Genomic DNA, 72,089 nt, shown 5'->3' with positions numbered 1-72,089 from the left:
TATTTTACCACTGTCACTTTGACTGTTCAAAACCCTCCATGGCTTTTAATTACTTTTACTGCAGGCACTTACAGGAAGGTAGAGTATCAGCTTGGGATTCCTGATCAGAGGGAAAAATTAAAGGAGGACCTGTGGCCAGAGGTATCATCCCATCCCTTTCCTTCCCTTCCCACCCCAGGATAAGAGGTGATTATATTAACAAGCTCTTATTTTTAAAAAACAAGCAAGTAAAGGAGAAAGATCCCAATCATAGAAAGATACTATAAGAATAGGGAAGACCAAAGTTTATCTTCAGAGAAGGATACTGAAATTAAAAAAAAAATGCCTCTCTCCAAGGCAATCCCAATAGACTTTAGACAGAAAAATACATCCAGAAAAAGAATTATGGAGATTGAATGTAAATCAACGCATGCTATGTTCACTTCTTTTTTCTATTCTTTTTTTTTCTCCTCCCTGGTTTTTCCCTTTTGTTCTGATTTTTCTCCTCCAATATGCTTCATAAAGCAAGGTGTATTAAAAATAAATTAAAGAATTTTTAAAGAAGGGGAAAAAATCCTCTCCTACCCCAAAGAGTAATGTCAAATGGTTGCCTGTCCAAAAAGAATTCATAGGAAACTCAAGAAAGACTTTAAAAATCAAATGATAGACATTGAAGAAAAAAAAAAAAGACCAGTCCAAGAAAAACAAGATTATGAAAAGAAAGTCAACCAACTAGAAAAAGAGATCCAGTCTTAAAGAACAAAATGTCTGTTTGAAAATTAGAATTGGACAAGCTGAAGCCAGTGAAGTTATAAGAGACCAAGAAATAATAAAACAAAATATAAAAAAATGAAAAAAATAGAAGAGAATATGAGATATCTCATAGATCTGGAGAATAGCTCAAGAAGGGAAAACTTAAGAATAACTGGACTAGCTAAAGGCTATGACCACAAAAAGAATCTGGATACAATAATACAAGAAATAATTAAAGAAAATTGTCCTGAGGTGTTAGAACAAGAGGGGAAAGTATAAATAGGGGGGAAAAAATCTACCAATCATCACCTGAAAGAGATCCTATAAGGTATTATTGCTAAATTTCAGAAACACCAGATTAAAGAGAAATTTTTACAAGCAGCAACAACTACAATAACACCTAATTAAAATACACTGGAGCTACAATCAGTATTAAAAAGGATCAACAGCTCCTATAAAAGATCACAGGTCTTTGAATTTTATACATCAAAGATCTAAAAAAAACTACGGTTTTCACTTAACACCAATTGCCTCCGAGAAAAAAAAGACCAAAAAAAAAACCCTACAGTTTTGGCCAAAAATATGTATCCAGCAAAATTAAGTAATGAACAGAAGAAAAATGGATATTCAATTGCAAGATTTTCAGAAATTTATAGCAAACCTGTACTTAATTTGAAAAAGTGACAAAAATCAACATCAAAGATTAATTCCAAGGAACTCAGTAAAGACAAATTGATAATATTTTATACACAGAAATATAAACCATATATCTAAGATTGTCAGAGGTCATATTTGAACTCAGGAATCTTCCTGAATCCATGCCCAGTGCTCTATCTACTGTACCACCTAGCTGCCTCCATTAACCTCTGTGGTGCCCTAATATCTCCAGGATCAAATTTAAAAATCCTTTATCTGACATTTGAAGCCCTTCTCAACCCTACCCTTTTCTGCCTTCTGAAAAGCTTTTACTCCTCTCCACACACTCTAAGATTAAGCTACCCAGGACTACTTGTTGTTCCTCATGTATAAGACTTCCTCTCCCAGCTCTGCCTTTTCATTGAGTGTCCACCATTTCCACCATTTTCCCTCCTTGTCTCCATCTACTATCGTAGGACACCTCTCCTGGTCCTTCTTACTCTGCTCCCCACTGCTAGCACCTTCCCTCTGGGATTACTTCCCATTTATACTGCATATTTCTTAAATGTACAGTGTTATTTAGATGCCAATTTCCTCATTAGAATGTCAGTTTCATATACCCAAACAAAAAGAAAAACCACCTGCAAAAAATCAAAAGCAAATGTCGCAAAAATAATTAGCAAGGCTTGAAAGAAGATGAGAAGACATTCCCATTTTACCCCTTTGCAGAAGTGAGAGACCGACAAGTGTTGAACATTGCACATATTTTCAGAATTTTTTGGTGTAATGAGCAAATATGATGATTTTTTTCCCTCTTTTTCTTTTTGGTTAAAAAAAATGTTCTATAAGGATAGTTCTCTGGGAAGCAGAGAAGGGGATATTTATGTATTTAGAATTATGAGTTAAAGTCCTCAGCAAAGAGGGAATAGAAAGTGCCTTGGAAGGGATACTGGGGAAAACTATAGGAATAGAAAAAAAAGACATCAATAAAAACTGATTTACAAAAGAATATGAACTCCTAGAGAGCTCCCAGAAGCCAGAGACTCTATTGTAGTCCTTCTTTGTAAAGCCAGTTTGGGGCATAGTGCCTGATACATAGTGAGTACTTAATATTTATTGGATCATTGATTGACTGACCAACTGGTAGCTAAGACCTATCTCCCCACTGAGTCACTGCTTCTGTATCTGTTCTCTTCCTGATTTAGGTAGAGTCCTGGAGATGGCGATGACCTTGTGAGTTTTAAAAGGTAAGAACAGTTAGCACTAGAAGCCAGGAAGCTAGAGTCCATGTCAGGATTTGCATGGGTGAGGCAGCAGGCAAGTTCCTGAAAAGTCACCTGCTTGAACGAGCCCAATGACAGGAAACAATGATAATATACACATTGGTTATGCTACATTCAGAAGTGAACTTAGTAAGCAAATGCTTGGTAGAAATTACTGCCAATCTGAATACTTCCTGGAACCAAGTTGATTGATGGGGAATGTGACCCATCCCTCCTCAATTTCTTTCAGTAGAAAATAATTTGTAACTTCTGTTCTTACTTTATCTTTGCAATAAATATCTGTTTTTACAAATTTGTTAATGGGTATTAATTGGTTAAGTTATGCTGAAGCACTAATCACTATTAAAATAGAATACTGAAGATTAAGTGATGTGGTACTTAGCTCTTTCCAGCAATGTGGTGATCCAAGAAAATTCCAAAAGACTTTGAATGGAAAATGCCATCTACATCCAGAGAAAGAACTATGGAGACTGAATATGGATCAAAGCATATTATTTTCATCCTTTTTTTGGTGGGGGTTCTTTTTCTTTCTCATGGTTTTTCCTTGTTGCTCTGATTTTTCTTTCACATCACAAAAAGTATGGAAATATTTTTTAAATGTAAATGTAAATGTAAATGTACATTACATTTAAATGTAAATGTACATTATAACCTATGTTAAATTGCTTGCTGTCTTGGGGAGAGAGAAGGTAAAAGACAGAAGGAGAACAAATTTGGAACTCAATATCTTAGAAAAATAAATATTGAAAGCTATCTTTATATGTAATTGGAAAAAATAAAATACTATTGGGAATAAGATGCCAAAGCCAACTGCATGAGAGAAAGATACTTCCAATACTTTAAGGATCCCCTAGAACTCTGAGGGGCAACTGCACTCCTGCTTTGGGAGACCTGATTCATCTGTGCAAGAGGGATTTAGGATAAGTATCCTCTTTATTTGGACTACACTCCTTAAAGCCTGGGAATGCACAACTTTTGTCTTCGTTTTCCAGCACCTAGACCAGCTCCTTGCTCCTAGCTATTGTTTATGAGATTGTTCAAATGAGTAAATCTAATCCTGTTTCCACATATAATCCTTCAAAAATTTGAAGACAGCTTAAGTCTTTATTTCTGTAGGCTAAATATAACCAGTTCCTTCAAAGGATTTCTAAATGGCATGGCATCAGGGACCCTTCACCATCATTGTTTTTTTTCTCTGTATTAATTCCTTCTTCTCAATTTTCTTACTAAAATACAGTGCACAGAATTAGGCACAATACTGACTCTATCTGAATTAGAATCTCACTTCTGATGCTTACTAACTTGTGTGATTTGGGACAAGTAATTTAAGACTCAAGAAACACTTCTTTCTGCCTTATTTTCCTTATCTGTAAAGTGAATGGGTTAAGCTACATGGTTTCTGAGGTTCCTTTCAGATCTGGAGCTATGATTCAATGATCCCACCTCAAATGTTGGCTAGTCAATTCAATATAAAGAGAGAACATGATCTTCCTTAATCTGGATATTGTGCTTCTATTAATAAAGTCACAAATGTCATTAATTCTTTGGGCTGTCATGTTATACTATTGATTTGTATTGAACTTGTAGTAGCCCACTAAAACTCTCCATTTTTTTTTTATTGAACCATAATCTGGCCACACTTCCTCCTTCCCAAGCATCACAAGACTTAGTGCAGAAAAAAGACCTACTTTTAAAATTATATAGTCCAAAGGCATCATTTTACATCACAGAAAATTTGAACCCAGGTTTGACTCTATTGTCTCTCTTTGTATCTTTGACTCTGTGCATCTATTTGTCTGTCTCTCTGTATCTCTCTGCCTCTGTGTGTGTCTCTCTCTCTTTGTGTCTCAGTATCTTTTTGTGTCTCTCTCTGTTTCTGTCTCTCTCTGTTTCTGTCTTTCTCACTCCTCTCTCTGTCTCTTCCCCTTCCTTCTCTATGCATACACACATACATATATATGTACTATATACGTATATACATATATATATATACACATATATATGTATATAACATATCCATATACAACAAAAATAATATACATATATAATAGTTACTATAATTACTAAGCTCACACCAAAGTAATAAAGAATCTAGGATAAAACTTCATTGGTTTTGCATAAATTTATAAATATACAAATTTTTTATAAATATATGAATTTTTGAAGCACCTTCAAATTCAGCAAACATGTATCAATTATTATATGCATTCCACTGTGCTCGGTGCTGGAAGATACACAGAGAAATAAGAGTCTTCCCTCTAATGTTCCCTTCCATCTACTTTGTAAGCCCCCTGGGGAATGGCAAACCACTCCAGTATCTTTGCCAAGAAAATCCCAAATGGAGTCATGAAGAATCCTACATGATTAAAAAATTATCAAGTGACATCTTCCTAGAATCTTTAGCACAGGTGAGGCCCTTAAGGAGCACTTGATAAATACTTGTTGAAGGAATCAATGAAAAAAGCATTTATTAATCATCTGTTACTTGCTAAGCATTATGCTAAAATCTGGAGGTACAAATGCAAAAGCAAAGATTATACCTGCAGTCCAGGTGATTGCATTCTAATTGGAGGAGATGCCATACGCAGGGGAGCAGTAGCTCTGATCCTTAAAGTTACAGGTCCCTAAAGATACAGTGAGTAGAATGCCAGGGAGTAGACTGGCCCAGTCCTTCCAGAACTAACTGAACTGAATGTCTAGAACAGAGATATCCAGAGAGAGACGGGGAGAGAGAGAGACAGACAGAGACAGACACACAGACAGAGACAGACGTACAGACACAGAGATACAGAAAGAGAGATTCTAGAATATGATCCTAGAATAGGAAGTGAAAGAAGGTTGAAAAACACATAAACATCTAGTGCAGTTGAAGAGGTTATCAGGATGGTTCAAGTAAAATGAACCAATGCTAGGGCCTTTCTGAAATAGAGACTGTCATCCCAGAGAGGCACCAGGGTAGATGTTTTGGAAATTGGAGGGTTAAAACTTACAGGACAGCGGGGCAGAGCGCAATGATAGATTGCTGCATAGAATACATAATAGTTACCATAATTACTAAGCTCACACCAAAGTAATTAAGAATCTAGAATCAAACTTCATTGGTTTTGCATAAATTTACAAATATATAAATTTTTATAAATATATAAATTTTTGAAGCACCTTCAAATTCAGCAAACATAGCAATTATACAGAAATTGTATAGCAGCACAGAAAAATGATAGATTACTGATAACTCAGCCCTCTCCAGCCAGGCTGGTCGCTTTCTATAGTCTGTTAGAATAATCTAGATTCCATGTGTAATTATACACTATCCCACTCTCCTTATACAGTTAAGCAGTCAGCATATTATTATATGCCCAGCACTAGGACACAAAGAAAGGAAAACATGAGCCCCTTACTCATAGAGCTCACATTCTAATAGGGGAGAGAATATGCAAACAACTATGTATATGCAAGACAAATACAGTGAAAATGAAAGATATTTTATGAAAGGAGCACGTATGGGGTAAAGAGACAGATGCAAGAAAGGCTTCCTGGAGAAAGCAGGATTAGAGCTGAATTTTGGAAGAAATGGGAAAACAGAAGGTAAAGAAGCATTCTAGGTGTGGGAGACAGGGATGAAGAGGTTTAGAGTTGAAAGATGGGATATTGTGTTATGAGGAACAACAAATAGGCCAATGTAGCTGGATTAGAATGAGTATAAAATATACAAATATATACATATATATAATAAAATATGAAATACTGGAAAGATGGGAAGAAAGCAGGCTGCCTTAAGTTCCAAATAAATTACTTTATGGCTGAACAAATTGTAGCATCGGAATGTAACAAAATATTATTGAATCGCATGAACTGATGCTGAGTGAAGTGAACAGAACAGGAGAACATTGTACATGGTAACAGCAAGATTAAGTGATGACCAACTATGATAGACTTAGCTCTTTTCAGCAATGTGGTGCTCTAAGGCAATTCCAATAAACCTGAGGTAAAAAACGCCACCCATATCTAGAAAAAGAAATTTGGAGACTGAATGCAGATTGAAGCATCCTATTTTTGCCTTTTTGTGTTTCTTCGTTCTTGGGTTTTTCTCTTTTGTTCTGATTTTTCTTTCAAATGTGGAAATATATTTAAAATGATTGGACATGTATAACCTATATCTGATTGCTTGCAGTCTTGGGGAAGGGAGAGGGAAGGAAGAGAAGGAGAATTAATTCGGAACTCAGAATCTCACAAAAGTGAACGTTGAAAACTGTCTTTATATGTAGTTGGAAAAAATAAATACTATTAAGTAAAAAAGAAATATGAAAAAGAATGTTATTGAATCATAAGAAAAGTTGAAATTGAAGAATTCAAAGAAACTTGAGGGAAAGTATATGAGCTAAGCCAATTGAAAGTAAGCAGACCCATGAAAACAATTTACATGATGATACCAATAATGCAAAGGAAAGAACATTGAAAGTTTTCAGAAATTTATAAGAAAGGCTAACTGTGATTTTCAAGTTCTAAAGTGAATGGGCCTCCCATCTTTTGGCAAAAGAGTAGTGGACAAGACATAGGAAATGAAGCATGTATTTTCAGACACGATCAATTTGTTTTTGCTTTACTGATGTTCTTACAAGTAAGTCTCTAAAATGTATAGTATCCAAAGTATTTCCCTCAGCTATATGTGATTAAATGATATGAACTTTAAGAATAGAATATTGTTCTGTAAGAAACGGCCAGCAGGATGAATACAGAGAGGCTTGGAGAGACTTACATGAACTGATGCTAAGTGAAAAATGAGCAGAACCAGGAGATCATTACATACTTCAACAACGATGCTGTATGAGGATGTATTCTGATGGAAGTGGATTTCTTCGACAAAGAGAAGACCTAATTCAGTTTCAATTGATCAATGATGGACAGAAGCAGCTACACCCAGAGAAGGAACACTGGGAAATGAATGTAAACTGTTTGCATTTTTGTTTTTCTTCCCAGGTTATTTTTACCTTCTGAATCCAATTCTCCCTGTGCAACAAGAGAACTGTTCGGTTCTGCACACATATATTATATCTAGGATACACTGTGACATATTTAACATGTATAGGACTGCTTGCCATCTGGGGGAGGGAGTGGAGGGAAGGAAGGGAAATGTCAGAACTGAAGTGAGTGCAAAGGATAATGTTGTAAAAAATTGCCCAGGTATATGTTCTGTCAATAAAAAGTTATAATTATAATTAAAATAATAATAAAAATTTTAAAAGAATAGAATAAAGTTCCCAAAAGAAGAATTGCAAACTACAATTAACAGCCATAGGAAGATTCGCGCTTCAAATAACTAACAATAAAAGAAATGCAAACCAAAACAACTCCTGTTTCATCTCATACCCAGCCAATTAAACAAAAGATAGTAAAAGTCACTCACTGATAGAGGATTGTGAGAAAACAGACACACTTATCTTATGATCCTAATATATTTTTGATCGGTCTATGAATAAGTTCAGTGATTTTGGAAAGTAAGAAAATGACTAAAATGAGGTTCCACTGCTAGAAATGATCAATGATTTTTTTTAAATCCCACAAAACACCAAAATATTTATATAGCATCACTTTTATAATAGCAAAAAATGGAAAAGAAAGTTAATGCCCATCATTCAGGGAATAGCTAATCAAATTGTGATCATGAATATAATGAAATATTATTATTCTGTAAAAAAGGTAAGATGACTATGAAAAAATGCAGAGGTATATGGGAAGGCATTAAAAGTGCAAACAGCACCAGAAAAACAATATATACAATGTCAACAGCAATGCAAACAGATAAAACAACAGTAACTTCCAAACTACAAGCTGTAGTTTAAATAACCAAGCTTGGCCACAAAGCAGCAATATGAAAATTAACTTTCCCTTTTTTTCCAGAGGTGGGTGAATGTGGACACAGAATGCTTTGTATAATGTTAGGCTTAATTTATATGTCTGTTTATATTGCTGAAAAGTTTTTTTTTCTCTTCTTTATTATAAGGGATGATGGCAAAGAGAGATGGTAGGAAATGAAGGTCATGTAAAAACAATATATATCAATTAAATTTGTTTAAAATAAGGTAGGATCTTACTGAGCAGATGAAGGAATGAGTCATTAGAAAGTTACTAACATTTTTTTAAAGATCATTTATGAAACATTTTTTAAATGGGAAAGTTGGGATAAATAGTCTTTAAGATTTCTTCCAGCTCTAAATTTATGATCTTATGAACTTATCTGTATTTTGTCAAGGCAGACAGATACAGCAGCACTTTCTGACACATATCTGCTGGCTAAAGAACTGTTCTTTTTGCTGGTTGATTTGTTAATTATATAACAATTCTGCTATCATGAAGGCAACTATTGCAGTGAATAGAATGCTGGGCCTAATGTCTCATCTTCCAGAGTTCAAATGTAGCCTCAGACACTTATGACCATGGGCAAGTTGTTTAACCACATTTTCCTCAGTTTCCTCATTTGTAAAATGGGTTAGAGAAGTATATAGAAAACCATTCTAGTATCTTTTCCAAGAAATTTCCAAAATGGAATCATGAAAATTAAGGCACAACTGAAACAACTGAACAATACCAATCTGCTATCATGAATAGGAAAAAATAAACTTCTGTGAATGGTGGCATTAAGATAACATGAGGAAACTGGCCATGGTCACTGACCCCTTTCATGTATTTAACTTCTAGACTTATCAGTCAACACAAACCACCAATAAAAGTCAACTTTAACGAGGATGAAAATCATTCAATACCCTTCACAGAATCAGAGAATCAGAATTAGAACTGGAATTGAGCCATTCAGTCCAACCTATATCTAAAGAATGAAATCTCTCTTACACATTCCTAGCAATCTGTAAACCAAGCCTTCTACTGAACACCCACAAAAATATCAGTGTAAAGGACAGAGTGAAGTCTAGTCTGGTAAACCTGAATTCAAATCCAGTTCCAACCTTAATATTGTATAATAATGAACCATGCACTTATAAGCTTCAGTTTCTAATTTGTAAAATAGAGACAAAAATACCAATACTATCTGCCTCTCAAAGTTAGTGTGATATTGTAAGCTTTGTATACCTTGTAGCAGAACACCTCAGAAATGGAAATTATTGCTTCCTCTTGAGACAACCCATTTCACTGTTGGGCAGCTGTAATTACCAGAAAGTTCTTCCTTCTGAGCCAAAATCTGACTCCCTCTAACTTCTATCCATCAATCAAGCATTACTGTGTATATACAGCCACATGCTGAGCCCTGTGGGATAAAACACTAGAAATAGAATTATAAATAGAAAACGTATTCCTTGACCTTAAGGAGCTTCGAACATCAGAGAACACTTAAAAGTCAATGTAGCTACTTATACAAATTAAACATATCACCAACTGAGTGCCTAAATACTAGGATACGGAAGGAAATGGTCCAAAGAATAACTGACCAGGAAGGAAACTGCTGACAAGGCCATAATTTCATATGAATGAATTAAAGGAACTGGGCATGTTTAGCCAGGAAAAGAAAAGACTTGAGATTGGAGGAAGAAGAATGGACATTATAGTTGTCTCCACACAATTGAGGGGCAGCTAGGAAGTGAAGTGGAAGAATACTTAATCTTCTTGAGTTCAAACCTCCCAAACTGCCTGATCTTGAGCAAGTCACTTGACCATGTTTATTTTAGTTTCCTGTAAAATGAGTTGGAGAAAGAAATGGCAAACAACTGCAAGGTCTTAGCCAAGAAAATCCTAAATGGGACCATAAAGAGTTGGACATGATGGAAACAACTGAGCGAATTAATAATACATTTGAAGGACTCTCATATGGAAAAGGAAGCAATCTTGTTCTGCTCAACACCAAGAGGCAGAACTGGAAAAGATAAGTTATGGAAATTTCATTTAAGGAAAAACTCCCTGACAATTATTCATTCCAGGGTGGAATGGGCCACCTTGGGAGTTAGTTGGCTTCCTGTGATAGCAAGCCTTTCAGCAAAATCTGGATTCTTTATGGAGAGTCATGAATGCACTTCATTTTGAAGGATACTGTTCTGAAAACCAAAATAATAGAAATAAAGAAAAATCCAGTGGAGAGTTGGCAACTACCCATTCATTTGATTTGTATAGACACCCATATCTGAGATTTGCTTCCTGAATTATCTGATTGGGTGACCCATGGATCAAGTTAACTGAATAACTGCTAAATTTCCGTGTCCGTTTATGATCTGGAACCCAGTCATAAGTAGACAGGTTTGATTTAGGAATTCACTCCTGATGGTGCATGGGAAAGTAAAATCCAGGAAAAACTACAAATAGAGATCTGAGTCAGTTTGGGAATCTAAATGCCTAGAGTCCTGATTTTAATTATCTAAATAATCTATATAATTCGTAGTATTTTAGGAAGGATCATGGATCTAGATAGAGCAGGAAGGGACCTTAGTAATCATGCAGCCCAAATCTCCCACATTTTCCAGATGAAGAAATTGAAATGAAGTGAAGTGATTTGTTTAAGAATGTACATATGGCAGAACTAAATTTGAATTCAGATCCTCTGATTTAAAAGCTAATCCTCTTTCTAATTCTTGGTACTGTCCTTCTTGAGAGTAGTAACTCTGAATGAGAGCCAAGAATAAAGGAAAGGAGGGGGAACTGATTGGTGTAGTGAATAAAGTACCATCCTTGAAGTCCGGAGTACCTGAGTTCAAATCTGATCTCAGACACTTAATTACTTCCTGGCTATGTGACCCTGGGAAAGTCATTTAATCCCAATTGCCTCAGAAAAAAAAATAAGGGAAAGGAAAGATTCCTTTTGCAAATAATTGCCCAGATTTTTACATAACCCAAACCAATCTGAACAACCCTCTGACACCCACCAAGCTTCTCTAACAACAAATTATATGGCTACAAAGATCCCAGCAGCTTCAGGGTTTTAGGGCTCAGAAAGGGCACCTCCACAAATGGTCTATTCTGATGCCTCATCAGAGGGTAGAAATCTGGGATTCTCAAAGATATGCTAGCAGGATTTAAGCTAGGTGACTCAGCAGCTAGAACACTAAATCTGAAATCAGGAAGCTATGACTTTAAATCTAGCCTGTCTAGCTGGGTAGACAAGTCACATAATCTTTATTTGCCTTGGTTTCTTTATGTATAAAAAGGAAATAATAAGAACATCTATGTCCCAGGGTTGTTGTGAGGATCACATGAGATAATATTTGTAAAAATGCTTTCCAAATATTAAAATGCTATACAAATGCTAGTTATTATTATTATTAAAATTTTAGTAGGTTCAACCAAACTGGACCTATGCAACTATAGAAAAATACACAAAACTTCTTGTCTGAAGATTATCTCAACAAAATCCAGAGAGCCACATTGACTAACATTGACCTCTAAGTGATGAATTTTTTTTAACCACAGCAACCAAAGCATAGACTGAAGAAACTAAAAGTCATTTCTACTTTAAAGCTAATTAAAGCTATTCCTTCTACTCTCAGAGTAGAGCCCTTGAGAGGTAAAATAAGTGCCATTTTATCAAAATAATCATTAATTTTAATACATAGAACCCAGTACTCCTGATTCCTCCAGTCTACACAGGCTTCCCGAATGTTAAGATTCAGAGGACTGGTCTCACATTCTTTTTCACTTCTAATAACTTCCATCTCCCAAAAGCCAAAAAGCAGGATTAAGCCAGTCAATGCAAAACAATGGTTGGGAATTAAAAGACACCAGGTAGGGTAATTACCAGTTAATTCACAGTTGGAATCAGCTTTCTCACTTGGGTTTCTGCTGCAACAAAAGTGACAACTGATTATTCTTCACAGTCCTCCACTCCTCAGCTGTGCTTTTCAATTATCAAAGCTTCAGGCAGAACCTGGCACATTAGCTCACATTGTGCTGCATCCACCAGTAGAGTTACTGTTGACTTTACAGAAGGAACATGTATCTTGATTCAATCAATGCCAATTCAACATAGTTTCCCAGAGTCCCCACTATATGCCCACCCTGGGTGAGGTACCTGGAAACTACCGAGAAGCTAAGTTCATCACCTGATCCCCCAAATCTTCCCTGCCCCTCCACATCCCTATTTCTATGGATGGTACCTCCATTCTCCCAGTCACCCACATTCAAACTTCAGTGTCATCCTGGTTCTTGTTCTCTTGTTCATCCTTCAATGACGTCCTAAATGATGTCGTGACTAGAGCATGAATTGGATTTAATTGAAGCAGAGTTGTACAGAGTCATTAACCTCACGCTCTCTTCCTGAATCATTGAAGTCCAGGGGCAAGACAAAAGCCAAGATGACTAAAGATAGCCCAGGATGTGAGGGATGACGTCTACCTTAGCCCTGGACATCCAAACCACTGCTAAATCCTGTCTATTCTCTTTCTCTCTGCAGCATCTCTCACCTCCATCCCCTTTTCTTTACTCCCAGGGTTGCCATGTTTCAAGCCCCATCACCTTGATTATGATAAGAGTCCCCAGTGTGCCCTTCCTAGTTCATTCTTCTCGTGGCTGCCAAAATAACATTCTCAAGCTATTGCTCTGATGGTATTACTTTCTGACTTGAAAACTTTTGATTGTTCTCTATTGCCAATGACTAATTGACAACTGTGGTCAGTGATGATGAATAAAAGGTCCCTTGTCATTGATCAATCTGGCTCCAACTCCTATCTCATACTTCTTTGCATTTCTCTGGGGATCATTCACCCCAAGCACAAAATGGCCTTAGGTCCATTCTCCTCAACGGGATAGATAGAATAGATGTATAGATGTATAGATATAGTTGCATTAATATCCTATGGCATAGAATAGACCAGAGTATCATAGATTAGGGTAGGTAGGTGACACGGTGAACAGAGTTTGGGGCCTAGAGTCAGGAAGATTCATCTTCTTGAGTTCAAATCTGGTCTCAAAAACTTACAAGTGACCCTGTAAAGTCACTTAACCCTGCTTACCTCAGTTTCCTCATAAAATGAGTTGGAAAAGGAAATGACAAACCCAAATTCCAATATCTCTGCCAAGAAAACCCCAAATGGGCTCACAAAGAGCCAGACATGACTGGAACAACTAAATAACAACAAAATCATAGACCAGAGCTATAAGAGACATTAGAAGCTATCAAGACAAACCTCATTTTAAAGATGAGGAAACAGATTCAGAAAGCTTACTGCATAGATGTATGTAGCTACCAAGAATCTGAAGCAGAATTAAAACTCAGATCTTCCTGACCCCAAATCTAACACTCTACACACATCCCCACTTAGCTACTACCCAGTTGATTCCTACCCTTTCATTATGACCAGGATGAGACCTAGATATATGAGGTGACCTTCTCTACTCTATAACTGTCTAAGATCACATAAACTTTTGTGGCTGCCATTTATCTCATGTTTTTACCTCCCATTGAATTTGCAGGCCGCCAAAACACTCAGTATTTTAATACATGAATATTAAATCAGAATAATTAACCAAGCCTACCAGAGTTAACACAGATTCCACCTGCTGGTTCCAGCAAGTTGCTTTTCTGCCCAGTTAGTTAAGAGGGCATGCTCTCTTCAGTTAAATGTCTTAGCACTTCCAGTCAGTGTTTCCTGAAATAGAGCATGCCGCCTGGTAATTACAGGACCGATGGTACCTGGCTCCAGGCTCATCCACAGTCAGGAAGTTCACATACTCAGAAAAATGCCATTTAAGGGCACTCCTGCCCTTCACCTCGACTCTCACTATGACTACTGTCTCAGACTTTTAAAAAAAAGCAATTCATCATTGCACACTATAAAGAATGAAATTATCATCATCATAATAATAATAACTCACATGTTTAAAAATCTTCAAAGATTCAAAGTATTTGGTGGGGTGAAGGGAAAATAACAGTATTTGAGATTAAAGGATTTCATTTTAAATCTGGCTCCAGGACTAGATTAAGTATTTAGCCTATCAGCAAAACAGGGATCATAGGATTTTCAATGCTCAAGAATGTCAATTCAAATCCCATCTCTGGTCCTTACTAGCTTTAGGATTCTGGGTAAATCATTTAAATCTCTGAGGATCATATTTCCTCAAATATAAAATAGCATAATAATATAGTTGTACTTGCTTCCTAGGCTTATTATGGGAACCAAGTGAGAGAATTTCAAAAAAAAATACTTTTTAGAAACCTTAAAATGCAATATAAATGTGAACTATTATAATGATCACCTACCTCAAAGGGCTATTGTGAAAATCAAAAGAGAAGAAATGACTTAGTGAATGGATATAGTGAATCACTATATAAGTGTCACCTAGGATCATGATTGATGAAGATGATGATGATGGTGATGATGGCAACAAGGTGGACAGTGGTTAGAGCACCAAAGTCAGGAAGATTTCTCTTTCTGAATATAAATCTAACCTGTCACTTACCAGCTATGCAACTTTAAGCAAGTCACATAATCTTGTTTGCCTCAGTTGCTCAATTGTTAAAAAAAAATAAAAAATAAGCTAGAAAAGTAAAAGGCAAACCATTCCAGTATCTCTCCCAAGAAAATCCCAAATGGGGTCACATAGAGTTGTACACAACTGAAATGACAAAAATAAAATTATTGTTATTTCTGCCTTTTTCCACACAACAATCCTATGGGTTGTTAGTGCTTGTATTAGTATTCCCATTTTATAGATGAGGAAATTAAAGTGAACAGAGAGATATGTAGAGATTTGGCCAAGATTACACAGTTAGTAGAACAACCTTGGACTTGAATTCTAAGTGCAACATTACTCCAATAAAACTACTCCAATCCTACTCTTTCTATTCTCTCAATGGAAGCACAATAGGGGAATCAGTACAAGTGATACAATTCTTCACATTGAAGAGACAAAGGACCCTGCTTCCCAGACAGTCATAATGTGCAATGGCAATGCCTTGGAGAAAATTTGGAACATACAAAAACATTCTTTAACTAGTTCCGGTTGTCTAACCCCAATGATGAATAGGAAACTTTTTATTTATTTTGGAAGACATTCAAAGGGACAGTAGCTGACCTTACCTCTCTCTTTATCAGAACCTTCTCTTAGTCTGGCTTCTTTTCTTCAGGTAATTTCTTCCTCATCAGTAGCATCCAGTGAGAGAAAATACTAAAAAGGGATACTATGCTACACTAATACTCTAAAGGCAACAGCCTCAAATTTTCTCCCCTGATAGGGGAGAATATAGCCCTTGATTCTATGCTAGCCTCCATTTTTTGTTTGTTCATTTTTAGATAAAGGAAGTTAGACACTTTGAATTTCTGGTTTTACGATGGAAAGAGAAGGAAGGGACCATCAAGAAGTCCGGGAGTATAAGAAGATGGAAATCACATTTCACAACCAGGACAGTATCAATTCTCTGAAAAACAATATTTGTAACCCAGTTCAGAGATAACTGAAATGAGAATTCATCCAATACTTATGCTTTATTTAGATGGGAAATTGGTAGGGCTGGTGCTATATAGGAATTGTGCATAGTTTGAGCCCATTCTCCCAAAAGAACAAGATGGTATAGAGGAGAGTGTGCCCTCAAGATGCTGGGGGAAATATTGCATTTCTGTTCTTGCTTTATCTCCAATATAAACATCCCTTTGTATTAAAAAAAACTAATTGATATTATTTAAATGAAAATGGGATACTAGTCACTGATACCAACCAGTAAAATACATGGGCCTTACCCAAAATGGGCTCTCAAATCACTAACATTAAAGAAATACTCAAAGGTGTCCTTAGAATCCTGAAAGGGAGATGTAGCAAGGCTCTGGTTGTTGAATCCACAAAGGTACTCTTTATAGAAGCATTTAAAGAATAACAAGTTTTCAGTCACATTAAAATAAGGTGGGGCTAATAAAATTCCCAGTTTTTTTTTTAAGCTAATTTTTCAGGACACTGAATAACTCAATTGACATCTGAGAATCTTGGTGTGTCACAAACATGAATTTTTCCATTAAAAATGATCTATTTGTTTTTAAGTGACTATAAATGCCTAAAATACCAAGATCCTTTTAGATAATTGCTGACCAGCAAATAAAATATCTTCTGGCATTTCATCTGGAAATCCCAAGGAGTTCTGACTGCTTTAGTATTCAAATCATCTGAATTCAATCAAGCACTGACTCTATATACAAAGCTCTTTGCTAAACCAGAGAATATAATGATGAAAAGACAATATAGTGCCTGCCCTGCAAAAATTAAAGTTGTCCTAATAGAAAATAACACACACAAATGAGTAGAGTGAGATATGGACAAATGAAAGATAAAGACAAGGAGTTCTACTAAAATTTAAGGAGAAACAGGTCAGCCTTCATCAAGGAAGTAGAATCTAGCTTGAAGGAAGAAGGTTTTTAAGATTAAAAATTAGGTCAGGGCACATTCCAGGTATAAGTTATTACTTCTTATGTGATTGATAAAATGAACAGAAAAAGAGCATTATTGAAAGGAAATAACTGAGAAGAAACACAACCTTTCAGACAAAATGTTGAGGACAAATACAAACTGTTCTGAGAATGAGAGAGAGAACTGTCATCCTTCAAATAGTTGTACTGAACTATTTACATATTAAGCAATGAAAAAAAAAATGGTTGCAGAGCATTATGGTTATTATGCATCACTTAGGACAGTGCCTGACACCTAGTAGGTGCTTAATAAATTGTTTATTGACAATAGTTTTGTCAACTAATTTACAAAGGATTATTTTCCAAGTTCCAAAGGTTATAAATGAGAAATTAAAAATCAATTGACTATTTGGGGACTATGAAAAGATTGTGTAAAAACTGTTGGAGTCATACTCAAGGTTAATGTTGTTAGTTTTGCTTCACGAATTAGAACTGAATCAATATTTTTGAGGAGGCCTTGATTAGAAAAGGAAAAAGGAGAAGGAAGAAGAAGAAAAGCAAGGAGGGAAAGTAGGAGAGGAAGAGGAGGAAGAAGAAGAACTAGAAGAAGAAAAAGGAGGAGGAAAAAAGAACTAGAAAGAGAAAAGGAGGAGGAGGAGGAAAAAGAGGAAAAGGAGAAGGAGAGGAAGAAGGAGAGGGAGAGGGAAAGGAAGAGAGGGAGGAGAGAGAGAGAGAGAGAGAGAGAGAGAGAGAGAGAGAGAGAGAGAGAGAGAGAAGAATTACAAGAACAAGAAGAACTAAAAGAAGAAGGAGAAGAACTAGTAGGAGGAGAAGAAAAAGAAGAACTAGAAGGACAAGAAGTACTAGAAAGACAAGAAGAAGAACTACAAGAAGGAGAAGAACTACAAGAAGAAGGAGGAGGAGAACAAGAAAAACAAGAACAAGAACAAAAAGAAGGACAAAAAGAACAAGAACTAGAAGAACAAGAACAAGAAGGACAAGAAGAATAAGGAGAAGAAGGAGCACTAGAAGAAGAAGGACAAGAAGGAGGAGGAGGAGGACAAGAAGGATAAGAAGAAGAATCAAGACAGAAAGCACAGGAGTTGACAAGAAAAGCTGTTCGAAGAACAAAATGCATCTGAGCAAAAAGAAAGCTTTATAGCCGTTTCACTGGAAGCCATGCTGGTTAGAAGAAATGTATGACTTCTGAGAGCTGATTGACCCATTGGAACAGAGTTCAATCCTATTGTTGTATAGGGAGTTGTGAGGGGGGAGGGAGTGGCTGCATTTACCTCTATTGCTTTTTTGTTGTTGTTGTTTGTGAGGGAGAAATGGAAAGATAAAGACAGGGTTTGCCTCCATTTTGGTGAGAGAAGAGGCTTGGTTTTACTGAGAGAAGATTGAACAAAACTGAATTCCCTGGTACTTGAAGAGGTGGCTAGATGAAGTTTGTATGATCCTATTGCTATCTACAATAGAGGGAAAGGGAGAAACTCCTCAGAGTTGCAGAGTAGATCTAAAAAGCTTGACAGTCCTCAAGTTTAAGGAAACTAATTGTTGTTGAAATAGTGTGACACTTTCTTAGCAAGCACCCTACTAAGATAGCTGAATGTTAAGCAAATTTGTCACTACTTCATCAGTTCAAACAACTTTGTCCAATGAAGCACTGTGAGGACCAGAAGGTAGCTGATAGTAATTTGACAAGGACATTAAGGCCTCAGTCATGAGTTTACATGAATTTACCTAGTCATATGCCTCCCTGCTAGGGTTCTCAAAGTATATGCTCACTCTCACCCACAGATGCTGGATTCATTAGTGAGGGTGACCCCCTTCCATTAACTAAATATTAGAAATATTCATGCTTTTATCAATAGATTAGGGAGATGATAGGTGATTGAGATACGATAGATATATAGATAGATAAATACTCTTAATAAATAGAATATTTATTAAGCATTTTCTGTGTGTCGGATAATCACTGTAATAAGTTCTGAAGAGATAAAATCAAAATGTTCCCTCCTTAAGAACTTACATTCTAATGGAGAAGACAAACCATTAAAGGAATCTTATAAGTAGAGAGAAGGCTCCCTCCTGGGACAGTGGTTATCTTGGGCCGTGTACCCAGGAAAACTTCGGGTTTGGACCACTATAGTAAAGGATCAGGTTGCAGGGTGCACCTGAATTGGAAAGTAAACAGTGTGACAGGACCTTCTCATGATATGTTCCATATCATGGTTCCAGAGAGAGGCTCACCAATCACTGAGTTAGCCTCAGAGTACGGAATGACTTGTCTTTAAATATCTCTAATCATTAAGTAAATGTTTCATTTCTAAGAGTCAAGGGTGGCTAATTTTATGTAAATCAGAACAATGCCAATTTAAATATATATCTCTCTCTCTCTCTCTTTCTGTCTCTCTATTTCTCTGTGTCTTTCTCTCTCTCTCTCTCTCTGTCCATCTCTGTCTCTCTCTCTCTTTCTCTCTCTTTCTGTCTCTCTATTTCTTTCTGTGTCTTTCTCTCTCTCCCTCTTTCCTTTTCCTCTTCCTCTTCCTCTCTTCATCTCTCTGTCTCTGTCCATCTCTTTCTCTCCCTTTTTCTTTCTCTCTCTCTCTCTCTCTCTCTCTCTCTCTCTCTCTCTCTCTCTCACACACACACACACACACACACACACACACACACAGTTATTCCAAGGACCCTGAAAGAACATTTGAGTAGTAACTGCATGGTCATGGGTATAGCCAACTCTCTTGCAAAAAAAAATATCTTAAATTTAATATGTGAGATCAGGTTGATGGAACATGAGTTCCCAGAGAAAGAGAAGGGCTAGCTAGGTTCAGGTGTCCTATTAACTGCCACACACAGCTAACTGCCACACAGGCATGAATGATAGTCAACATAAATGTAAGTAGGCAGGAGATAGCATATTGAGTCTGAGAAACAGTTATTAATCTAACTTTTTTGGTAACCAAAGTACAAAAAAGAGAGTAATGTAAAATAAAGTTTGAATGGTAGATTGTAGCCATAGTATGTTATTATTCAGTTGTTTCAGTTATGTCCTATTCTTCATGACACCATTTGGAGTTTTCTTGGCAAAAACATTGGAGTGACTTGCCATTTCCTTCTGTAGCTTATTTTTACAGTCAAAGAAACTGAGGCAAACAGGGTTAAGTGATTTGCCTAGGATCTCACAGCTAATAAGTGTCTCAGATCAAATTTGAACCCAGAAATATGTCTTCCCTAACTCTAGGCTGCACATTCTATCTACTGCACTACCTTGCTGCCCTGGAAAACAAATTGTGAAGGGCTTTAAATGCTAAATCAAAAAGGTTCTATTTTATCCTTCATGAAATAATAAAGTTTTTGACATAGAATGGCCATTTCTGGTCAGTGTTTTATAGAACAAACCATCTTAAAAGAGGTCAGAAGCAGAAGAGACAGAACATCAGATTCTTGGCAGGGACTGAAGTGTATCTGAAATCTAGCTAAGGAGTAGAGTGGGGGATGAGCTCTTATTATGAATATTAGAGCTACAAGAGACCTTAGAAATCATCTAAATCCAAGTTTCTTAAACCATGGGTCATGACCCCAATTGGGGTCTTGTAACAAAGTGAGGGTCATAAGATAATGATTTGTTATCAGTAAATGTTTGGTTTGTATATCTATTTTTATACCTATATAGCCAGGGTAATATTAAAAAAAAATCCTCAGGTAAAAAGGGATCACAAGTGGAGAAAGTTTAAGAAGCTCTGACAGTGAATCTCAAAATTAGAGATGACTTGTAATATTCTCTACAATATCCTTGACCAGAGGTCATCCAGCCTCTGCTTGAAGAACTCCAGTGAGGGGTGAATGAAGCGATCCACTCTACTTTTGGACAGCTTGGATTAATAGGAATTTTTTTATTTGTTTTTTCTTTTCTTGGACATCAAGCCAAAATCTTTTTCCCTATGGTTTCCACACTATTTCTCATTCTGTCTTCTGGAACTAAAAAGAACAACTCTAATCTGTCATCTACATGACAGCCCTTCAAATTCTTGAAAAAAGCCATTATGCTCCCATAATTCTTCTCTTTTCCAGGTTATGCATCACTGCTTCCTTCATTTGACACATTGATTGGGTTGGAGCCCCTCACCATATTAGTTGTCGTCATCAGAGTGAGTTCCTATTTGTCAACATCCTTCTTAAGATGTGGCACCCAGAAGTGAAGGGACTATTCCAGATGTGATATAACCAAAAATCCCCCTCATTTTAAACAAAGGAAAATGACTCCCAGAAAGGGTAATTAACTTGCCTATAAGCAAGTTAAGAGCAGAAGTAAGACCATCACCTTCTAAGTAGCTACATCATGCAAATGGGTAAAATTCCGGACCAGGAATTAAGCCTCAGACCTTAGTAGCTATGTGACCCTAGGCAAGCCACTGCCTCAGTTTCCTCAACTGTAAAATGGGGATCATAATAACACCTATCTTAAATGGTCATTGTGAAGATAAAATAATATTTGTAATGTGCTTTGCAAACCTTAAAGGATTATATTATGGTTGTTCAATCATGTCTGACTTTTCGTGACCTGGTGGGCCACACAACAACAATATTGTCCTTGTGATTTTCTTGGCAGAGATGCTGGAGTATTTTGTCATTTCTTTCTTTAGCAGATTAAGATAAACAGAGATCAAATTACTTGCCCAAATTACTGTCTGAGGGCAGATTTGAATTTAAGTGTTTCTTACTCCAGGCCCAGCATTCTATCCACTAAACCACCCAAAGTACTGTAGAAATTTTGAGCATTATTAGTAGTATTAATTGTTTATCTCACTTCAAACCATATTCCACATAGCTCCCAAAGCAATTTTTGTAAAGTTCAGGTAGAATCATAATATCTCTCTGCCCAATAAGCTCTGGAGGCATTGTTTGCCTCCAGTATTGTATCAACTATAAACTCTTTGACATTCAAATTTCTTTACAATCTCTTCTTCCCTTTCTAATCTCCTTACACATTCAATTCTACAAATCTACTATAAAGTTGATCTACTCCACATCCCATACATGGGATGCTACATTTCACATCTCTTTCTTTACACCAGATGGCCCCTCTGCCAGGAATAAACTCCCTTCTCATTCTTGCCTTTTGGAATCCTGGCTAGCCAAAGGCCTCTTCACACATGGCCATTCATGATTCAAAGATATTAATCCCCAAAACTATCTTGAATTAATTTCTCTTATATTATTAATATATACTAATTCTTATTTTTTTGTTTTTCAAATAAAACATGCATGCTTTTTAATTAGCCTGTTCTAGGCAGTTTTCAAAACTCTCTACGGTCCTATGAAAAAATGTTGTAAATCACTATTGATTAGAGAAATACATATTAAAATAACTCTGAGGTACTATTTTATACCTATCAGATTGGCTTATATGATAGAAAAGGAAAATGATAAATGTTGAAGGGGATGTAAGAAAAGAAGGGAAACAAGTAATTGGGGGAATCTTTACAGCAAGTTTCTCTGATAAAAGTCTTATTTTCCGCACATAGGTACAGAACTGATTTAAATTTATAAGACTAAATGACATTCTCTAATAGATAATGGTCAAAGGTGATTAACAAAATGCTACCTCTTACCCTATCATGTTGGTTTATGTGATAGAAAAGGAAAATGATAAATGTTGGAGGGAATATGGACAAAGTTGGACACTGATACATAGTTGGTGGAGTTGTGAACTGATCCAACCATTTTGGAGAGCAATTTGAAATTGTGCCCAAAGGGCTGTCAAACTGATCCAGCAATACCCCTACAGGGTTTGTATACAAGGGGAATCCCAAAAGAGAAAAGCATAAGCATATTTATAGCAACTCTTTTTGTGGTGGCAATGAATGGGAAATTGAGGTGACACTGAATGGGACTGATTGGATGGAAGCTTTCTCAGTACTGAAAAAAGGTCTAAGTCACATGATCCCTATTCCCAGATTAGGAAGATGAGGTCTTGAACTCTGGGTCCAAAACGGACCCATGATCCCTAAATCCCATGATCTCTAAAAGGTCAGACAGGAAATTACAAGAAGTGATGTGACCTGTGGGAAGCAGACCATTGGTCAAGGATGGTTGTGTCCTTTTAGTCTATCCAATGAAAAGCTTGGATCTTTTCCTTTTTAACCCACTGGCCAGGTTCCAGGGCACATAATAGGAGCTGGGATGGCTCCCAGGTGTGTGTCTGGGCCTCTCCCTGCAGGGACTAAATAAATGCTTTCTCTTTGTACCTGGAGATGTCTCTGATTAGTTAATTTGGGGAAGGGGGTCTGGCACCCGTCTTACCCATCAACTGGGGAATGACTGGACAATGTAATGGAATACCATTGTGCTGTAAGAAATGACTAGCAGGCTGGCTTCAGAAAAACCTGGAAAAACTTACACAAACTGATGCAAAGTGAAGTGACCGTAACCAGAAGAATATTGTACCCAGTACCTGCAATACTGTACCATTACCAGTTATGAATGACTTAGCTAGTCTAGGCAGTACAATGAATTAAGACAATTCCAAAGAACTCGTGAGGAAAAATGCTATCCACGTCCAAAGAAAGAGCTGATGGAGTCTGAATAAAGATTGAAACATACTATTTTTCACTTTATTTTTTTCCCCTTTGCTTCTGTGTCTTTTTTCACAACATGACTAATATGGAAATAGGTTTGCATGATTGCACATTTATAACCCATATCAGATTGTTTACTCTCTCAGGGAAGGAGGAGGTGAGAGAAGAAAGGAGAAAATGTGGAACTCAAAAATTTAAAAAAAAAAAACCAAATGTTAAAAATTTGGTTTTACTTGTAATTGGGGGAAAATATTATTTATTTTCTTAATTTTCTTGTTCCTTCCACAGCCCTCTCCATTCAGCAACTTTTTAAAATCCTTTTACATATTTACATAGCAAACAAAACCCCACATTAGCTATATCTAAAAATGTATAGCTCTTTCTGTTTTTTAAGTCTACACCTCTCAGGTAGCTAGGTAGTCTAGTGGATAAAGTACTGGACCTGGAGGCAAGAAGATCTGAATTTAAGTACTGACTTAGACAGTTACTTGTGATCTTGAGCAAGCCATTTAACTTCTATCTCCCTCAGTTTCCTCAACTGTAAAATAGGGATTATGAGACCTACTTCTCAGGGTTGTTGTGATAATAATAAGATAATATCAGTAAAATATTTCATATACTATGAGGGATATAGTTGATGTTTAATTAATTAATTAATCTTTTTTCCCTCTCCACATCTGGAGGCAAGCAGCATGTTTCATCTTCATTCATTTTGATTCATCATTTTTCATTATGTTAATGAATTCTAAAGTCTTTCAAAAATTGTTTCCCCAAATGAATGTAAACTGTTTGCATTTTTGTTTTTCTTCCCAGGTTATTTTTACCTTCTGAATCCAATTCTTCCTGTGCAACAAGAGAACTGCTCGGTTCTGCACACATATATTGTATCTAGGATATACTGTGACATATTTAACATGTATAGGACTGCTTGCCATCTAGGGGAGGGGGTGAAAGGAGAGTGGGGAAAAGTCAGAACAGAAGTGAGATAATGTAAAAAAAAAATTACCCAGGCATGGGTTCTGTCAATAAAAAATTATAATAAAAAATAAAACAAACCAAAAAAATTGTTTCCCCAATAATGTTGTTGTCACGGTAGAAACTATTCTCCTAGTTCTCTGCTTTCTTTCACTCTTTATCAGTTCAAAAAGCTCTTTCAAGTTTTCTCTTGAATTGTGCATTTCATTTCTTACAGCATAACAATGTGCCCTTGCATCCATATGTCACAATTTGTTTAACCATTACTCTTTAGTTTCCAACTTTTGACTAGCACAAAAAGAACTGGCCTAAATTATTTTTATATACAGAATTGTACCTGTTGTACATAAAGATGGATGGACCAATTCACAGCTCAGTCAAAAGTGCACCAGTCTGTCGGTGTTTTCCCATAGCTCCTCCAATATTTCCCATTTTTATCCTCTTTGCTCTTTTTTATCCTCTTTCTTAGCCTGAGAGGTGAAGTAGAACATCAAAATCATTTTAATTTGTACTTCATTGATCATTAGTGATTTAGAGGATATTTTCTAAATATTGGATCTCTTCTTTAAAAGCTATTTGTATCCTTCAATCATTATCTCTTAGAGAATGGAATTTAGTCTTATAAATTTGAATCAGTTCCATGTATGTCTGTGTGTCTCTGTGTGTGGGTGTATAAAATAAGACCTTTATATAAGAGAAACTTGCTGCAAAGATTTTTCCCCAAAAAGCCTGTTTCTCTTCTAATTTTTACTATCTTAGAATTATTTATATAAAACTTTTATTTTCTATGATCAAAATTATCCATTGTATCTTGATTCTTTGTATAACAAATTTAATCAGAAATTCTTCTCTATTCATAGGTACAAATGGTTATTTCTTATGTTCTCTCCTAATCAGAATATAAATTTCTTGTGCAGGGATTGGTTCATTTCTGTCTTTGTACCCCCCAGTACTTAGTACAGTGCTTGGCATATAATAAGAACTTAATATATGCTTTTTGATTGATTGAACTAGTTGATCTAGCTACATTATTACCCCCATTTCCCAGAAGAGAAAACTTCCTAGTAGGCAAGTATTTCATGAAGGTCATGCTTTCTCTGGAAAGACTGTGACCCCCTCTTCCTAAATACAATTCCAAGGCAATCTGATACTATTGTTGAATATTTCCAGACTGAGATCTCCACTGTCTCCCTAGATCTTAAAAGATCACTGAAAAAATTGGGCCATCTTTAATCTCAACTCTTATCTAGTCCTTCCTCATTGAATAGACATTGCCCAGATAAAATGCTGCCTAGGAAAGACTATAATCAAGGTCATTCTCTGTATCCCAGATTATCACTAATCTATTTGACTTTTGCTATTGGATTTTGATGACTCTGGAGGAGAGAGTAAGACTGATGATTTTGCCCAGCCCTCCCTCACTTAAATACAACTCACATGCATATCAAAACATCACCTTCCTGATGTCAATGGTCAATGGTCAATGGTTGAAGAACAAAGGACAGACAACAACATGCTTTAGCAGAGCAACTTCCCATTACAGCTACTGATGAAGAAGGGAAAGGATTAAGCCTTTATAAAGTGCCTTTTATGTACCAAGAGCTGTGTTAAGTACCTTTTTTTTTTTTTTTAACAAATACTTCCTCATTTGATCCTCACAGCAAGCCTGGGAGATAAGTGCTGTTAATATCCCCATTTCAAAAGTGTAGAAACTAAGGTAGAGAGAGATTAAGTTATTTGCCCAGGGTTGCACAGTGAGTAGGTGTTTGAGGATGGATTTTTAACTTAATCTCTAGGTCTAGTGTTCTAGCTACTGTGCCACCAACTGCCTCTGCATTGATGGTCTGAAAATGGACACCATTTGTATCTGGATGAATGTGAGAAGCTAAGTGTATTGATATATATATATATATATATATATATATATATATATATATATATTACTCCACCAGCAGAGCAAGACTAGAGGCAGAAATAGAAAGAGTACTCAATTTGGACTTGAATTTGAATCCCAACTTTGCTTTTGAATACCTATGTGACTAAGCATGTCACTTTTCACCGCCACCTTCCTGCCTCAGTTTCTTCGACTGTAAAATGAAAGATCATCCCAAACAATTCACTTGCCCTTCAAAATCCTAAAAAAACAATGGTTTCACTAAATAACCGTTCAGTGAAGACAAACTTACATTTAAATAAACATTAATCAGTCTGAAACACCTTCTCCCCCGAATGCATAAACACTGTACCCTTATGCTTTCAGTACCTTTGTTCAGAATTTCTCTTATACCCAGAATTTCTTCCCTCCCCCTCTGTGTCTATGGAAAGGGATAACAACCAGCCTACATATAATCAGACAGTTACCACTGGAGAGGTCACTGATGTCACGTCAAAAGATTATCATTAGAGCCGCCAGAAAAGCAGCAATTTTCTAAGGATTAATGCATCTGATTATTTTTCTTCCTCCTATGCCATAGTAAATATCAGTTTCAAAGCAGAAGGAAGTGAGCTGTTCTGCTGTACTTCTGCTTTGGAAGCTTTAAGCATCATTATTTGGAAGCCATTTTTTCCTGGCACTGTGGAAAGGGGAATAGAGATAGAGAACTGGCCTTGAAGCCAAGAAGATCTGGGCCCAAATCCCACCATTGACACACACTTTCTGTATGACCTGGATAAATCAGTCAGTCAATGAGCATTTATTAAATGCTGACTATGTACCAGGGACTTGTTAAGTATTAGAGATACAAAGAAAAGTAAGAGATTGTACCTGCCTTCCAGGAGCTCACAATCTAAAATCATTTAACTCCTCAGGTTTCCAGGCAACTTTCTAAGATGAGAAGTTAAAGAGAAGGTGCCCATTTCCTTGGTTCAAGGAATTTCCTCACCTATATAAATGAAATCCAGGTCCAGTCCTTCATCCTAAAGGGGAAAGAACTGTAGATTTGGAATCAGAGTTCAAAATCATCATCCTGACCTGTACCACAAGGTACAATACTGAAACATTCTGGGTCCTTTTCTGCAAAATGAAGGAGTGAAACTAGATGACTTCAGAGGTCACCTCTAATAATAAATCTTGGAGTTCTATGAACTTTGTCATAGTTCCATGAGGAGAGGGAGGGGGACTTCTACAGTATTTCCATATTGGACCTTTTCAGGCTACAATAAATCCTATTTCTCACAAGCTGGCCAATCAATAAACCTTTATTAAACACCTATTATGTTATAATAATCATGCAAGGCACTTGGGTAATAAAGAAAAAGTGAAACAGTACTTCCCCTCAAATTGCTTATCCAAGGAAAACAGAGCAGGGGAAGGGGGGAAGGAGGGAGGGAGAGAAAGGGAGAGAAAGAAGGAGAGAGAGGGAAGGAGGAAGGGAGGGAGGGAGGGGGAGAGAGGGAGAGAGTTGAGGGAGTTTGGGAGAAAAGGGAAGAGAGAGAGAAGGAGTGGAAAGAGGGAGGGTGGGAAAGAGAGACAAAGAGAGACATACAGGAAAAGATAGAAACAAAGAAACTGACAGAAACAAAAAAAGGGTGAAAGAGAGAGAGATGGGGAAAGTAATAAGAGAGAGGGAGAAAAGACAGAGCAACAGAGGAAGACAGAGACAGAGAAAGAGAGAGAGAGAGGGAGACAGGAAGACAGAGACAGAGAGAGACAAAGACAAAGAAAGACAGATAAGTTCTTATAAGGTAAGTAGGTTTGGAGAAAAGGCACTAGAAGCTGAAATTTCAGAAAAGGCCTCATATAGAAGGTGGCATTTTATATGGGCCTTGAAGAAAAAAATGTCAGTAAAGATGGAGTTGAGAAGCCATATATTGTAGGCATGAGGAATAAACAGTATAAAAGCACAGAGAGAGGGGACATGGAGGGCCATCTATGAAAAACAATAAGAAGGTCAAGTTTCACTGAACTATTGTATTTAGGGATAGATTGTGAAGGCCTTTAAATGTCAAGCATTTAATAAACAATGATTTTGTACAGGTACTATCCTAAGCCCTGCTAAGAAAAGCTTTTTAAGTTCTTGCCTTTAGGGAAGTTTTAGTTTAATGAGGAGGGGAGTTGACATATAACTCACTGTATATATATATATATATATATGTATGTGTGTGTGTATGTTTGTGTGTGTGTGTGTGTATATATATATACACATATGCATATATATGCACATATGTTTATTTATTTGTATATGAGATACAGACAGAGTAGATGGAAAACAATTTCAGAGAGAAAGGCACTGTACTAGGGAGAGAAAGATACTAGGAAAATCCTTCTGAAGAAGGTAAAATCTGAATTGAATCTGGAAGGAAATCAAGAAAACCAAGAGGCAGAAATGAGGAGGGAGAGTATTCCAGGTATAGGAAAAAGAAGGGATGATATTTATTCCCAGTGGTAATAGGGAACACTAGAAATTATTGAGCTAGAGAGTAACATAATCTGTCCATTCTTTAGGAATATCACTTTGGCAGTTGAATGGAGAATGGATTGGAATTGGGGGAAGACCAGAGGCCAGGAGGTCAATTACAAGGCTACTGGAATAATTCAGTTGAGAAATATTAGTCTAAACTACAAATGATAATTATGTGAGAGCAGAGGAAGACAAGTCCCCCTGATTCAGAGGCAGCTAGATGATGCAGTATATAGAATCTTAGGATTCTTAAAATCAGAAAAACTGGGTTTAGAATCAGAAAAACTCATCTTCGTGAGTTCAAATCTGACCTGTGTGACCCTGGGCAAGTCATTTAATCCTGTTTGCCTCAATTTTCTCATCTGTAAAAATGAGCTGGAAAAGGAAATGGCAAACCACTCCGAATTATCTCTGCCAAAAATCCTCACATGGGGTTACAAAGAGCCAGTCGGAGCAAAATAAGGTTAGGACTGAGTTCAGGACCAGTACTCTATCCATTGCACCATCTAACTAACTATAACAATTAACTGCTAAATTGTGTGAATTGATATTTTATTCTAGCTCTGCATTCTACTCATAATTACAGTTGTTTCTGAGCCCTTCTTCTCTCTCCACTTGACTAAGAACTCCTTGAGAGTTTTTAATTCTCAATTTAATTCAAATCCATCAAACATAATAAGGGCTATGTATAAGGCATGGGTTGTCAGAATAGGAGATGCATAAACAAAAATAAAACCATTCTTGCCTTCAAAGACCTTACTCTCTGCCAAGAAGAAACAATATGTATTAAAAGCAAGTAAATGCCAAGTATATACAAAACAATTTCAGGAGGGAATGAGTTATCAACACCTGCAGGAATCTGAAAGGTTTCCTATAGAAGGGGGTACCTGAGCAGAGCTTTGAAGGAATTTAAAGATTCTAAGAGGCAGAGATAACCAGAATGTATTCCAGACACGAGAGGCAGCCTGTGAAAAACAGTATTTGGGGGACATATTGTTGTCCAGTCATTTCAGTCATGTCTGACTCCTCATGATCCATTTGGGGTTTTCTTGGCAGAGATACTGGAGTGGTTTGCTATTTCCTTCTCCAATTCATTTTACAGATGAGAAAACTGAGGCTAAGTTTAGTGACTTACCCTAAGATCACACACCTAGTTAAGTGTCTGAAGTTTCATTTGAACTCATGAACATGAGTCTTCCTGACTCAGGAAGCACAGTTAGCAAGCCAATTTCACTGGAACTGCCAAAAAGGACATAATATGAAATGAGAGTAGAATGTTATGTAAAAGCAGAGGTGGAAAGTACATCGGGAAACGGTTTTATATTAGAGGATATGATTTTACATTTTCCTTAGAGACAATAGGGAGCAATTAAGATTTGAGAGGGAGGGATAACATAGTAATTTCTGCTTTTTTGGAATTTCAGTTTGGTAGATTCCTAAAGATAGAGACAAAGAGAGACAGAGAAAGAAACAGGGAAGAAAGGAAGGAAGGAAAGAGGAAGGGGGAGAGAGAGGAGGAGGAAGAGAAGAGAGAGAGGAAGAGGAGGAGGAGGAGGGGGAGAGAGAGAGAAAGAAAGAGAGAGAGAGAGAGAGAGAGAGAGAGAGACAGACAGACAGACAGCAGACAGACAGAAAGTTGAGGGAGTTTGCATATTCCATGCTTTATGTCTTAGAATCTCTTTCAGCTCTTATGCTCATTCTATGTTCTATATTCTATGTTCAAAGATTTTTTTCCAAGTCTAATAGTCTTTATTTTAGTCTTTATTTAGTATCTGATATTGGACACTGTCCATGATCACTTCAAGTTAATTCAGTCCAGAGGGGAGGAAAAAATTTCCTAGGATGGGGGATGGTATGGAAACCTAAGAAAATAAGAAGACATATCTTTAAAGCCTGGGGGGAAAATGCAAGGGTTGCAAAATGGCACTCTTCTCTCTCCTTGAATTAATCTCATTTAAAGGAAAGGAATATCCTACACATAGAATGAGAAACTGAATTTGCTTCTACCTAAGACTGATACCATTCCAGAAGAATCACTTTCCAAAAAAAAAAAAAAACAACTCTTGAAATATGATCAAGCTTGTCCAGATCTTTTTCTAAGAGTACCAAAAGTAAAGAAAAGGTTTGATGTGGTTCTCCTATACGGGGGAAAAGAGTACCCAAAAGGAACAAAAATAAAATAAAATATAGTTTTTTTTTCTCCTGTCCCTGGCTAATATCAAAGACTGCTCTAATTAGGGGGGGGGGGAGGTCATTTGTTTGCTTTTTGAAGATAATTGGGATTGAGTGACTTGTCCAGGGTTACATAGCAAGTAAATGTCTAAGGCTGGACTTGAACTCAGGTCCTCCTGACTCTAGGGTTGGTACTCTATCCACTGGGCCAACACTATGGCATAATATTACAATGTGCCAAGCAATGTGCTAAACTCTGGTAATATAAGTAGAAATACTAAAGGAATCCCTGACATCAAGGAGCTAAAAAAGGAAGAAAACACATTAAAGGGGACATCAAGGCAGAGAGATAAATGATAGGAAAGCATGGAAGTGGTATGGAAGCCAGGTTCCAGGCAAGATTAAACAAAAGCTCTTTTATCAGCCCTTCAATTGAGTTATAGATATAGAGTTAGCCTAAGATAGGCTTCTAACTTGTTGGACAGAAAGGAGCATAATACATTTGGAAAGAAGAGCTAGATACTAGAATCATATTATTTCTGGGTTGAAAGAAGAACTTAGCAATCATTTCATCTAATCTTCTTATTTATAGAGGAATAATACAGTTTAGTAGATGGGTTCTTAACCTTTTTTGTGATGGACCCCTTTGGCAATCTGGTGAAGTCTATGTTCTTTCTCAAAATAATGTTCTAAATACATAAAATTAAATACATAGAATTACCAAGGAAACCAAAGGTTAGTGAAAATAAAGACTTCCTTTTTTCCTCATCCTAAAATCTATTCACAAACTGTCTGTGGATCCCGGGTTAAGAACCCTTGTGCTAGTGAAAAGAGCTCAGAAAATACAAGAAAAACCTGGGTTCACGTTTGATACTAGATAGCCAGACAAATTGACTTACTGACAAAGCATTTATGAGATACTTACAATTGTCAAGCACTGTGCTAAACACTGGTGATGTAAATAGAAATAGCAAAGGAGTCCCTGACATCAAGGAAGTAAAGGAGAAAGAACATATTAAAAGGGAACAGAGATGTAAATGATAGGAGGACATGGAAGTGGTGTAGAGGCCAGCTTCCAGGCAAGATTAGACAAAAGCTCTCCTATAAAAACCAGGGAACCAGGATCAGATTCTGAGGATGATGTCAGTGTAGAGAGTATGATGAAGAAATGGGGGAGGGGATGGCATGGAGATCTGATTTGTGGTAAAACAAGATAACCCATCATAATCAAAAAATCCAGGAGTGTAGTCCAAGAATTTGTAGAAGGAGTATGGAGGAAAGATAAAAAGGATGGAAAATATACACAGCATGGTAGAGATGGCTACCTTCTTGTAGTGGCAAGAAACTGAAAACTGAGTGGATGACCATCATCTGGAGAATGGCTTAATAAGTTATGGTATATGAATGTTATAGAATATTATTATTCTATAAAAATGATCAGCAGGATGATTTCAGAGAGGCCAGGAGAGTCTTATATGAACTGATGTTAAGTGAAGTGGATAGATTCAAAAGAATATTGTACACAGCAACAACAAGATAATATGATAATCAATTCTGAAGACATGGATCTTTTCCCATCCCAGGAGGTGATTCAGGCTAACTCCAATAGTCTTGTGACGAAGAGAGCCATCTGCACCCAGAGAGAGGACTGTAGGAACTAAGTGTGGATCACAACACAGTATTTTCAGTTTTTGTGGTTATTTGCTTGCATTTTGTTTTCTTTCTAATTTTTTTCATTTTTGAACTGATTTGTCTTATGCAGCATGATAATTGTGGAAATATGTATAGAAGAACTGCATGTTTAATAATATATTGGATTACTTGCCATCTAAGGGAGGGATTAGGAGGGGAAATGAGGGAGAAAAACATTTGGAACACAAGGTTTTGCAAGGGTGAATGTTGGAACTTATCTATGCATATGTTTTGAAAATAAAAAATTAAAGAGAGAGAGAGAGAGAGAGAGAGAGAGAGAGAGAGAGAGAGAGATGGCTAGGAACCAAGTCTTATATGTCATAAACAAATTATTTTGCCTCTCAACCTCAGTTTTTTCATCAAAAGACTAAAATGTTGCATACATTTCCTGCCTCACAGGATGGTCATATAGAAAGCACTTTTTTCATGATATAAAAATGGATATATTTTACTTTATTTTTTATATTTATAGGATTTTAACTTTTCCAAATACACGTAAAGATAGTTTTTCAGCATTCACCTTTGCAAACAAAAAAAAAGTTTCAAATTTTAGAAAGCATTGTGCAAACCTTAAAATCAGGCTTGTATAAATGTGAGCTGTTATTACAGCTACTCAAAGAAGGCCCAAGGTTCTCATGACCAGAGACAGAGTTAGGATTTAACGGTCTTCTGGTCCAAGGCACTTTGCATTAGGTCAAGTTGTCTTCTATTCAACAACTTTTTCCTGGTGGTCTTCCAATCCCAGGTTCAAGAGACAGACACAACTGATGGGTCTATACAGCACAAAGTAGAAAACTGGCAATTGTTATCTTTTTTGTCTTTTTTAGTGGTGTGAGGACCTTTTAAAAGTTTCATGAGATGCATTGAGATCATGAGATTTATGGGGGTTCCAAAGTGAGGAAAGGAAATCACTAATCAAAACTAGTCCTAAGATGAGATACTAGAGGAGACTCTAATTCCTGCGCTTCTGTTAACTAGTTTTATGACTGGGTAAATTACTTCTCCTTCTCTACAAAACAACAAAAATTCGCCTGTACCTTTCTTTCTCACAGAGTTATTGTGAGACTTACAGGAGAACATATGGGTAGAAGCACTTTGAAAACTACAAGAAAAGATATAATTGTTATTGCCTTTCCAGCTTCTTACTGCTACCTACTCATTCTCACTCTACTCACTCTAAGCCCCAGCCAAAAAAGACAATTCTTTGTTTTACCCTGTACTTTTTTTTTCCTTTCTAATACTGTGTCCTTTCTCCAATGGTTAAATTACTACCCATTCTTTAAAGCTGAAATCAAATGCTATCTTCTCCAGAAAGTCTTCCCTGATTCTACAACCTTCCTTCTGGATAACACATAGTTACTTTTTTTCTGCATTTCTGGTGCATTTTTCTATATTATTGTGTACTGAAGTTATCTTTAGTAGTTGTTGTTTGTTTTTCCTGGGAGTAAATCCATGAGAGCTCCTGTGCTCTGCAAACACTTAAGAAATTTGCCAAGAAATTAGTGAATGACTGAGTGTATTCAGAGATATCTCAAAGATTCTCTGGTTCTTCATCCTCTCTTTACAGAGAAGTCACCTGGAACCTAAAGAATGGCCTAAAGCAATTTAACATCCAGTTATTCAGTTGCTTACAATTCTTTGGGTTTCTGTTGGTAAAGGTATTAGAATAGGTTTGCCATTTCTTTTTCCAGCTCATTTTACAGATGAGGAAACCAAGGCAAACAACTCGTAAGTATCTGAGGTCAGATTTGAACTCACAAAGGTGAGTTTTCCTAATTCCTGAGCCAGCACTCTGTGCACTATGGTGCCACCTAGCTGCCCTTAGCATCCAAGGCTCTCATTTCAGAATTTTCCCGATACCCCAATGTGTAGGTATCTATGTTGGTGTCTTATTCCCAAATTACTCGATTGTAAAGTCCTTGAGGTTTGGAGCTGCAATTTAGTTAAACTTCTTCTCTTCCCCCAGTATCCAGTGCAAGAAGACTTCATGGGTAATAAATAATTGATGAATTTGCCAAATTGTTTTATTGTTATACAGAAAAGGAAGGGGGGGGGGGGGTTACTGTAGAGAGCCAGACACAAAGAAGAAAAAACACCATTGGGGGAGAAGGACTCTTTCTAATGTTAAGCCGATGCCCCAAAGGCTCAGCTTGGGAGAGTCCTCTGTTGCTAGGAAAGGAAGATGCAATCAGGCCTCAAGTTTGTCCTATATGGAGGTCTGGAGGAGTACAGAGTGCTAGAAGCTGAAAGCTTACAGTCTGGCTGTCAGCAGCTCCCAAGCCTACCACCTTCACTCTCCCCAGGAAACAAATGGAAATAAATGGCAAGCAGAGGAGAGCAAACCAGGCTCCCAATCAGAATGAAATAATAAGGAAAGCAACCCAGAAGCAATGCAAAGTCATGACTGAGAGGACAGAAAATCTTCCACTGCAGCAATGCTAATTCTCCAAGTGGTGCATTGTGGCTGGGACCGCTGGCTGGAGCAGGTCTGGGTCCTCCACAGAACAGGGCTAAACCCTGGGGCTGCACTTAAAGGGACTGGTTCAAGAGCTGCGTGTCCCGGTTGGTTTAAGTGTACTTTCATTTATCTCTTTCTTCCTGTCTCTAAATCAAAATCAACCTTCATGAATGGCAGCCCCAGTGGCCTGCAGAGAATTAGCCTAGTGCCAAGAAATGAAAGCCTGGGATTCAACAAAGGACTGGCAGGAGGTAGAAATATCATAATTTTCAGGGATTAGAACAAAAAATAAAAGCATTTCTTCTCCATCTGGGGGTGGGGGAAATACCTTTTGTCAACATGTGAGACTTGAAAGCTCAGAGTATCTTAGGAATCACATAATTTACAACTCTATGACACCTTACACATCATTTAGTTTAAGCCCCCTAGAAACATACACACACACACACACACACACACACACACATACACACACACACACTTTATAAAGGAACAAAATGAAAAGCCCAGAGAAATGAAGAAAAGGATAATCCTGAGTGCATCCTCTCTTTTCACCCAAAGGGACAAATTTTGCTGCCACTTGTTATGATTTCTATATTCTCAATAGTCAGCCAGGACTTTTATGTGCCAATTATCTGAATTATAAACTCCTAGAGAATAGGGATACCTAAATTCTGTATGTCCTTAGCACTTACATTATTTTATATGTTATATTAAAGATAATGAATCTTTTATTATTTTGGCAAGGTAGCTGCCCCTCTCCTCTTTGCAATTTAGTAGTTGCCACATCTAGATACATTTATTGTCTAGAAGCAAAATCTATAGTCAGGCTCCATAGTTTTGGGAGGTTTTTTGGTAAGTTTTATTCAAGGGACACAGTCACTAAACCTTCCCAGGGTAGTACTCTAAGGCTAGATTTCAGTATAGATCCCCTGGGGAAAGACAGAGGTTCCCTTGAAGAGGTGTTGTCTTAATGCTTTATTACCAACATATCTATAAAAACCTGAATAGGTCAAAAAGTGAGAGGGACCATGCTGTGTTGCTATGACTTAACACTGATCAAAAAAAAACTAGTTGGAGACAGTGTTATATAAGAGAAAGAGCATCTGATAATTTAATTCAATACAGCCATTTGTTAAGCCCCTATTGCGTGCAAGGCACTATTCTAGACTGGACAGATAAAGGTAAAATAAAGTTGTTGCTTTCTTTGCTAGCTTACATTCTCCTGGGGCTTTGAGGGTGAGGAATAAAAGTCCTAGATTCTATTCCTTGTTGCACTATTACTTAACTATTTAATCTTGAGCAAATGACATTTTTTCTCTGAACTTCAAAGTTTCCCCATCTGTAAAATGAGGAAAGACTTAGATAATGTTAAAGGTCTTGTCCTATTCTAACATTCTGTGTCCTAAAGTCCCATCCAGTTCTGGCATTCCACTATATTATAATCAATATATTATATATCCACACACACATATATATATTACATATCCACTACATTATAATTTAATATAGAGTAAGTACTCTATAATCATGACTAAGTAGTAAGACCTGGGCAAGGCACAAGAATGAGGCAGGAAGAAGGGCAAAAGAAAGAGATATGGGTGGGGGAAATATTGCATAGTCCCTTTCAAAAAGCTGGGTATAATACAGTGGGAAAAATCTGACATGAGCCTTAAAACATTATACATTTAATTAGGCAGAGGAGAGGGGAAAAGACAAAGATCAAATGAACTTTCTCAATAGACAACAGGTCTCTTGGGCTTGGAAATCTTCAAGTAGGAGCTGGACAGCCACTTATCAGGAAAGAAATAAAGGGACTTGTTGTTCAGACAAGAGTGTCCTCTGGGAAGGGTGTGCCATAGTTTCCTTTGATTATTCTACCTCAGCTTCCCTAATTGTTCTACCTCAATTTCCCTGAATTGTTCTGCCTGGTTTATAACATCCCCACTCCTAACCATCATGATCCAGATAAGGAGAAAGACTTTCTATCTTAGACATCATGACTCCAGACCTTCCCTATTTATTAAAATATCTGGTGCCTCCCCCCATTCTGTCATTATTCTTCTTGATCCCAATTTATCAGAATGTCCAGTGCCTCCCCCTACCCTGTTAGAATCGGATTGAGAGTCCGTTCTGCTCTAAGTGCTCTGACTCTGCCCCTGCCTCGGTCTACCCCCTGGTAACTTGGAGCCATATGCAAATATATGTCATTGAGAACTCACATTATCGGCTGGATGCTGGATTCTTGGAGAGGATAGTCTCATTCAGCCCTGGAACCAAACCATGGATCCATTTGATCCCAGTAAGTCTCTCCTTTTCAAATAAAATATTAAAACTTTCTAATCTCTATCTTGCCTCAGTATCTCCGGCATTACAGGGTCTCCTGACAATTTGGGATTCTATGTCCTGTCTAGGCAAGAGAAGAAAAGAAGCAAAGGCAGAGTCAGGAATAAGCCTGGAGTGGAAGGAAGGAAGAGATAAGGCTAGCTTAACTAAAGCAAAACCTGGGAGTCCTTAGGGAAATTGAGAATTATCAAGAATTACCAATGAATAAGAGCATTGCAGGCTAAAGTTTAGGTCTAAAATATAACACTGCAGCACTCTCTTCAGGAAGAACCTGTTAAAATCTCACATCATACCAGACTGAGAGAAACTGAAGGCAGTGTCAAGATTCAATATTTCCCTGAGAAGTAGCACAGGATTAGAAACTTTTGAAATGTTCTTTACTCAAATAGGAATTGTATTTCTGAAAAGAGAGGGGGGGAGGGAGGAAGGGAAGGAGGAAAGGAGAGAGAGAGGAAGGAAGGGAGGGAGGGAGGGAGGAAGGAAGGGAGGAAGGGAAGGAGGGAGGAAGAGAAGGAGGGAAGAAGGGAAGGAGGGAGGCAGGAAAAGAGAGAAAGAAGAATAAAACCATCTCCCCCCCCCCAAAAAAAAAAAAAAAAACCTTATCAGGAAAGATAAGAAACTCCAAATGGCATGGGAAAAAGGAAAATTCAAGGCTCATTTTTTTAAAAAATGAAGTGACAGGTAAGGAAACACCTCAGAGGAAATTACTTTCTCACGATCACTAACCTGAGCCTTGTTACTCTGGAGATGGGATGAGAGGAGATGGATCATACATAGGCTGTCAGGAGTAGGAAAAGACCTCAGAAGTCTTATAGTTTTAAACAATCACTCTCCATCAGGAATTCCCCTAGCAAGAGCTCCAGAGTTACAAGTGGTTCTCCCTCAATCTTCCCAGAGGCAATTCTATTATACTTGGAAACAGCACTGATTGTTAGGAAGATCCCAAAGCATAATAAAGTAGTCTCAAGATATTTCCCTGGGGACTGCAACTAAGACTCTACTTTCGGAGAGTCCTCTTTACAATATTCAAATCACTTTATCTACTCTGTCTCCATAGGTTCTTAACATGAGGCCCATGGGACACATTTCAGAGAGTCTGTAAACCTGGATAGAAAAAAAAATTACATCTTTATTTTCACTAATATTTGATTTCCTTTGTAATCCTTTGTACTTTATTTTATACATTTTGAAAAATTTTATTCTGAGACAGGGATCTATTAGTTTTACCAGACTGCTGAGTTGTTTTCAGTCTTGTCTGACTCTGTGACCCCATTTGGGGTTTTCTTGACAGAGATACGGAGGTAGTTTGCCACTTCTTTCTCCATCCCATTTTACAGATGAAGACATTCAGGTAAGCAGAGTTAAGTGACTTGCCCAGAGAAGCTAGTATATATCTGAGGTTGAATTTGGACTCAGGAATGCTTCCAGGCCCACTGCTCTATATGCCATACCACCTAACTGCCCCTAAGGGGATCTATATCACACAGAAAAGACTAAGAATCCTGCACTTCTAGATATCCTAACAAGGAAAACTTTTTGGAAGGGAAGTATAAACTCCTAGATATGTATTAGCTTCTGTACATCTAAATTATGTTATGGAAAGGGAGCGTTTTTACAGTGGAAATTATTTAATGAGTTACTATATATTTTCATTTTATCATTAATGATTCATTTATATAGTGCTTTACATTTCACACTGTTTGCTTCACAACGTGGCTATGAGATAAATAGAACAAGTATTATATCCATTTTATGGATGAGAAAAGTGAAACTAAGCGAAATGACTCACTCAAAGTCACAAACAGTAACCACACATTTGATACCATGTGGGCTTAGTGTTCATTTCATTATTCTATATTCCATTTGCGGCTAAGGCTGTTCTAGAGTAATAATCTAACTTCCTAGACATTGTAAGTCCATTGCATCCCTATTTTCATAAAGTTCCTAGAAATTTTTTTAGATAATCCAATAGCTTCATTTTAGGGAAAAAAAAATTCATTTAACTTCCTTGAGTGTTAATTTCTTCATCTATAAAAGGTGGTTGGACAAGATAATCTCTAAGGTTTATCACAAGTCAAAATCTATGTGCCTATGAACAAAGAATATCAGGGCTAGAATGGATAAAGATTATTTAGTCCAGCCCTGGACTAAGATGAAGAAACCTGAATCCCAAAGAGTTAAGATGACTTGCCCAAAATTGAATAGATAATTGATGACTTTATTTTGTGTAGACACAAAAAGAAACTTTCTGCTAGCTACTGAAAAGCTTCCTTTCCAATTTTCCAATAGATGAAAAAAAATTATACCAAACATGATTTTTTAAAAATAAATTTTCTGGATCTTTTTCTGTTTTTGCTTTCTGAGTAAGGGGAAGACTTGAAGGAATAAAAGAGAAAGGAGAAAGGAAGAAGGAGGGGAAGCAGGAAATAATAGAAGGAGGGAGGAGGAGGAAAAGAGGAAGAAAGGGGAAAGAGGAATGAGAAGAGATGGAAGGAGAGGGGAGGAAATGAGGAAAAGAATAAGACAGGAAGAAAGAGAGAAAAGAGAAAAGAAAAGAAAGAATAGAGGGAAAGAGAAAGAGGAGAGGAAAAGGAGTGAAGGGAAAGGAGGAAGAGAGAAAAGAGAAATAGAGAAGAAAGCAGAAAAATGAAAGGAAGGTAGGATAGCGATGAGTAGGAAAAGGAAAAAGTGGAGATTTTAAAAAAGGAGAGGAGATGGCAGAAAAGGAAGAGAGAGGAGAAGATAATGACAGAAGGGATAGAAGTAAAGTAAGGAAGAAGAGAGAATGAGGAAAGCAGAGCAGAGGAACTAAAAGAAGGGGGAGGGAATCCATAAGGGAGGGAAAAGAGAAGGAAGAGAAGGATGAGGAAAATAGAGAGGAAGCGGAGGGGAATAACGGAGGGAAGGGAAGGAAGAGGATTGGAAACCGACAAGGAAAAATGGGAGGAAAGGTAAAAGGGAGGAAGGGAAAGAAGGCAGAAAGGAGAAGGCAGGGGAAGGATGGGAGATGGGGGAAAAAAGGAACGAGAGAGAGGATGTGTCAAAAGAAAGAGAAGACAGAGGAAGGAAAAGAGTGGAAAAGAAAGTCTGGGGAGGATGGAAGGGTTGAAGGAGAGGAAAGAAGACAGGCTAGGGAAGAAGAGTAAGAAAAGGAAAGAAAGAAGAGAGGAGGAGAAGCGGAGGAAGAGAGAAGGGAGGGAAAGAGCAGAAGGAAAGAGGAGGGAGAGAAGAGAAGGAAGAGGGAAAGAAGGACAGCGGGAAAGAATATGGGAAAAGATGGAGACTGAGTGCAGTCTCTAAGCAGGAGATAGGATATAGCAAAGGATCCGGGAAGAAGAGGATGGAGAAAAGAGAAAGACGATAGAAGAGGCGGCAAGAGAAGGGAGGCTGAACAGAGAAGAAAGAGAGAAAAAAGATGGGAAGGAGGAGAAAGAAGAGGCAAAGGTGAGAAAGTGGCAGAAGAGAGGAAGAAAGAGAGGAGGGAGGAGAAAAGAGAGGGAGGAGAAAGAGATGGGGAGGGGAGGAGGGGCAACACACACCCTTCAGGTGGCCCCGTGATTTCTCACCTCCCCAGCGCCCAGCTCCAGCTCGCTCTCTGCGGGGTCGACCGAGAGAAGCCGGAGAAGCCGGAGAAGCGCTGATCCTCAGCCTCCTACCAAATCCCAGCACTCCCTGGCTCCGCTTCTCACCCCTAACAACTTGACACTGAGCAGCAACAGCAGCGCCTGAGCCAGCGGCAGTGAGCAAAGCAACAGTTTCCAGGGGAGGAGACCTGCCCGGGACAGGGACCCACGGTAAAGCGACGCGAGCCTCGCTCCAGCCATTGACGTGGGAAGCGGTCCGGCTGTCTTGGAATGCTTCGGGGACTGGGGTCAGTGTCCCACCCTGGGAGTTAGGAGCCAAGAGCCGGGAGCTAGGGAACGGGTGGGTCTGATTGCCTACGCGCATCCCGCACCGCTGGGGATGGGGGTGGGGGGAGCGGAAGAAGGGGGTGGTGAAGGAGCCCTGGGGCGCTTGCCAGGAGCCCACGCAGGTGTGAGCACGTGCTGGGAAGGCTGAAGCCGCCCGGCAGTCCGAGCTTCAGGTCCCTGGGAGCGGAACAAGCTCTGGTCCCTGACACTGCCCCCTCAAACACTCCCTTCCTCCCTCCTCTCCTGGCGTTCAGTCCCCAGCCTCTTTTCCCCCCTCCCTTTCATCCTCCCCTCACCCCCTCCAGCCTGCTTCCACGCCTGAAGCTGCGACTCCCTCCCAAAGCAGTGCGGAGCCGAGCCCCGAGCAGAGCGGATCCGAGCGGGGCAGGGCAGGGGCACCCGCTGCCTCCAGGAGACCACGCCCGCCTTGGCTGGAGCCTCTCACAGGGAGGAAACTGGGAGCCTTTCAATTTACCTTCTTCTTTTGTGCCAAGAATGAGCCGGTAAAGTTTTCCCGGGGGTAAGAGGCTCTTCCCAAGACTAGGGGAGGTACAAGGAGGGTGATCCAGGGGTCTGACCCGGGTGCCCCGAGCCCTCACGTCTGGCCTTCTGGACCTTAATCACACAGTATCTGATTGCCCGGGATCGAGACCATTTCAAACTTGGCACCGGGGGTTGGGGCGGTGGTGGGGAAACTACAGGTTTGGTAACATCCCCCCTTCACCTCGGCGTCTGAAATTGGAAGCTACAGAGGCTGCCGTGTTCACAGGTTCAAGTGTGGCCAGAGAGAGAAAGAAACGTGTGGTTTGAACTTTGAGCGGGTGTCCACCTGCTCCCACTCTTGTCTTCTCTGTCTCGGATGGTAAAACTAATTATTAGCCTGTCCAGAGGTATTCATTCATCTTTGTGCACATTTATTGATGAATCCTTCCCCTTCAAGGTTGTTTTCCATTGTATTTTTACGATTAGCAGTTTTTATTCTCTTCGCTGCCTACCTGGTGCAGAGGTTGGGGTTCCGACCATCCTTTCGGGTGGTTTGGATTTACCGTGGTTGTTCTGTTTTTACCCAACGTTCTTGTCTGTCTACTTGCTGGGTAAAATGGGGTCTTTCCATCGAGATATCCAGAAAAAGAAGGCATACTTGCTCCCCCCCCCCCCAATCCTGAGAGAGCCCTTCCTCCTGGATGTTTATTTCCCACCGAAGATGGATTTCCTTCTCATTGGGGGAGAGGTGAGGGAACTGAGCGCAATGGAGCTGATTTGGTTTGCTAGAGGCTACTCTGGGAAACTTAAAGCCCTACGATGTTGGTGCTGAAAGGAACCTTGAAGCATAAAATGTCAGAGCTGGAGCAAAAGGTATTACTAAGACTCAAATGGATCTTAGGCATCACCTAGTTTAACTTGCTTATTTTTCAGATTAGGAAACTGGGCTCCAGAGACGCAAAGTGATTTGTCCAGGTTAGGGCCCCCTTTCAGGGTGGATCTGCCCCCTTGGAGAATCCGGTTTTTAGAATAAGGGAAAAGCTGTCTTTGTTAGCAGAGATATTGCAAGAGAGGTAAAGAATGGAAAAAATAGGAAGTCACCCCTATCATAACTGTTGCCAGAGATATCTCGCACTGCTCCAGAAAATGGTACTATGTAAGTAAAGGTTTGAGGGCAGCCTCAAGATAGTTGTTAAGAAGGGATAAGCAACTGTTAGGCTGTCGCTAAGTCTGCAAATTGGGACAAATGTTTATGAATTAAAGATTTTATCCTCTCCTAAATGAATGGATTATAAAATCTGTTTTAGACCATCCTATTTTAGACCCACTCACCACCCCAAAAAATTCTTTGCATTTTGTAAATACCAATCATATGCGATTAACTTATTTGTGTATGTGCCACTAGGAAAATGTAGGCTTCTCGTAGGAAGAAGCTGTTTTCATTTTTGTGTCTTTACTATCTCGAGAACCTTATATAACACATAGGTGCTTACTATGTGCTTGCTGAATTAAAGCGCTTATAGAAGGCCTTGGTGGAGAAGACAAAGTCTGAAAAAGCCTTTCATGATATAAATTTAATATTCATGCATAGTATAACAGAAAAAACATTGAAGTGAAAGTTCAGAAGACCTAGGGTTATAGTATTGGATCTGTCACTGACTCTACTTAACGTTGGACATACTTTCTTCTGGAGATGTCTCCTAGTCTGTAAAATAGGAAAATTAGACTTGCTATTTATCAGGATCTCTCTTGGAATCTGATAGTCTTTGAATCTCCTTTCAATGTTGTATGAAAAAATCTCAGTAGGATGGCTTTCATGGTGACCAAATATGGTGTGAATTTGGGGTTTCTTCCTAAACCCAGGTTCAAAAAAATTGATGTTTCCCCGAGTTAATTCTATAGAGTTGACTACACTACAGAGAGGAAGTGGGAGAGAGGAAGGTGATCTTAAAAGAAATGTAGGAAAAGAATAAATCTTGTTGTGGTATACATCTCCTTATTGTTATATGAGGAAAATCGGAAATATTGGGAAAAGATTTATCATAAAAGATTATTAAAATCAAGGTAGCACACATTTATCTATCTTTAGTATCCATCTGTCTTTAAGTATGATTGAACTTGAATAAATCTGAAATAGTTTGGGAGGAAGCATTTAAGATTTAAAAACACATGCTATCAATTCATCAACAAACAATTTAACTGCTATGTTTGAGTCTTTGTGCTGGACAATGAGGATTAAAAAAATGAAAGTAATTTATGTTCTGCTGGGGTTAAAACTGATATTCAGAGAAATAAATACAAAGTGATTTGTCTCAATGAAGCAACCAACAAGCATTTATCAAGTGCTTAACTTTGTACCAGGCACTGTGCTAAGTACTAAGAGACCTAGACTAAAATAGATCTTGTCCTCAAGGAGCTTACCCTCTAACAACAGGATAGAAGAATATTTATTACTTAATAAATTGATGTGAGAGAAGGGAATCAAAGGTGATATCTGAATGAAGACTTGAAGGAAGAAAAGAAATGCAAAAAATAAAGATGAGAGAGGAACATTCCAGGCATTACAGATAAGTATTAGAAAATGGAACTTCAGAATTCAGGGAGCTAATAATAATAGCTAGCATTTATATGATATTTTCAAAGTACTTTATAAATATTATCCCTTTTCATCCTCAGAATTATTTTACAGATGAGAGTTACACAATTTGCCTGGGATCATACATCTAAGTGTCTGAGGCTGGATTTGAACTCAGATCTTCCTGACCCCTAGCCTAGTGATCAATCCTAGAGGTCATAGGCAGTTCTGATGGTGATATCTGGTTACCATCTACAATTCCCTGACTTATGCAGATGGCTCCAAACAGAAGGTATGCATCAAAAGGCTAGGAAAAGCAACAGGTATACATAAAGCACCAGAGAAGAAATGCAAAGAATCGTTGAAATAGGGTTAGATAGGGAGGAAGGGTTAGCCCTCTGATCCCCCAAAGACAAGTTAAGCTCTTCCCTTGTTACATAGTGTACGTGAACTATATATGAAAGTCTGATCTGGGGCAAGTCTTGATGTCTTTGAGCCTCAATTTTCTCATTTGTAAAATGAAGCTATTAATACTCTACCAACCTCCCAGGGTTCTTGTGAGGAAATCACTTTGTAAACTTTAAAGTGCTTTTTCATTGTGAGTTCTTGTCATCCTGCATTTCCTGAGGCTCACAAATATAGGTGTAGAAATTGTGAATTCATCTTAATGCTTCATCACCTAGTGTGGATGGTTTTCTCCAAGGAGGGAAATGCATTTCAGAAAAGTCCCATTTTAGAAGGTACATAAAGCTAAAGCTACTATACATATCTCTATGAATATACTTTAAGCATTTGTAATTTCACTGCTATTGGAACCCCCTCCTTTGACCGCACCTCTGGAGACAATCTTCATGCCTTCCTGTGGCTTGAAAACAGCATGCTCCAGGCCACCCTGCTGGTACGGAATCACTCTGTTCTTGTTAAGACTTATCTGTAGACTAGAGCTATGGCTGGCCTTCTACTCTGAACCTTTCTAATTTGGTAGTGTTGTTCAGTTGTGTCCTACTCTTTGTGATCCTATTTGGAGGTTTTCTTGGCAAAGATACTGGAGTGATTTCCCATTTCTTCTCTAGCTCATTTGACAGATGAGGAAACTGAGGCAAACAGGATTAAATGACTTGCACAGGGTCACACAGCTGTTAAGTGTCAGGCTAGATTTTAACTCAGGAAGATGAATCTTCCTGATTCCAGGCTTGATGCTCTTATCTGCTGTACTCTCCAGCTTGTTAGGAACTGCTGGGAGTTCTGCCAAGAGAGAACTTTGAGGACTCGGTATCATAGCCATAGGATCACAGGATTTGGAATCTGAGGGACCTCAGAGACAGCTAGTTTAGCCCCCTCACTTTACATAAGGCCCAGAATAGGAAATTTACTTGCCTAAAGCCATAAAACTAGCAAAGATCAAAGCAAGCACCCAAATTCTGACCTTTTCACTCCAAATTCAATATTTTTTTCTACTACCTCACACTGCCTCCTCTATGCTATATATAGTAGCTAACTAGGATTTTTAGTTCACATGTTGGTGGAGTTTTATAGTTTATAGAGTGCTTTCTCTACCAAAAAAAAAACCTTATAAACAACCCTTAACCAAATAGTATAAGAATTATTATGTCCCTCTGACAGATGAAAAAATTAAATATAAGAGAGATCACATACCAGGGTCATGCAGCCAGACAATACCAGTGCAAGGAGTTTTCTCAACTCAGCTTTGCAAAGTGGTACAGCACATACGTCACCAGGCCTGAAGTCAGGCAGACTTAATTTCCTAAATTCAAATCCAGCCTCAAATGTTCACGAGAAGTGTGATCCTAGATAAGTCATTTAACTTTATTTGTCACAATTTCATCATCTAGAGAAGGAAATGGCAGACCACTACAATATCTCTGCCAAGAAAACCCCAAATGGGGTCACAAAGAGTCAGTCACAAGAGAATAACTCCCAACTCAAAACCTATAACATATTGTATAGATATAAGGGGCAGTGGCGGGGGGGGGGGGGGGGGGGGGGGAGAAGGCAACTTAAAAAAAGATTAATTGATCTTTTTTTTTTCTAAAAAATACTTCAATTGTATACAGACACATATCACCAAGTAGTTACTTTCCATTTACCTATGTGATCCTTAGCAATCATTTAGTTTCTCTGTGCCTTGTTTTCCTCATCTGTCAAATCAAATGATAGTAATAGTAGGCATACTGATTATCTTTCTGTGTTGATATCCAAGTTAAGACCGTCTCATAAGACTCAAAATGCTATATAAATGTATGATATATATCTTATAATATATCCATCCACATATATATATATATATATATTCTTCTTTCTCTCATCTTCACAGACTTGTCATTTTAATTTTTAAGCAGTTGGAGAGTGGTAGTATGAAAAACAAGAAAAAGGAGGGCTCTTTGGTAAGAAAGGTAGAACCCCATTTGGGGTTTTGACAAGGATTGTTTCTCAGTCTAGATGTAGAAAGAGGACTATATCATCAAATGTGAAGGGAAGAGAGAAATTATACAAACCTGACTCCAGCTTCTTTCATGAGGTCCAAGGTTCCCTTGCCATTCCCTTTGTTGTCCAGTGGTTTCAGTCATGTTCAATTCTTCACAACCCCACTTGGGGATTTCCTGGCAAAGTTACTGGAGTGCTTTTCCATTTCCTTCTTCAGCTCATTTACAGATAAGCAAATTGAGGCAAATTGTGACTTGCCCAGTATCTGAGACTGGATTTGAACTCATGAAGATGAATGCTCCTCATTTTAAGCTCAGTACTCTATCCACTGCACTATCCAGCTGCTCTGGAGTCTACTGGAACTAAATTAGAGAGGAATACTAACATAGCTTATCTTTGTCTTTGAGGAAGAACCTATTATAATCAGAATGGGTAGGCTGGGTGAATTTGCTAGCACTGAGCTGAGGCAGTAGCACAGAAAACCTTGCTTCTCTTTATCTGAACCAAAACTGAATTCTTTTCCCACGTGTTCTTTGAAAGTCAGTAACTCCATCCATTTAGCCTGAACCGTATTTTGGAAGATTAATATCTTGACTTTTATAGATTGATGCATTAGAGTCTGTAAAGAAAGTCGAGAATAGTCAAACTGCCTATTCATTACTTCAGAAACATAAAGACAATGAGAAGTCATAAAATCAGAATCACAGACTTGGATGAACCCTTAGGGGCCTTTTAATTTTTCTTAAACTAAGGCTTAACAGGTTAAGTGACTTGTTTAAGACATCATAATTAATAAACATTAGAGATATTTGAATTCAGCTTCCCTGATTCAGGGCCAGTGTTCTTTATACTGAATCATGCTGCTTTCCAGCTACCATACTTTTGGTCAGGAGCCTAGGTAACACTTAATGTCAGGATCCTTTCATTGCTATCAATATTTACTCCATGCCTTCGCAGATGAAATCTGATAGGCTGTCAATTAAATTTTGTACCATAAAACCTTGAAGTAGCAATGGAAAGATAACCCAATACAATCTGACAGGCATATATTAAGACTTCCGTGTGCAAAGCATTGTACTACGGACAGAAACAAACACATACTCGGAAAAATCCCTTCCCTAAAGGAGCTTATATTCTATTCTGTGTACAGAAATAAGCAAATACAAACTATATCCAAAGTCGTAATGAGGGAAGGTAGAAAAAGACAAGAATAACGAAAGGGACTAAAAAGGGCTTTGTGTGAATTCGGAGGAACTTTGCCTGCTATCTTTCCCATTAATCACAAGTTCTTTAGGAACTTTGCCCTCTTACTAAGTGTTGTAATAAAGCTTTTTGCCCCCTTGACTAGAAAAAGAAAGAAAGCCCTCATATATGTGAGGGCCTTTGAAGAGAGCAAGGGAAGTTCTCAGAAAGCCTGAGCTTTGGAGGAAACTAGGTATTCCAAGAAAGCTGAGGTAAGTAGGAGAGTAGTGCAAGTATGGGAAACATCCTGTATAAAGAAAGATGCAAAAGTGGGAACTGGAATGGTTTTATATAGGAAGTAGCAAATAGAACAGTTTGCTGGAATAGAAACTGTTTTGGGCAGGGGGAGGAGTATTGTAAATTCATATGGAATGCTATGTTAAAGCCAGATTATGAAGAAAATAAGGAGTCACTGAATTTATTGAAGGGAGATTGGGGGATGGAGGAGGACTGATGTGGTCAAACCTTTGCTTTAAAAATATAAATTTAGCAACTATGTGGAGGACAGGGTAAAGAGGAAAAAGACTGGGGATATAGGGAACAGCTAACTATTGCAGTTGTCCAGAAAAATAGATAATATAATCTTTTAATAGGGTAGTAGTCCTATAAGTGGAGAGATGGGGATGGATAAGAGATATACTATAAAGATAGGAACAATCAGATCTGACATTTGGATATGATGAGGGAGGAAGAGTAAGGTTATAAATCTGGGTTGACGAGAATGATGATGGTACCCTTGCTAGAAACAGGGGAGTTCAAAAGGTAGGATAGGGGAATAGAGTTCCATTGTGGATACATTAAGTTTGAGATGCCTAAGGGATGTACAGGTGGAGATGTTCATCAAGCAGTTGATGATGATTGAGAGACCTTAGGAAAGATAAAAGACAGATAGTAGATTTGACAGTCATCTACATAGCAATGATATCTAAGCCACCAGGACTAATGAGCATACCAAGAGAAAGAGAAAGTGGAAAGAGATGAGAACACAGGATGAAGTTCTCCTACTAAGAGGGGACAAAACTTGGAGGCTTCCAGAAAAATAAACTGAAAAGGCCAGACAGATAGGAGAGGAACCAGGAAAAAACTGGATCTCGAAAAAGTAGGGAGGAGGGAGTCCTAGTTGGTGATCTATAATTTCATGGGTCACTTGCTAGGCATGTTTCATTTTACACACACACACACACACAGAGAGAGAGAGAGAGAGAGAGAGAGAGAGAGAGACAGAGACAGAGACAGAGACAGAGACAGAGACAGAGACAGAGACAGAGAGACAGAGAAGGGAGAGGGAGAGAGGGAAAGAGAGAGTCTCTTTTTTTCTCTCCCTTTCTTCACCTCTTTTCTTTTATATCTTTATCTCATGTTTCTCTCTCTCTCCTCTTCTCCTCTTTCTCCTCCTCCCCTGTTCCTTCCTCCTCCTCCTCTTCCTCCTCTTCCTTCTTCTCCTCCTCCTCCTCCTTCTTTTCTTCTCTCTCTCCCTCCTCCCTCTTTCCCTCCCTCCTTCCATTCTTTCTCCCCTTCTTCCTCTTGTGCCTCTCTGTCTCATATCTCTGTATCTGCCTTCTCTCTTTCTCTCTGTCTCCCTCTCTTTCCTTCTCTCTCTCTCCCTCCCTCCCTCCTTCCCTTCTTTCCCCACTCTTCTGCCTCTGTCATGTCTCTGACTTCTATCTTTGTGTTTCTGTGTGTGTGTCTCTCTCGCGCGCTCTCTCTCTCTCTCTCTCTCACACACACACACACACACACACAGAATTAAGGACAGAGTACTAATTTGGAACCTCTTGGCAGGGATAAGATAGAAATAAATCACAAGAGCTAAAATGTTTTAATGTTTTCTATTGGAAAATTTCCTCATTCTGTCAAATTAACAGATTGTAGATTAACAATAATATAAAATATCATATAATATAAATAATATTATAATATAAAATATAAAATATTATAATATAAAATATCAGAAGTGAAAGGGATCTTCGAGCATAGATATCAGAACATGGAAAGAATTTTAGCACATAGACTATGAGAACTAGATACAAATTGAGAACATGGAAAATTAAAAGCTGTAAGGGATCTTAGTAATCCACTTATTCAACCCATTCATTTTATTTATTTAATCACCTTGTACCTGGGTAAAAGCTGAGGCTTACTGTTCTCCAAACCTTTATTATAACCACAATATTAAATTTGAAAGATTCATGTTGAGCTAAAAAGAATGCCTTTTAACCTGTCTGAACATTTGAAAATCAATTGAAATGACCAAGAATTGAGATAAACAACAATTTAACTTCTTAGATAGCACTGAAGACATGCTGCTTAAAGGCATGCTATGGTCTTTCCCAAAAGTTAAATTATGGGAGCATTCTCCTTTCAATCTCTTGTACCATCTGCAACATGTAGACAAAAAAACCCAAAGTATACTTAGCTGTTCTGAACAGTGTAAATCAGATTTAACTGAAGAAATTTTAATGTGTCATTGAGACAAGAATCTGAACCTAATCCTTGAAGATTACAGGAAAGTTCAAGCTCTGTCAGGTCCTACCAAGTTAGAAAGGCTTCAAATACAATGCATATTAAGCTGCTTACCTGTTGGCCAAAGATTAACCTAGCTCAGTTACAAAAGGGTTATCACTGTGTTAGGTTGAATGATAAATATTTATTGTTGGTTTTCAGTCATTTCAGTCATACCCAACTCTTCACAATCCCATGTAGGATTTTCTTGGCAAAGATACTAGAGTAGCTTGCCATTTTCTTCTCTAGCTCATTTTATAGATCAGGAAACTGAGGCAAGGAGATTAAATGATTTACCAAGAGTCATACAACTAGAAAATATCTGAGGTCAGATTTTGCTTATTTTTGTATTTTTTACTCAGGCAATTGGAGTTAAGTGACTTGCCCAGGGTCACATAGCTAGGAAGTATTTAAATGTCTGAAACCAGATTTGAACTTGGGTCCTGCTGAGTTCAGGGCTGGTGTTCTATCCACTGCACCACCTAGCTGCACCTTTTTTTGTTTGTTTGTTTCTGTATCTAAGGTCAGATTTGAATTCAAGTTTTAGGGCCCCAGCAATTCTCAGTCATTCCATTGAGAATAGTGACAAATATTAGATATAAGCATCTCAGGGAGAATGCAAGGTCTTAAGAAACAGGTATTATACAAAAAGTCTTTGTAGGCCTAGAATTAGACTTCAGTGCTTTGTATATGGTGTAAGAAAAGGAACTGAATCTGGAGATTAATTGTTATAGGAAACTCTCAGGTGAAGAAATTTCTCAATAAGTTGGTACCTTCTCCACAACATATAGGGTTATGAGTTGCTTAGGATCCTGAGAAATTAAGTCTTGTCCAAGGTCACAGAATCAGTATACATCAGATGCATAATTTGAACCTGAGTCTTCATGGCTACAAGCCAATTCTGCCTCTTATACATCATCACATAGTAGGTTTGGATTGGATTAATTAAATCTACCTTGGTGGAGAAATTGCCTGCACTGATGAAATAATCCTTGAAGTATTTTTAAATAATATAAAATTGTCCACAATGAGGAAATCTCATTGAGTTGAAGTTTGATTGCTCTTCAATAAATACCTTATTGGTGTGGTTCAATAGTATTGTGAATAAGATCTGAAGTCAGGAAGAATTCAAATTCAGCTGCAGACACTTACTATCTGGATAAGTCACTTAAACGTGTTTGCCTCAGTTTCTTCATCTGTAAAGTGAGTTGGAGAACGAAACGGTAAACCACTCCAATATTTTTGCCAAGAAAACTCCAAGTGGGGTCACAAAGAATAGGACACACTGAAATGACTGAATAATAACAACAAACAAAAATGTCTCACCTGGCATCAGGAGGGAATAAGGTGAGTCTTAAAAAATGGGGAGGAGCACACTCCTCCCAATAGCCTAAAGAGTTTGTTCCTTCTTACCAATCAAATCCTGCAAGATCCTATAAATTGCAGCCCCAACATAGGAAGAGTTATTGGGGCATAGTTCATTCAAGCAATCAGGACAAGTCTTCTAAGGAAACATGAAAATAAGTCATTCACTGCTGCCAGAACTGTTCTTTGTATCTGCCAAGCCTGACAAGCAGGGGCTCTCATGGACTGCTGAAGTCCTATTCCTTGGGTCACAGTGGAGCTAGATATATGAGAGCTAGATAGAAATTTAGAACATGGAAAGTTAAAAGCTATAAGGGACTTCAATTCACTTATTCAACCAACCTATTCATAATTAGAATATAGAAATTAAATAAAGAAATTAAGACCTGACCAAGATCACACAGCTAGCTTATGAGAAAGCAAGGAACTAGGACCCAAATCTTCAATCTAATAATTTAGCAGAATCTGAAGTTTACTATCCTCCAGAGTATACTTAAGTACATTTCAGCACCTATCCACCAGCAATTCTCTCATAGTCACAAGTTCCTGCCCATGTATCTCTCAAGAATCAACTCTTCCTAGCACATTCAAGTTGCCAATGGCAGAGGCAGGGGGGTAAGGGCATGCTGGATTAACTGCTCACTCATGAATTATTTTAAAATTACTTGTGGAAAGTAGATGAAAGTGGCATGAAGAAGATGACTTTTCCTAGGGTAAAGAACAGAATAACAGAATAAGCTGTCCTTGGATCAGGAAGACAGGGACCCCTATTTGAGAATTGATAGCTATTTCATATTGGCATCACAGGCTAAGATTTTCATATGTAAAAAAATACTGTCCTAACCATGGATGTCACTATTTACATCTGATCAAAACCAAAAATTTGATCTATCCTCTGAGATAGCTTTCTCTGGGGTCCTAGCCATATATGATGACCCATTTTACAGAGGAACTGAGTTTAATTTAGGTAAAATGTCTTGTTCAGATATATAACTAGTAAAAAGGTGAAATCCATATCTTCAAATTCCATCACTCTTTCCAAAACAGACTTTTTCTCTTAGGGACCTATCTCATAAACTTCTGTAGTAGCCCTTTAGCTCCACAGTCTCCACCTGAGTCAATCCGAGTGCCTCACACTGCCACTAAATCTATGGCCTCTCTTCTCTCCCAATCCAGGCAAAGGCTCCACCCCAATTTTGTCACCTACATAATCCCATCAACTTCTTCCTAGAAAGCTCCTACCTTTACTAGCCTTCACTTTCAACATTAGATTCAGATTCCTTACTTCCAACTCTCTTGAATAAATTTTACCATTACCCAGTACCATCCTTGCCTGTCCATCTCCCTTCACTCCCCGTCAGTCCTCTCACTCACTTCTGCCCTCCACACCTTCCCTAATTCCTAAAGATAACACACTCATAACTTTTGCTACCTCCTCGTTCCTAATCTTCCTCTCTTTCACCTTCATAAGTGAAACCCAACTCCACCAAGAACCCAAGGATAGATACATTGCGTACATTATTAAAATACCACTTTAGTTATAACTAAGATATCTTGCTAGGTTGGAGTAACTATTTTAAAGTTTAGGGAACTTTTAATTCTAGTGCAAGAGAATTGGCATTGCATATAATGAGTTTGTCTAGTTAAACTGCTTGAGAGATGAAACAAAATCATATGCATTAGACTTAGACATAGATTAGACATAGAATTAGTTGAATTGTGAGCTAAAAAGAATGAGCACCCCAACCTCATTTAGCAAATTACAATCTTTTACCATGTCTAGAGAGCCTTGTGCTGGAAGACTGGAATATAAAATATGTATCATTCCTTGGTGAGCTGGTGGACAAGGATGAGCGTGACTTTTCTTTCATATTAAATTGTCAGAGAGGATGACGATGCTCTAATTCATGACAGGGATGTGCCTGTGATGGAAAGAAATGGGAAATATCTAATTGGGGAAGCCATCTGCTAGAAGGAAAAACCAGAAGGGTTGAAGCAGTATGAGACTGAAAAGGAAGGGTTTATTACAATTCTGACTGTTTCCTAAGGGTTCTTTCACTAGTTGTAAAGACAGAACAATATTCATTTGCCTCTTTCTTCTTATTACCAAAAATCTCATTTTTCCTCCTTTCTACAATGACAAAAAGGAAAAATTGTTTTAGATCTGAAAAGAAGCACTCACTGCTGATGTGAAGTGCCTACAATGTGATTGTTCTCATACTTTCCCCATAGAACCCTGATCACGTCACCAAAGTTCTAATTACCATTTTTATAAGTTAAAGTTAAAGTTAAAAAAAAAAAACCTTGCTGGAAAGTCAATATTCATAGGATCACAAGATCTTAAATCTAGAGCTGGAGAGATTTTAGAGGCCATCTAGTCCAACTTCTTGATTTTATAAATAAAGAAACTGAACTTGACTAAGGTCAAATAGTAAGCATCAGAACTGGTATCTGAATCAATTTTCAATTGTTGCAAGAATAATCATCTTTTTTTTTAAAGAAATTTAATCAAAATGGGAAAGGAATAAGTATTTCTCAAGCATCTACTAGGTACCAGTAAATATACCAAGTTCTTTACAAATATTATCTCCATAAAAAGACTTTGTCTATTATAAAATAAAATGCATGAAAGAATTTTAGTTTTCAAGCCATCTCATTCAGAAACAGAGCCCAGGAGGAGTTTGTGGTCACATAGGTATTACCAGCAGATTCAAGACTGAAACCTCAGTTATTGACTTAAAATCTAATATTCTTTTCCATTGATTCCATGTCAGAAAACCTAGCTTTCACAAAAGGTAATGAATGGGGCAGCTGAACCATTTTAATGGATCCACAATCACTTAAATAAGGAGTTTCCCCTTGCACATACTGCATTTACACACAGTTTCGGGAGAAAAAAAAGCTATTCCAGACAAGGAGACATTCCTGTACTGAACTTCTCTTTTCATTCTTAGTGAGGGTTATAGAACTTGTTTCCATAAGGGACACAAAAAGGACATAAAAGATTTTGCATTTTTGTTCTTCTTCTAGAAACTCACCCATTATTTGGGGTCTTATTAGGATTGCCCTAAACAAACATGTTTCTCTCCCAGTGATAGCAGGGCAAGGCATTCATAAGACCCTAAACAGCTTTAAAAATTGTACAGTCTTGGGTATTAACTTCAATAATTGACATTTATTGGTCTAGGAAATAGAACCTTGGAAATCATATAGTGCAACTTTCATTTTATAGGTGATTTAATTCATGCCCAGAAGTTTAAATTATCCACCTAAATTCACAGAAGTATTTAAGTATCTAAGGCAAGATTTGAATTCAAGAACTCTTAATGCTGGAGCCAGGACCCTCTCCAAGGTACCACTATGCTTTCCCAGAGCCTTCATTGAAATTCTTGCCATTTGATTTCTTCCAATACTATCCACTATGGAGACTTGAATTTCCTAGCAGTAAAAATAAATGCATTTTTTTTAAATAACAAGAAGGAGAGAAAATAAATGGGTAGGAAATCTACCATTTATTGTGGCCCAGTGTATGGAGTGCTGGACCTGAAGTTAGGAAGACTTATCCTCCTGAATTCAAATCTAGTCTCAAATATTTACTATCTGTATGATCCTGAACAAGTCATTTAACCCATTTGCCTCAGTTTTCTCATATGTAAAATGAGCTGGAGAAGAAAATGGCAAATCATTCCAGTGTCTTTACTAAGAAAATTCTAAATAGGGTCACAAAGAGTCAGACATGACTGAATAATAGCAACAGTAAATTGGCTGCCTGAGTACTGAATTATACCTTGAGAAATTCAAAGAACCAGAAAAAAGACTTAAAGAGTCCTTCCTTTTTGAGGACCTCTAGAAAAGGGTCTGAATTAGAACTGGATATGATGAAGAGCTGTGGCTAAAGCATATCTACACCAGGGGAATGAACACTACTGTGAGTGAAGATCCCAAAGCCATTGAGATTCAAACAGGCTTTTTAAAAGTATCCCTTCTTGCCTTCTCCTCGTCCCATGCCCTCCCCTATCTGCTAATGATGAGCCTTTGGCAGCTGCCTACCCCTAGTTTTGCTTCTATGAGCTTTTATTCCCTACCTGGATTATTTGCTGATAATAATTATCCTTCTAGAGTTCATGGAGAGGGGATCTCAAACAAATACCCAGGCTTTATTTCTGTTACTCAGTAAACCCAGCTGTGTGATCTTGGGTGAGTGACTTCTCTGTCCTCAGGATTTTTATCTGCAAAATGAAAGATTTAGATCATGTCATCTAAAAGCCGATAAAACCATCAGAGCTGGATGAATGCTGACTCATAGGGAGGAAGCATGATAAGAGTAGGAAAGGTATTGAGGAGCTGAAGGTTGAGGGCCTGGATTCAGCTGCCAGCTCTGATACTTACTACCAATGTGATCATGGGCAAGTCATTTAATCTCCATTGTCATTCATAAAATAAGGAGGTGGGACCCATGTAGGCCCTTCCAGGTCTAGAACTAGGATCCTAAGAACTAAACTATTTGAACTAAAAGGGGCTCTTGGAAACTCAGAAAGGAGTCTAAAGCAATAGCTGTTGACCTAGAAACTGTCAGGGATGGATGGATAGATAGATAGATAGACAGATGATAGACCAACTGAAAACTTTAGTATAATTGGTTTCCTTTGTGATTCTATGTATGTTACTTTATACCTTTAAAAACATTATTCTGAGGAGTTCATGGGCTGCATTAGACTGCCAACAGGATCCAAAACACATAGAAAGCTAAGAGCTTGTGCCTCCTAATAGTTCTTTAAGCCCTAATGATCCATTTGTTTCCATCAGCCCTTTTCATCTCATGGTGCCATGTTCTAAGAGCTGGTTCTCAAAGTGTGGTTCAGAGAATCATAGGGGTCTCTGAAGCCCTTTTAGAACCAATTCAAAATTAGTTTTTATTTCTAAAATGGTAAATATCTATAAATATAACCTAATAAACAAAAACTTTTTGAATAGGTCCTCAATAATTTTAATAGTATAAAAATAATGAAGAACAAAAATGTTTGAGAACTACTGTCTAAGGTACTTTCTAGATCTAATATCCTGTGCACAAAGGGCCTTCCAGTTAAAATATATATTTTATATTGCAAAATTTCTTCTAGCTCCCACATTCTACCTTCTCCATTCTGAGACTCATATGAGTTCTCATATGCCAGTTAACTTTTTTGCACTAAGATTCTGTGGTTCAAGATTACATATAGCTGAATCTCCAAAACAGTTCTTAGAATTTGGACAAATAAATGGATAATTGGATGCATAAATAAAAAATAAAAATAAATAAAAACCACTTTTCAAGTCTTATTTTTCATTGTCACTGACTTTGCCTACTAACTATCCTTCACACTTCACACTCAATAATTAGTTTCTTGTCTTTGCAACTTTGTACAGGCTGTCTCCCAGGCCTAGTAGCTTGACCATTTAGAGTCCCTAGTGGACTTCAAAGCTCAGCTCAAGTACCATCTCCTATAGTACTGTGAGTCAAGTATTTAAGTGCTTACTATGTGGCAGGCATTGTGCTAAAGGCAGAAGATATAAATACAAGCAAAGAGAAACTTTGCGTTCCAATGGGGAAAGATAACACCAAAAAAGAAGTGGGAGGTAGAGTAGAGATAGTGCCAAAGTCCAGAGAATCAGAATCCAAGTCAGGATTACTCTGAAGGATGAAAGATGGCTGACTTAAGGTCTTGAAATGGAGGTTCTAGGGGAAAAGAGTCAATCACAAGAGCAAAAAGGTACTTTAGGATGAGAAAGTTGTAAAGTCAAAAGGATAAAATCTTTTCAGTTTTCTTTTTTATTAATGAACTTAGCTATCAAAAATTTCAAATTATAACGAAAAGAGGATCACATATGAAACTTTTTTCATGTGTTAAATTTAACACAGTATCAACACTGCCCTACTTATATGTCCTCTTCTGAACTTGTTTCTCACTTCTTGTATATTTTTCACTGTTTCATTGATGCTCTTTTCTTTCCTTTTTTTTCTTTCATTGCAGGCCACCCACTAACTTCCTTCTCACTCCCAAAAAATAAAGTCCTCCTTTTGTAACAAATCAGTCAAACAAAACAAATCATCACATTGGCTGGATCTGAAAATGTATGTTTTGAAGTATGACTCATCATAACTATTCTGAAGTCATGATTATCCATTATACTGAACACAATATTGAAGTCTTTCAGTGATAATTTTTCTTTTCTTTATTGTGTTGTTCAGTCATGTCTGACTCTTCATGACCCCATTTGGGGTTATATTGGCAAAGAGTGTTTTCCCATTTCTTTCTCCAACTCATTTTACAGATGAGTAAACTGAGGCAAATAAGGTGACATACAGCTAGTGTCTGAGGTCTGATTTGAACTCAGATCCTTCTGACTGCAGGCCAGTGCTTTATCAACTACACTATCTAGCTAATCTTTGATATCTTTTAGGTGCTTAGTGAAAGCTTGTGATTGAAAGCTATGTTCTGTACTTTAGTCAAAAAACTGATAGATTCAAATCCCATTTCTGATGCTTATATGGCCTTGAGCAATCTTGCAGGTCCTATGTTTCCTCATCTGCACAGGGAAGGGTTGCATTAAATGGTCTCAGTTCTAGATCTATGATCCTGTGACTCACTTGCCTCTAAGGTCCCTTCTAGATCTAAATCTTGGCATCCAGGGAATACAATGGACTCCTTAGGCTTGGAGTCAGAAAGTCTGAAATGCAAATCCAAACTTAGGCACTTACTAGCTTTTGAACCCTCTGTTTACTCATCTGTAAAATAGGAGTAATAATAGCATCTACTTCACAGAGTTATTTCAAAATGACAAGATCTATGTAAAGGTCTTTGCAAACCTTAAAGTTCTTATGTAAATGCTAGCTTTATTATTATTGTTGGGTTGATTGATTGATCATTATAATAAGGAGATGATTTTCCTCCTTTTTTCCAGATTTCCATTGCTGACCTATTCAAGTGATGTTAAGTTACCAAAATGACCCTCTTGCCTGGAGAAAACTCAGATTATGACTATAGTGCCCTGAGCTGCACTTCTGATGCTTCCTTCAATCATCAGCATGCATTCTTTCCTCGGTCTGAGTCCCTCAAGGGTGTGTTTTACCGCAGAGCCAAGAGACTTCACCCCAAAGACAATGCCCACCAAAGCAGCCAGCCTGAAGACCGAAAGAGACAGATCATTATTAATGTGGGGGGAATCAAGTACCTGCTGCCATGGACTACTCTGGATGAGTTTCCCCTTACTCGTCTGGGCCAGCTGAAATCTTGCACCAACTTTGATGACATCCTCAATGTCTGTGATGATTATGATGTGACCTGCAACGAGTTCTTCTTTGACCGCAACCCTGGGGCCTTTCGGACAATCTTGACCTTCCTCCGGGTGGGGAAGCTCCGGCTGCTCAGGGAGATGTGCGCCCTTTCTTTCCAGGAGGAGCTCCTGTACTGGGGCATCGAGGAGGACAACCTGGATTGGTGTTGCCGGCGGAGATACCTGCAGAAGATCGAGGAGTTCGCAGAGATGAATGAGAGGGAGGATGATCTCCTGGAGAGCGAGAGTCCTGGGGAGATTGCCGAGGAGACTGGGCTGGGCCAGTGCATGAAGAGGCTGCAGGACATGGTAGAGAGACCTCATTCAGGGCTGCCAGGGAAGGTGTTTGCCTGCCTGTCTGTGCTGTTTGTGACCATCACTGCAGTGAATCTATCTATCAGCACCATGCCCAGCTTGAGAGAAGAGGAAGAACAAGTAAGTTTCTTCTAGTATGGGGGAAAAGTCAGGAAAAAAAAGTTAGTTAGAAGAGTTTTGCTTTGGGGTATTTAAGTATCAGGAGAGGCATCAAATCTAAGATCCTATGGGCATTATAGGATCACAGAGATGGAAGGAACTCCAGAGGTCCTTTATTCTAAGCTCCCTTATAGGATCATATGTTTAGAGCTAAAAAAAAATCTCAGGATCGGCAAGTCCAACCACTTATTTTACAGATGAGGAAACTGAGGTCTAGAGAAGTTATGGACCAAGGCAATAGAAGTAGTACTAGGATTTGAAACTAGGCCCTTTACAGATAAGAGTAGTGAGTTCTTGAGGGGGAAAAATAACTTCTTGACAGTCATATAAATAGTAAGATTTGAACTTAGTTCCTATTTAATACATGTAAAATAACAAATGCAAAATCTGAAGAATATTTTGGAGTGGAAGCTGAATACTCATTCATTTGGAAGTGAAACCTGTGTGCTCTACACTCTGCTGTGCTGGGGAGGAGTGGAAGATCGGAAGATAAATAAGACTTGGTGATTCTTGACCTTAAGGAACTTAGAGTCAAAAATGGGAAATGAATCTCACTTGAGTACTTTATCCCATTCTTAGTCCCTCTTTACCACACCCTTCCCTATTTTTAGGGTCTATCACTTCACCAGTGTGGATTACTTCCTCATTTAATGCAAATTACACTCTTCTCCAATTTATTATGTAGTTGTTGAGGAATGTCATGACCAAAAAATCCATGATCCTGTGGCCACCCTGGTGATGAGCCTTTTTAAACTTAGCTACCCTGGCTTATGGACAGTAAGTAATTCTAGACCCAAAGACTTTCCAGTTTGAGAGAACTTGCTGGGGTATTTGCTTTGCTGATCTGTACTTTGAGAATCCAATATCATAGCCACACATAGCGGACTAGACTTGAAGGTCAGGCAGTACTGAATTTTAATTCTGCCTCAGATAGTTACTAGTTGTATGATTTATACAAATCACTAAACTTCTCTCAGCCTTAATTTACTTAGTTCTAAAAAGGAGATAATAGTAGCACCTAATTCACAGGATTATGAGACTCAAAAGAGATAATATAATAAAAGCACTTTATAAACTTTAAAGTGTTATTTAAATAAATGTTAGCTATTAGGAGAAGGAAGAAGAGGACTTCAGTAGAAGAGCATAATTAAAATACAAATTTGGATAATTTGTAATAGTTCACATTTATATAATACTTTATAGTTGATAAAGTGCTTTCTTTCCAACAGGTCACAGAGAATTTTCGCATGAGAGTTCTAAAGTAATGAGTGCCTTTTATTACTGTCCCCACTTTACACATCAAAAAAACTGAGGCTCAAAGAGGTTAAAATGACTTTATCCATGGTTACTCTGCTTAGTGACAGAAAAAGGACTCTCAGACCCTGGTTTTCTGAATATAAGTCAAGTGCTCTATTTCAATTCAACAAAAAATTTCTTAAGTGCAAGACATTATACTTAGCACTGAATATGAAAATAGAAAAATTAAGCAACTCTTATCCTCAAGGAGCTTACATTCTCTGAAGAAAAGAGTTGGTCATTCCTACACACACACACATACACACACACACAGAATTTGTCCCTGGATAACAGGAATCCTTAATCTGGGATCTGCAATCTTTTTCTTAAAAAAATTTTGTAGCTATGATCATTATAATTATTTTCCTTTGTAATTCTATATATTTTATTTTATACATTTAAAAGGATTCAGAAGAGGTCATCAGATTACCAAAGGTTTCCATGATGCAAACAAGGTTTAAGAACCATTGCTGGATAGATAATGTACATAATAACAGATATAACTATTAATTAAACATAAAATAATTACTGTTGGAGAACTAATTCATCGCTTATTAATTCTAAATTTAATTGACTCTGTTTTCACTAGGCAGATATTAATAGGTCCCCTGTTCTGTTTGAGGAAAAGAATCATGGCATTAGATTTAGCCCCAAGTATATAACTATCCACAAAAATATACTAGACAGGTTTTGAATATTAATATTTGGGGTGGAATTGTTTTCTCCCTAAGAATCTTTTTTTTCCCAACAGAGTCAACATGAAACAAATGCAACAAAACAATCTCTTCTCCATACTCCCCTACATTATTTTTCCTTGTCTTTACTACACACACACACACACACACACACACACACACATACCTCTGCCCAGTGAAAACATACATTAATTTGTCTTGGAAGCAGTGTGGTGTGATGGAAAGAGCACTACATTTGGTGTCCAAAGTATCTAAAGCCAAGTCTTGGCTCTGGTAGGCATTCCCTCAAACGTATACCCTATGATTCTTTATTTTGGTTCAGACATTTATTAATAATCACTCATTTTAAAAGGCACAGTAGATAAAGCAGTCTCAGAGTCAGGAAACCCTAAGTTCAGTTCTTCTAACGAATATTGTCTGTATGACCCCAAGCAAATCACTTAAATTCTCATGTCTCAGGCAATTCTCTAAGACTATAATTTTTCTTTTGAGGCAGTTAGGGTTGTCCAACATCACACAGCTACTAAGTGTCTGCAGTCAGACTGGAACTCCTGACTCCAGGACCCATGTTTTTTCCACTGCAACAACTAGTTGCCCCCAACTAATATTAAAAATTGCAGAGCAATTGTCAATCAGGAGTTCCCTTCTATTAAGTTCCTATATCAATTACAGGATTGTTCCAATAATAATAATTTCTGAAGCACTTCATCTATTTGTGTGGTAATCAGCTTCCTCCACCTATAAATAAGGATATTTTTTATATTTCAGTACTCACATGATAGATATTAGGAAAGTACCACACAAATAGTTACATGGAGGTAATCTGATTTGCCAAAGTTTCCACAGTTAAATGTGGAACCATAATTTGTCCCCAGTGTTCAGACTTGATCTACTACACAATGTACCTTCTTTGAACATGATATAGACAATATAGCAGCTTTCTCAAGATATCTATGATATACAAGCTGCAGGCTGCTCTGTCCTTAAGCTTTTTAAATACCAGCAGAGCCTAACATTTTCTAATAGAAAGACAAGGAAATCTATCTGGCCACACACTGGGTTTTAACACGTTAGAAAAAGGGGGAGTGCAATGATTTGCAAGTGTTCAATGGCAGAACTCCCACTGCTGACATGCACCTCAACACGTTGCCTTAGTTCACTGCACTTCATATCCTGGTGCCTGACAGCTGACATTCCTCCTTGCTGACGTTGTAGAAATAAATTTCTTTGACACAAGGCAGAAACAATTTCAAGTTCTTTTATGGAATTTGTATTATCCTGGCCATCCCTGAATGCCTTCATAACTTCAGAAGTTATTTCTATATCTTTCCTCCCAGTGGGGGTGGGGAGAGAGGGAAAGAAGCATCTACTCCCTCTCTGTGGCAGCAGAGAGACTCCTAGTTCCTTTGGCAGCATACGTTGTGAGCTCATCAGGGAGGCCTATAGAGCTGTAACAACAGCCTAGCCCCACCTCCCTGGGGCCCACCAAGAAGTCATACCCAAGAGTGAGCTGTAAACCACTAAGTATTCCCTATTTCACCCCCATTGGTTATATGATAATGAATGCCTAGAATTGAATATTTTACACTTTAATAATTTATTCAATGGGGGGAAGACTATATGACCTTTTTGATCTCCCAATAAAAGTACCATTTCTAAAAAAGTTAAGGATATGTTCCCAGACATCCAATTATCATCCTTCACTCATTCATCAAAGCCCTTTTTTAAATATACTTATATTTTAGTCTTATAATATCCCCTTAGGAGAATAACTGAAAATAATAGTAATTTATGGATGCTTTCTTCACAATACATTTGTGAGGGAAGTAGTACAGACATTATTATCTCCATTTTTCAATGAGGAAATTGAGTTTCAAAAAGATTAAGTGTCTCAATGAGTGTAATGTAAGATTCTTCAGTACAGAGATTATTTTTTACTTCTGTCTTTGTATCTTGAACATGTAGTCCAGTGTCTACCATCAAGTAGATATTTAATAAATGCTTGTTGAATTGAAGTGATTTGCCCAAAGTAATCCAGTAAAAAGCGATAGATCCTGGACACAAATCCAAGTCTTTGAGGCAGAATGATATAGTGAAGAGAGAACAAAATTCAAATTCACAGAACCTGATTTCAACCCCCGTCTCTGCTGTACACTATCTGTATTCCTTCTATCTGGATCTGAGTTTCATCATTTATAAAATGAAGGGATTAGGTTAGATGATCTCTAAGATCCTTGTAGTTACAAATCTTATGTCTTCCTAATCTTCCGCTTTTTACAAAATAACTAGAATCGCCATTATCATCATAGGTTTAGATTAGAGGGAACCAAAGAGTTATATATTGGAGAGGGAAATGGCAAACCACTTGAGTATCTTTGCTAAGAAAACCCCAAATAAGATCATGAACAATCAGGTGTGACTGAAATAATTAAACAACAACAACAAAAAGAGGTCATATAGTACAACTCTCTCATTTTAGAGGGAAGGCCTAGAAAAAGGAAGTCATATTCCTAAGTAATCCAATGTAGTTATTCCTTCTGTTTGTTTGTTCTATAATTCCCAGTTTCAAGGCCTTGGAAGTATTCTTATTAGATTCCCCTAGCACATAGCCACGTATGGCCTTCAGTCTTTCAAACAGCAGAAGATGACAATTTCAATATTTATCAAATAAGTCTAACTTCATTCTCTCAGTCACTTTATTTTGATTTTGTTTATTTCCGTTATATGCTCCTCTTTCCCAGACTTCATCTTTATTTCCATGCCAAAGATGTTGCTGTTTTGTCCCTGATCCTAGCATCTTTTCTCTTTCTCAGGGTGAATGCTCCCAGATGTGCTACAACATCTTCATTGTGGAGTCAGTATGCGTGGGCTGGTTCTCCCTTGAGTTCCTGCTGAGGTTCATCCAGGCTCCCAGCAAGTTTGCCTTTCTCCGGAGCCCACTGACTCTGATTGACATAATCGCTATCCTTCCCTATTACATTACTCTGGTGGTGGATAGCACATCTGTGGGTCAAAAAAAACCTAGCTCTGGAAACAGCTATCTGGACAAGGTGGGCCTGGTGCTCCGTATCCTGCGGGCCTTGAGGATCTTATATGTCATGAGGCTGGCGAGACACTCTTTGGGCCTGCAGACACTTGGGCTCACAGCCCGACGGTGCACCCGGGAATTTGGGCTTTTGCTGCTGTTCCTTTGCGTGGCCATTGCCCTGTTTGCCCCATTACTTTATGTCATTGAGAACGAGATGGCTGATAGCCAAGAATTCAGCAGCATTCCAGCCTGCTACTGGTGGGCTGTCATCACCATGACCACAGTGGGTTATGGGGACATGGTACCCAGAAGCACCCCTGGCCAGGTGGTGGCCCTGAGCAGCATCCTTAGTGGCATCCTTCTTATGGCATTTCCTGTGACCTCCATCTTCCATACATTCTCCCGCTCCTACCTGGAGCTGAAGCAGGAACAGGAAAGGGTCATGTACAGGAGGGCACAATTCCTGATCAAAACCAAGTCACAGTTAAGTAACATGTCACAGAACAGCAACGTTTTATTTGGCAGCACCTCCTCAGACACTAGAAACAACAATTGAAATTAGACAATTCCGAATTTCCTCTGGAGTGACACTTAAGTGGCCTTGGCAGTGAGGTCTCCCCAAAGATCACCCTGATATCTGTGACTACTGAACAGTGGGTATTCATCTTACAGAGACAAGAGAGAAAAGGAGTGTTATGTATGGAGCACATAGCCATAGATGGTCCCTATATTTTGCCACAATCAATAGGTTCATGTCCATCAATAAAGAAATGTTTTCTTCCCTTTTTTAGCCCACATAAAAATAATGTGCCTATTGAAACCAGTGTCCCTATGGATATTTATACATGATATCATTTTCAAGAAAAGTACATCTGCTTTTAGGTTGTAGTATCCACTATTAAAGAAATCTAAGACAAAAATAAAAAAGAAAAGAATTCTTTCTGCATTTGTAGAGTTAACCAATATCCAGAAAAGATACCTCTTGGAAAAAGTAAAGAATGTACAGATGCTCTCCCTAATAGCATGCATTAACTCTATAAAACGTGTCAGCTCAATCAGTGTTATAAATACATTGCCAGTAAAAAATGTTTTAAATTTTGGATTTACCAAATAGCATTTATAGCAAGGTTTGGATGGGTCTTAGTAGTAGCACTAAATTTCATTACAAAAGGATGTTGATTGGGGCAAAGTTACATGGGAGTATTCCTTGATATCACTAACTAAATAGTATTTTATTTCAATCTTATTTAGCTTAGTGAGGGTCTGTATACAGCAAACAGCCTATGGAAGAAATAGTGGTGACCATGAATCAGATCTCTAAACTGGAAAAGGTCTCAGAGATAACTTAGTAACTTGGCTCATCCTTAAGCCAGAATGCCAATCTATAACATCCCTGAACAATATTCTTCCAGCCTCTGCTTGAACACTGCCCAGTAATGGAGAGCTCATCACTTCCCTGGATAGCTCAGCCCATTTTGGACATCCTGGATTAAGCAGCAAATTCTTTGTTAAACTGAGTCATGCATAATCTACTTCTTTGTACTATCTTCTTATTGTTCCCATTTCTCCCCTCTGGGGCAAGGCAGGAAAAAAAATTAATATATCTTTCCCATAGTAACCTTTCAGATACCTAGACAGCAATTAATCCATAAACTCTCTTCTCCAGACTAACTAGCTTCATTCTACTAATTAACTTCACACCCAGTCACAATCTTCCTTTCCAACCTTATTAAACATTACTTTCCTTCATGAAATTTATCATCCAGTCAAACTGGCTTTCCTTTTATTCCTCACATAGAATACTTAATCTCTCATTTCATTGCCATGGCATTGGTTGCGTCCTGTGCTTAAAGTTCACTTCCTTCTCATCTCTTGTCTTGAAAGTTCAGTTCAAATGCCTCCTTTTACATGAAGCCTGTCCTGATCTTCCCAGTCACTACTGACCTCCCCCTCAAAATAACTTGGTACATATTTTCTGTTTTGCAAATAAATATGTATATTGCCTCTTCAATAGAACATAAGCTACCTGAAGGCAGGAACTATTCCACCTTTGTCTTTGTAGTCTTAGAGTTTATCACAGTGCCTGACACATAGAAGAAAGTGCTTTAAAAGTGCTTCCTGATTGACTGGTATGCTTTCTAATTACTGCACCATCCTGGTCTCTCTTCTCTGGAGGAGTTTATATGATTATTGTACTCAAGCTTGTCAATATCCTTTCCAAAATGTAGTATCTAGACCTGAACATAAAACTCCAAGCAAAGACTGACCAGAACAGAGAATTATCATCTCTCTTGTTCCAAACTTTGGACTTGTATGTATTAACAGCATCTCATCACCTTCATCTGATAAAGAATCTGGTATCCTATCCCTACTCTGACATCAGATACATGGTCATTATACTTCTCTGAGATTCCTTTTTTCTGAAATATCTTTCTTTTTTTCTTCTTCCTACTCTTTTGACCCTTTTCTTTTTCTTCTTTCATATCCCTTACATCCTTTTTTTTCCCTTTTCCCCAGCCCAGTAGATCAGGGTTTGTCTACCTACCAATGGTCATCTTAAGAAATGCATAACACTCAAGACCAAAGAGATGAGGTTACAAATCATGTCAAAGCCTTCTTAAAAACCCTTATAGTAAGGTATAGTTAATGTGAAAGTTGGGAAGAAAATGTCAATCAAGAAATATTAAGATATTAATACATGCTAGCCATATGTTAGGCATTATACTGGGACCTGGGGATAAAGAATACACAATGAAATACTCTACGCTCAGAGAGCTTATGTTCTATGGGGAAGACAACATATAAAATATATACAAAATATACAAAATTCCAACAAAAAGGGCCTCCTCTAGGAGGTGACATTTGAGCTGAGCTTTGAAAGAAAAGAAAATTTTATGTTTATAGGATATAAAACAGAAAGGAATTTTTGAGCTTATCCCATCCAAGTCCATCATTTTACAGAGGAAACAGGTTTAGAAATGCTTCATGATTTACCCAAGGACAGATCAACGATCAGAGTTGGCATCTCCCAGTTCCTCTAAACTCTAAAATGTTATTTCTAACACATCATTCTTTTTGATTTAATGAAAAAAGCACCAAGCACTTGAAGTCAGGAAATCTGGAGTTCTGCTCCTACTCTGACACTGGTTATATGGCCACTACCCTTTTCTGAGATTCATTTTCCTAATTTATAAAATAGAAATCCTAAAATCAGTTTTAGAGCTGAAAGAGACTTTGAAAGTCATCTCTTATTACTTTAAAGGTAAGGAAATTGAGGCCCAGAAAGTCCTAAGTCACACAAGTAGCAAGAGTCCAAGGCAAAATAAAACTCAATTCTCTTTTGACTTCAGGTCTGACATCTGGCAATCACACTACAAAATATTCCTACTACTTCTCTCACAGAATTATAAACTTAAGGAGCTATTTTAAAAACAGAGTGGTTTCCCACTACCACCAGCAGTACAAAGGTGAAACAGAAACCAGAAAGGTAGAATTGGTTACTCTACTTTTCAGTCCTATTGGACTGGATTAGCCATGTCTTTGGTCTGACATTAAGATGTCATCTCCCGTTGGGGAAGCCAAAATTACCATGGCCAGGTACAAGTGATACAAAAAAGAAATATCATCTGAGTCACAAGGGACTCATTTAAGTTTCCCATGACACAAAGCTTCCAGTGACTCACAGCTGAAAAGTAAGTTTTCCGACTAATTAGCCTTGCCTTTAGCAGGTGTCAGAATGATAGAGAATTACCGTGATGATAATAATAATACTTCAGATTTACCGAGCTGCTTGGGGTGTTTTTTTCCTCCCAAGAGCTTAAAGAAGCTTTGAAAGATGGGAAGACAATTAAAAATGTTAAATAGAAATGTGACAGGGAAGAAAAAGATGGAAACTTAATGATACTCACAAAAAAATTGTTTTTTGTGTGTGTGATGGAAGAGGGAATGTAGATTTAGACAGCAGGATGTAGTGAAAGATTTCTTTCTAGATCCCATGTCCTGCACTACTTTTGTGAGCTTAGACAAGTCATTTAACTTACAAGGTCTCACTTCCCTCACCTGCAAAATTACTGATTTGGACTGCCTCTTCCAGCTTAAAATCCTGTGGCATCCTCTAGGAGGTGACAAGGAGAGGGGATAGAGCCAAGAAATGCATGAAATCTTTGCAATATAATGAAGTCTAAATTTCCTCATGACACCTCCCAGAAAAAAATTATAGAACCCCAAGAAAAGTTTGGAATCTATTCCACTTAGCCTTAGTTTGTTTTTAGGAGTTTAGCAGCAGGCTTTTTGTGGGGGGAGGATTTCTGTCAGAAAGCTAAGGACTAGACTACATGAATTCTCCTGTATTGGAAATCTAAGATAAGAGAGCCCTCAGAATTTAACCAGAGCATGATATTCTCAGAATCTCAGAGTTAGAAGGGATTTTATCAATCATCTGATTCAACCTCATCCCTGACAAAAGCAGAACTTTCCTCTATAGCAGAGGTGGGGAACATATAGTCCATGGACGATATAAGATCCACAAAATCATTTGGTCTGGTTCTGCCAAGGTAACTGCAGGTAGCAGCATAATTGTGTATGGCCCATGAATGATATTATAAATTATTATATTATAATCTCATTATAAATTATTATAACTATCCAAATATATAAATATCCAAATGGCTTTTGGCTGAAAAAAGGTTCTCCATCTCTGTTCTACAGCATCCTTAAGAAGTCCATGATTGAATACTTCCAATGACAAGGAAGTTGCCATGGGTACCAAGGCAGCCCATCTCACTGTTAAACTCTATTTGTTAAACAGTTCTTTCTTATACTGAATCAAAACTTATCTCTGCAACTTCCACATATTTGTCCTAGTTCTCCTCCCTGGGATCAAGCAAAATAAGTTGCTTTCTACATAATAATCTTTCAGTTATCTGAAGACAGAACCATGTCCCTCTGAAGTCATCTCTTCCAAGCTAAAGGCTCCCTTTTACCACCCAGGTGATTTTCTCCTGGACATGCTCCATATACCTTCCAAAGTCCCCTGGATTCAACCATAGAGTGCCAAAGGATTACCATTTGTTAGCAAGGAAGGGGGATATTCCACTGTTATGCTTCTAAATCTCAGAGCATGAGTGAAATAAACCAACATGTGAGCCAAGATTGGAGAAAGAATACATATATGTTTCCCCTCCTTCAATCAAGATTTAAAGTTCTTGTGGTCTTTGTAAGTTTCCTTCTGAAGAGAGATCTTAAGCATCCTGGTGCTTCTGAAGATCATCCAAGACTTTTGAAGGCTAGTTAAATCCATTCCATTTTGCAACTACAATCCTCAGCCCAACCAACTCTCTTGAAAAAAAGCAATGGGAGTGAGAGTGGAGATGATCAGTACCAATTTATCCCTACTTATGGAAAAACAATACCAGTCCTGTTCCATGACACAGGATCACAGAACCTCAAAATTAGAAGAGACCTCAAAGGCCATCTAACAAAAATCCATAATCTTTCCAATATAGCCAGCAAGTGGCCAACCAGCCCTTACTAGAGGATCTCTAGTGAATGGGGTTACCTCTTAAAGTATTAAATCTTTGCAATTTTTTGGTGGTTGTAATTGTTCAAATTTTTTCTGACATCAAGCCTAAATCTCTCTCTACTTCCAGCCATCTCTCCTTTCTGCCTTCCAAGGACCCAGCAAGACAAGTCCAAGCCACCTTCCTTATGATACTTTCAAAAACTTGAAGATAATTGGCATGTTCATTCAAATTTCTTCTCCAGACTATAAACATCTCGAGTCATTCTATTCTTTCAACAATTCTCAGAAAACAAATTCATAGTCATCATCTATTATGTAGCACAATAATACAATACAGGGAAGCACTTTCCAAATCATATTTTTTTTGCATTGCGAAAAAGGGCTCTGTGAAGTCTTTTCAACTCTGGCAATATTTTGCTTTCTCTGATATTAAATATAAAAAATTTTATTACAAATGGCAATTTTCCAACAAGAAAATAGGTTTAATTTACTCCATTTCACTCCGAAATATCCCAGGCTTCCCGTTGTCCCAAGAATATTCCATCCTTTAATATGTCTCTGAGTCTAGCATTTACAGGTTCTGTCAATATATTTCAAACCCCAACCTGTTCCATTGCCAAATGATACTACAGGAGATAAAATAAGTGGCCAAAATAATATAATCTATAAGGCCCCTTCTGACTCTAAAATTCAATGATAAAGTTAAAAACAAAGATTATTTTTTTAAAAGATGACCACTTTATATTCAAATCAGGTTTTGTTATCCCCTTCCCAAAAAAACCCTCAAAATAACAAGTAGCATTCTTTCTTGTAAAATAAAAACCTCTAATATTTATTTGCACAGGCTCCTATAACCTTTATCTTATTTGATTCTCAAAATAATTTATATAGTTACATCAGTTTAAGATAGGAACTAGGACTTGTGATTTCAATAGTATAAAGAACTCCCCGGGGAGAAAACTTAATCTCTCAATACAAGTTAACATCTTCTCTGCAATTTATATTTTTAGAATCCCACCTATATCTATGATTTGTCCAAGTTCACACAGGCAGTATGTATCAAAAGCAGAACTCAAATGCAAGTTTGTCTAGTTTCAAGGCCAGTTCTCTATCCTCTACATCATGCTACCTTTCATTTAGCAACTTAATTATTTTTTATACTGCATTATATATTATTTAACAACATTTAAGGCAGGTAGGTGATGCAGTGGATAGAGTGCCAGGCCTGAAGTCAGGAAGATCTGAGTTCAAAACTGTCCTCAGACACTTATTAGCTGTGTGACTCTAGGCAAGTCACTTGCCCCAAATTGCCTCAGTTTCTTCATCTGTAAACTAAACTGAAAAAGAAAATGGCAAATCAATCTTGTATCTTTGCCAAAAAACTGCAAATGGAGTCATGAAAAGTCAGACATAACTAAAATAACTCAATAACAATATTCAATAATAGCATTAACCATTGCTCAGTATGTTCAGCTAAGAAACAATAAGTGACATTACTAACTACCATCTATAAATGTATTCTTATTTTAAAATAAACTAACAAAAGTGAAAGATGATCACCCAGCCATGAAGTATTGGTTGTTTACAAGCACAAAAGTAGGAGGCAATAGAGTGTGATAGAAAGAGGACAGGATTG

At 37.8% G+C, this 72,089-nt stretch overlaps 1 protein-coding gene across 5 annotated transcripts; it reads left to right on the top strand.

The window, feature by feature from the left end:
• Positions 1–41,129: 41,129 nt before the first annotated feature.
• Positions 41,130–71,655, top strand: KCNG1 (potassium voltage-gated channel modifier subfamily G member 1). 5 transcript variants are annotated; one of them, XM_012539700.2, is made up of 3 exons: positions 41,130–41,396; positions 59,068–59,874; positions 64,718–71,655. In XM_012539700.2, exons 2-3 carry the CDS (start codon positions 59,110–59,112, stop codon positions 65,486–65,488), a joined length of 1,536 nt encoding a protein of 511 aa, XP_012395154.1. In that variant the 5' UTR covers positions 41,130–41,396; positions 59,068–59,109; the 3' UTR covers positions 65,489–71,655. The 5 variants fall into 5 exon arrangements, with proteins under 5 accessions (XP_012395154.1, XP_003757732.1, XP_031807494.1 ...); XM_003757684.3 differs by having other exon boundaries at positions 41,130–41,473; XM_031951634.1 differs by lacking the exon at positions 41,130–41,396 and adding an exon at positions 41,661–42,016.
• Positions 71,656–72,089: the final 434 nt, after the last annotated feature.

Source organism: Sarcophilus harrisii, chromosome 2 (genome assembly GCF_902635505.1).
Source record: "Sarcophilus harrisii chromosome 2, mSarHar1.11, whole genome shotgun sequence".
Taxonomy (NCBI): domain Eukaryota; kingdom Metazoa; phylum Chordata; class Mammalia; order Dasyuromorphia; family Dasyuridae; genus Sarcophilus; species Sarcophilus harrisii.
The sequence above is the reverse complement of the archived record's forward strand: the minus strand, read 5'-3'. Positions and strand labels throughout refer to the sequence as shown.

What these genes read in the sequence shown, in the direction of transcription:
- KCNG1 (XM_012539700.2), top strand. Translation starts at nt 59,110, where the DNA reads ATGACCCTCTTGCCTGGAGAAAACTCAGATTATGACTATAGTGCCCTG. An exon ending in TGAGAGAAGAGGAAGAACAA is followed by an intron (nt 59,875 to 64,717) that starts GTAAGTTTCTTC and finishes TCTCTTTCTCAG; the next exon opens with GGTGAATGCTCCCAGATGTG.